The 70698-nt window shown below is 40.9% G+C and overlaps 5 protein-coding genes across 13 annotated transcripts; 2 read left to right on the top strand and 3 right to left on the bottom strand.

The window, feature by feature from the left end:
* The first annotated feature begins 18361 nt into the window (after positions 1-18361).
* nanp (N-acetylneuraminic acid phosphatase) lies at positions 18362-21306 on the top strand. Its single transcript, XM_054600631.1, has 2 exons — positions 18362-18534; positions 20287-21306. The coding sequence occupies exons 1-2, from the start codon at positions 18445-18447 to the stop codon at positions 20926-20928; spliced, it is 732 nt and encodes a 243-aa protein (XP_054456606.1). The 5' UTR covers positions 18362-18444; the 3' UTR covers positions 20929-21306.
* Positions 21307-21518: 212 nt separating this feature from the next.
* On the bottom strand, positions 21519-28511 carry polr1b (RNA polymerase I subunit B). 2 transcript variants are annotated; one of them, XM_054600060.1, is made up of 15 exons: positions 28257-28510; positions 27451-27618; positions 27178-27324; positions 26951-27083; positions 26720-26856; positions 26316-26539; positions 26036-26207; positions 25723-25894; positions 24828-25109; positions 24562-24695; positions 24298-24468; positions 23999-24155; positions 23665-23861; positions 22978-23228; positions 21521-22837 (listed from the first exon to the last, which is right to left on the bottom strand). In XM_054600060.1, exons 1-15 carry the CDS (start codon positions 28431-28433, stop codon positions 21955-21957), a joined length of 3405 nt encoding a protein of 1134 aa, XP_054456035.1. In that variant the 5' UTR covers positions 28434-28510; the 3' UTR covers positions 21521-21954. The 2 variants fall into 2 exon arrangements, with proteins under 2 accessions (XP_054456034.1, XP_054456035.1); XM_054600059.1 differs by having other exon boundaries at positions 21519-22837; positions 24298-24695; positions 28257-28511.
* Positions 28512-31322: 2811 nt separating this feature from the next.
* ttl (tubulin tyrosine ligase) lies at positions 31323-38067 on the bottom strand. Its single transcript, XM_054600284.1, has 7 exons — positions 37551-38067; positions 37261-37339; positions 36889-37121; positions 36530-36665; positions 36170-36439; positions 34783-34926; positions 31323-34329 (listed from the first exon to the last, which is right to left on the bottom strand). The coding sequence occupies exons 1-7, from the start codon at positions 37717-37719 to the stop codon at positions 34143-34145; spliced, it is 1218 nt and encodes a 405-aa protein (XP_054456259.1). The 5' UTR covers positions 37720-38067; the 3' UTR covers positions 31323-34142.
* A 509-nt stretch (positions 38068-38576) lies between these two features.
* Positions 38577-42017, top strand: fignl1 (fidgetin-like 1). 3 transcript variants are annotated; one of them, XM_054600283.1, is made up of 2 exons: positions 38577-38595; positions 39595-42016. In XM_054600283.1, the coding sequence occupies exon 2, from the start codon at positions 39612-39614 to the stop codon at positions 41520-41522; it is 1911 nt and encodes a 636-aa protein (XP_054456258.1). In that variant the 5' UTR covers positions 38577-38595; positions 39595-39611; the 3' UTR covers positions 41523-42016. The 3 variants fall into 3 exon arrangements, with proteins under 3 accessions (XP_054456258.1, XP_054456256.1, XP_054456257.1); XM_054600281.1 differs by lacking the exon at positions 38577-38595 and adding an exon at positions 38770-39093 and having other exon boundaries at positions 39595-42017; XM_054600282.1 differs by lacking the exon at positions 38577-38595 and adding an exon at positions 39476-39497 and having other exon boundaries at positions 39595-42017.
* Positions 42018-45086: 3069 nt separating this feature from the next.
* On the bottom strand, positions 45087-62694 carry ikzf1 (IKAROS family zinc finger 1 (Ikaros)). Of its 6 annotated transcripts, none has more exons than XM_054599806.1 (8): positions 62444-62694; positions 57833-57886; positions 57548-57661; positions 51556-51828; positions 49897-50064; positions 48378-48503; positions 47711-47845; positions 45087-47179 (listed from the first exon to the last, which is right to left on the bottom strand). In XM_054599806.1, the coding sequence occupies exons 1-8, from the start codon at positions 62586-62588 to the stop codon at positions 46272-46274; spliced, it is 1923 nt and encodes a 640-aa protein (XP_054455781.1). In that variant the 5' UTR covers positions 62589-62694; the 3' UTR covers positions 45087-46271. The 6 variants fall into 6 exon arrangements, with proteins under 6 accessions (XP_054455781.1, XP_054455780.1, XP_054455784.1 ...); XM_054599805.1 differs by having other exon boundaries at positions 47711-47842; positions 62444-62605; XM_054599809.1 differs by lacking the exon at positions 51556-51828 and having other exon boundaries at positions 47711-47842; positions 62444-62677.
* Positions 62695-70698: the final 8004 nt, after the last annotated feature.

Genomic DNA, 70698 nt, shown 5'->3' with positions numbered 1-70698 from the left:
TCCGGGAAGAAAAAAATAAAAAAAATAAAATGCAACTTCAGCCTATTGTCTGTGTCAGCTATGAGCTTAGAGATGCAAGTAGCCAAAAGATCAGTTTGGTGTGTTATTCCCTCTGTGCAGGCAGTTTGCTCAGGCACACATGATGCCTGACAGCTGGATTTATGAATGGTATGCGAGAAAGGCTTTTTTCCATTCATAAAAGTCTCTGTGTTCTGCCCTTTTTTTTGACTTTTTTTTTCTTGGCTTCGACAATCTTTGTCGTTTACATTCCTGTATGTTACCAGGTAATGGAAGTGTGTGTGTGTGTGTGTGTGTGTGTGTGTGTGTGTGTGTGTGTGTGTGTGTGTGTGTGTGTGTGTGTGTGTGTGTGTGTGTGTGTGTGTGTGTGTGTGTGTGTGTGTGTGTGTGTGAGAATAAATTGAACACACCAAACTGGATGAACAAGGTTGTAGCTGCAGAAGCACGCAACGCTCTGTAACCTCCAGACTCCTGCAGGCACGCATGTCTGCACACAAACACGCCTGCCAGGAGGTTTGCTCTGCAGCCTCAAACACATTCAAATGCCCCGGATTTGGGTTTGGAATATTTTAAATGGCAAGGACTAAAAATGCATTCATGTTGCATTATTGTTGTTTTTTTGTCAATACTATGAGCTGCCTTTTTCTAACCTTGTAATTTATGAATAGCAGGACTTGGCCTTGGCTGCTTGGTAGACAGGAGCAGGTGAGGGTGTTGGGAGGTAAGATGAGCTGTCGACGAGTTATTGTTGCAGCGTAACCATCACGTGCGGCGGCTCTGTCCTGACAGCTCTCTGTTGCACCGTCTTCTCACGAAAAGATCAAGCGAGGGAGGGGAGGAATTGCAGCGCAGCGCAATATCTAATGAAGAATCTCTCAGAAGCAGCTATTAGAGTCTGTTGCATCAGATAAACGGTGAGCTCGCGCGGGTATCAAGATCGCGCTGAAAGCCCTCGATGAGCTCAGCTCAGCGGGACGGAGCTTGATGGGTGTTCCTGGCATACAAATAAAACAGAAAAATTAGATGAATGCTTATGTCAGGGCAGCATCACATATCAAAGTGAATGGGGCCTACAGTGGAAAATGTATAAAAAAAAGTGTGGAACTCTGCGGAAAAGTGGCAACATTTGTTGTTATTTATTCGAAAGGTCTTACAGGACACTTAAGTCAAGATTTTGGCAATGATGTTGCAGTTTAAAAAGGCATTGGATTGTTTATATCATGATAGTCAATACTAAGGATATTATGCAACAGTTTTTTGCTGACTGATTACTGAACAGTCTAGACACACCTCATGCTACGTGATGATGTGCTCAGTGTGGATGGCAAACCCAACATTTCAAAACTTGACCAAATTATCAACAGCTGTTTGTTAAGGCCCTCTAGGCACTGAAATGCTGTGTGTGAGTAGTTTTTTTTAAAATCACACCCCTAAAAACAATCTGTCTGATTGATAGATGACAAACAGCTGTCTCCCTCGCTCCTTTATATTTTAAGTCTTAAAGTTAGGTCTCACATCTTGCCATGGCCTTATTGCCCAAATGATAAATTGGCCAAGTACTATCAGAATACAGAGAAAATATAGTCCAAAAAAAAGAGAGATTTATGCAAGAGATGCTTTTGCGCAGAACAGTTTAATGGCCTACCTTGTACAACTTGATACACATGATACAACCCCGCTGTATCACCACACGATAGCATCAATGTTTGCTCATTCGAATATCACGTTCTTTGCATCCAATGCAACATGGCAACTACGGTATGATTGAGGTTAGGGGAAGATCATGTTTTTGGAAAATGAACTTTGGTTAAGCTATGGTTTAGGTTATGTCGAGTGCACACTAGACGATTTAGCCCTGATTGCCACTCACCAACAGTTTTTGGAGCTCGCTGATAAAAGCCCAAGAACCGAGCCGAAACTATTCTCTCCCCCATCTTCCTTTCTTTTCCTTCCTTGGTTTTTCACTGATCCTGTTGGATTGCTAACTTTTTGCAACTGAGGAAAGAAATCCTGTCTTGTGCCTTTTCCCGTATCATTTCTCGCATGTGTTTTGACATGTAGAACAGACAGACTTGTCGGGCACTCCTCCTGATGATATGTACACTTTAAGATACTCTGTAACTATATAAGACAGGCAGTTGTTCCATGTGAACAGTATAGCAATTTTCATGACTCTGAAAGTCGTATAGTGTGTAGGTGCAACTGAAACCCTTCCCTTGTGTTGTCTTAAGGGTCAATGGTGAGCCTCCACTATACTTAACAGTAGAGGAAACACCTTAAATGGAATAAATTTGATGACTTTTCCAAAAGTGACCAAAACATTTGAAAAGTGAAAAATTGGATTTGTTTAAATTTCAATGAAAACTGTACTTGACCAGGGTACAAAGATTGTCTTAGGGTTATTTTTTAAGAAAAACAGTGCAGACAGACAGAAATAATAGCAAAATTACAAGAAATTGAAAGATAATATGAAGGTAAACAGTGCAAACATGCATGAACAACTTCCTCTTTACCACATGGACAGAGGATAGACGACACAAAAACCCAATAAATTAAAAACGTAATTGTAAGCCTGAGACAGGACGCACACACTGGTTTCTTCAATGGAGGCCACACATCCATCCACCATTGTGAGCTGCAGAATCAGCCTAAATGAACACAACCGATGACGCCCCTGGGAGACAGTGCCTGACTACCTGCCTTTACTAGCTTTCATGGGAAACATATCTGTTGACTTCTGTTATTTCTCTGCTGGGTTTACCTCACTGTTAACCATAATCCGGCCTCATTTAATTTCCAAATGTTAAGATTTGTGCTGCTTCATTGAGAGCCGCCGCTTATGTGTAATCTCTCTGATCAAGGCCTTTTCAGCCGTATTCGAGCCTGGCCTCCTCCTAAACTGAAATAAGTGTTCTGTAATTACCTGACTGCTGTTGGTGGCACTGACAGCTTCCCATTGTGTTGTGTAAGCCCTGCCAGTCCTTTTGTGGTGTTGACATGTGTGTGCTGAATTTAACACGTTGCTCCGATCTTAGTGACTGTCCTTTGTTTTCCTCTGTTTACTCGTTGCTAATTGGTGTCAACATCTGCTACTTTCCTTCTTCCACCCGGCGCAGAGCAAATATAACACCTGAGAGCCGATAGAAAAGTCATAAATGCAGAAGGAATCCTCAAAAAGCTAAATTAAGTTACTTTGAAATGGTCTATAGATAGGTCTATTATTTTATTGCAAAGCTTGACAACAAATACGTTTGAATAGAGCACATTTAAATACAACGTGACTCTACCTTCATACAACAATGTCATCACCATGGATAGTGTGTTTTTAAAGGCATTTAGGCGTATTAAAGCGAAGTCTGTCCCACCCTGGGGAATAAAGCAATGCACCTCAACTGGAACCTGGTGTGAAAGAGAGAAAAGAAACCTCCTGGGTAACGGTGATACAATGAAACTGAATGTGCGTTATGGTCTGCATATCCTAAAAAGTGATTGTCTACCTGCGTCGTACGTGATATTGCCACGCTTCTATTTTTAACACTGATGCATTCGCTGGTGGCTGCCATTGTGTTTGCACAGTTGGCCCGGTTATGTGACTTTGATGTTTGGTTGGAAAATAACCGTCAGGCCAGGTAGAGTAAACAACAATGTGGTGCCATTTTGTCTGTCTCCTTTTATTGAACCATTTAAAGCTTCCTGGTTTCGGATTTGGGGGGATGAGATAAAAAAGTCCCTTCTGCCCTACCTTCTTAATGACTTTTCACATAATTTACAATAAATGTTGAAGTCAAATGCACAAGGGGAGTGTGTGTCTGTGTATCTGAGTCCATAGGTGTAGGAATTTAATGTACAAAAGGAGGTACTGTTGGACCTGTCTTGCATGTGAAATAGCAAAAGAAAGCCATGGCTGAGACGACATACATATTTACTTATAACACCCAAACACATGTTATGAGAATGATAATCCGGTGGCAGGATTAGGCAATAAGACCCAACAATTATCTGTGCTACAAACACATTGTTCCCCCCTGAGAGCCAGTTTGAGTCATCAACACCATTCCAGGAATGTAACCATAGTCTGGGTCATCATTAGCGTATACTAGCACACCATACCAGCCCTCACAAAACCCAAGTCCCAACACATCATTGCCAGTTTACTCACCATTCCTTAGTCATGGAAAATGATCTAAGTCCCCAAATCACTTTATGTACCCTCAGGTTACAACATTCACAACAGCTAAGGAAGAGATTCTCAGAGATCACAGTCTTTGCTAGTGTGGATGTTGGCTTGATGGCAGTGTTTACTCCACGGGAGGATCTTTTCATATTTATATACACCTCTTTCATGATAAGATTCAAGGGGGAATGATGGGAAATTAGATGTTAAAAGTAGCTTAAAGTGGAGTAAATGTTTTATCCTTTGGTAATTTGCGGTATTTAAAATGTCAAAGTGATATCAAAGGAGGCTTTTTTACTTCTGTTACACTTCCAACCTGGCTTTCTGTAAAGTTGTTGAGGCAAACGTGCAAAGAGTTGCCAATCATTGACACATCTAGCACGCACGGTTCAGGGTTTATTTGGAGTTTGTGGCCAGTCGACTAATATAAGTCCAATATAACTTCACTTTTTAGTTATGTCTGGAATCTACCACATGCTATAGGAAATATTTTGCACTGTAGAAACTAGATTCACTTATCATTTGTCTGACTGCCTCTGAAACAGTGGTTTTATGAGATATTATTTTGCTGAAAACATCTGTCTGTAAAACAGTAAAGTTGCAGGTTGTAGAACCAAAACTGTGAGCTGAAAGACATTCAAAGGCGTAATGCAAATGTCTAATATTACCTATATTTATCTTCCCTCACTACTCCATGCCTTCCTATAAGACTTGTTGCACACTGCTTTGAAAACTAACTGCTGTAATAGTTATTATTACCATATTTTGATGTGCAAACTCAGTGAGCCATAGCACAGCTGATCATTTGATCTACCTCAGCCAAAAACAGCAGATAAAGAATGCACCTCTACCCACATCATTAGACACAGAGACACAGGTGTACCTGTGCTCAGAGTGCAGGTTTCTGATGAGAAGAGGAGGTTGTTTGACAGAGAAGGACCCTTTGTTGTCCATTGGTGCTGCCATGCCATGCTGACAACAAAGGTTCTGTTGAGCCTCAGCGGGCCAGGTCAGAGGTCCTGTTCCTCTCAGCCAGGTGAGATAAAAGGGGGGTTTGGCTATCAGTCTCCCTGGGGGCCGTCTGTCAGCAGCCCTAATCAGCAGAGAGGCCTGCAAAAAAACCTCCAGGATGTTCAGTGTGGAATGTAATTCACTAGCACCCCCAAACCTCATATTATTTCCACTGAGGTATTAGATGTAAGTCTATCCGTAAAATTGCAGTCGAATGTTTCTTTGTTTTTGTACATGTATGTGCTGTAGATCTAACTTTAATGTCACAGTCACATACTGTCGGTGTAAAATATGCAGTGTTTGCAGCGGTGTGTAAATGGTTACTGGTTGAAGTAGTTTGGTGCATGCCTGCTCTCATTGCCCTTGAAACAAAATCCACTTGATCCAATTATGTAATGACATGAGCCTTATAGTCTCTGCTAAAAGAAGAAATCTTTGCAAACTGTTCCAACTGCCTGAGGTGAAGGATGCATGGGAAACACGACTCCATGCATACTCCAAATTACCATACTATTTTGTTTTCAGTCTGATATAAACTAAATAACTAAATGTGAGACTTTTTATGCATTTGATTACATTGTTTCAATGTTTTCTGATGGCAGGGGGGTCAGTTTCTAAGTAGTTTTTCTGATGCTAGCAGCGATTTGGATCTCATCTATCCATTGATCCACGAATGGGCCTTTTAACAGAGAATATTGCTTTTACCGACGTTGTGCAACAGAGAAATATCGTAGCATCATAGCATTTAACGCTGTTTGTGTGTGTGTAGGTTTGTGTGTGAAATGTAATTACGGTCTGTAAAAATAAAAATAAAAATTCAAAGCAGCTTTGGCAGTCAGTATGTGACAGCCGGACAGGTAGTGTGTACCATCACAAATATTTGGCACCCTTAACAGAAACTGAGGTGCTCATTAGATACAGGAAGTGCATCGACATGGGAACTACTGAGCATCTGTATCACCAGCTGTACCTGCATAGATTTATGTATCTAAATGTGAGGATATCCCTAAATTTGTTTTAAATGCATTGGATTAATTTAAATGTCTGCTGTGAAGTTGAGAAACAGTGGAAACAGTTTTCTTCTTCATGACTCTTAATGCCAGTCATACGTTGGAGGTGATGGGTGGACGACCTCACAGTGAACTTTTGTGCAAGGAGAGGCAGGAATGACACACACAATCCATATGGAGTCATGTCTCCTCCACGTCAACACCAGACCCTCCATCTGGGAGCCTCTTTTAAAAGATGGCAATTGACACTAGACATGTCATATCATCAACACTCCTCCCAGACGAAGGAAAAAAACAACCTTCAAATGGAAATTGTCAGCACCCGGTGCATTCAGAGTCAAACAGCTATACACCATCTGTTCTGATTGCACATCATGATCCAATCAGTGAGTGCCAGGAAAAGGGCGACTTGATTGGGTTTGTTTTCTCATCCTTGAGCAGAACCCTGCAGGAATATCCAGTGTAAACCGTGGGCAGATGGCATAGTATAAACAAGGAAAGTAAGGTGCAAGAAACATCAATATTCTATATTATGCACTGAGCAGATGATTTTTTTTTAATAAACTTTTTGGGTAATAATATATAGCTTTATTTTGTTTGTTCATAAATTCCCAATAGTGTTCAATTACTTTCATAGGAATTTTTTATAACCATAAAATGAGTACACTTTCAAATAATTGATTACAATTTTAGGAGTGGCCCAGCATTTTGATGAAAAGATCGATACCCGCTTTACATCTGTATGGTAAATATGCAGCTACATCCAGCAGCGGGTTAGCTTAGATCAGCATAAAGACTGGAAACGCTTTGTCCAGAAGTATAAAATGAAAATAGAAAAAAAAAAACTCTCCCAGCACAATTAAAGCACAATTAAAGCTCACTAATTAACATGGTATATCTTGTTGCATTTTTCCTTTGAAATACGTTTCAAATACAACTATCATCACCGGTGAAAAGATCTTCAAAACTGGTCCAGAAGTGAAAGTTTTTTCACAGACTAATTTTAAACATTGATTGAGCGTTCACATTTAGACCAGGATATGCAATATTGAAGTCTTTCATCCTCTCCATTGTGCTCATAATAGCATATAGTTATTTTAGAGCCTAACTAAAAACCAAAATTGCAAATCCCGGTGATATTTGGTCTACAGTCAGCCCTTAGAGAGAGATGATTCTCTCAATTGACCAGAGAGTTAAGGGTAATGAACAAGTAGATACATTGGCAAAGTATATGACAACTAAATGATTAAAGTGGCCCTTGGTAGAGGAGGGGCAAACCTGAGGATCTAAGGCTGCGAGCTGGCTCATACGGGGTCAACATTTCTCCTATGTATGTCGAGGCCAGACCCGTACGTGCTTTAAAAGTGATCAGTAAAATCTTAAAATCAATTCTTAAATGAACAGGGAGCCAGTGAAGAGAAGCCAGGATTGGGGTGATGTGATGCAATTCAACACTGATGCAGCGGCATATATGACCATTTGTACCGAGCTACCACTCTGATCCAGCGGTATATGGCGTTTGTACAGATGGCATACCACTCCATCCAGGAGCATATACCGTCTGTACCAGTGGCATACCTCTCTGATACAGAGGCATAAGGCGTTTCACATGGGCATAGCACTCTGTCCTGCGACGCTTATCGGAATACACATATTTTATTTGCTGAATAGCATCACGTGATACGATGTACAACGCATGTAATTGGTCTGCGTGTTTCCTGGACCTCTGAACGAGAGCCGTTTAAAATAGAAGCGCTCCTTTAAAATCTAATAATTCTCAATTATCCTTACTGTTATAGGTCCAGGTTCAGGTCTGGACCCCGGCCTCCTATTTGTGGCCCCTGCACTATACTATGCCTATTCTATGACTTAATTTTACATAATAAACTGTGACTTTATCACTTTTTTTACAAGCTATACTGTGACTTTTATGACTTTTTTGACATGCTATACTAACACTATTTTCACGTCTTATCTCAACATTCTATATGAACCTTTTTTCATATACCAGACATACTATTTCATCTGTATCCATTCATGTCCAATTAATGCATGTTACGAACTTGCCTCTGTCTCTGTGCTTTCTCAACTTGCAGTCTTCAAGGGATGTGATTGTTCCTGGACCCTGGTTGTGCCTGCTGCTGTGGCCCTGCCTGATACCCACTGCTACTATATTATTATACAATTATTCTTATGAGACACAATTCTATTACTTACTGCCTCTAATAATGCCATTATCATATTATTCTATTGTATCCACTGCTGCTGCTTTTAGTAGTTAAAAAAATTCTATTATTATTTATGCTATTACTACTCTCATTATATGTATCATTTCTGTCAGATGTATTGACTATGTTGTAATTTTATAATGTTGTATAAATGCCAGGATCCAAGGCCAGAGAATGTTGTGTGCTTTACAGATTATAAAGCCCTCTGAGGCAAATTTGTGATTTGTGATATCGGACTAAACTTCCAAATTAATGGAATTGTAATGAATTATTTTTTTATACAATTTGTTCTACTACTAATAGACACTTCATTATGCCTTTTTAGACACAAATACTATAACTTTGTTAAGACTGTTTTCAACATTCTATACTATCACTTGTTGTGACTTTTTTAGACACAGTTTACTTTTTCATAACTTGTTTATGACTTTTTTCGCCATTATATAAGTTTACTTTTTCATAACTTTTTTAGACACAGTTTACTATGACTTTTTTTGAGAACATACAAAACGATGACTGTTAATAATATGTTATTTTGTTACTTTTTTCAAAATTATATACTATGACTTTTTCCGACATGCTATACTATATATTTTTTATAATGCTATACTATGACTTTTTAAGACATACTATACTATTCCTTTGTTTGAACGTTTTTAACATGTTATACTAAACCTTTTTTGTTACTTTTTTCAACATACTATTCTATGACTTTTTTACAACTTTTTTCGACATGCTATTCTATAACTTGAATGTACTGGAATACATTCAATCAACAATTGAAAAGGAAGTGTGGGGAATGGATTGAGTCCAGAGATGATCATCGCCTATGGCTGATCACATAGCCAAACCTGTCTGACCAAACGCCACCTAACTGCCCCAGGGAGGAGAACTATTTATTTCCCTGCTGTTTACCTTCCTTTTGGAAGAAAATGAAAAAAAACTACACTACAGTAGTGCACACATTCTTTTTTGGGGGTTTTGTGATGTTTTTATTGTGTTGCAAATGGGTTACAACTGAATTAATTTGTGAATCCCTGTGTTACATGTCAATAAAGGATCCTTGAATCAAGTTAATCGTTGAATTAATGCCTCTCTTCAACATGCTACACCTTGACTTGATACTATAGTATGTTTTTTTTGACATGCTATACTATGACTTTTTTTTGACATGCTATACTGTGACTTTTTTGACGTACTGTACTATGACTTTTTTGTCATTATATGCCTTTTTTATCTCTTTTTCCGAGACGCTATACTGTGACTCTTTTGTGACTTTTCAAGATGCTATACCGTGACTTTTTACGACATGTCATCGTTTGACTTTTTTATGACTTTTTCTTCGACATACCATACTACGATTTTTTATGACTTTACTATAACTTTTCCAACATGCTATATATGACTTTTCTATTACTTTTAGAGATACTATACTATGACTACTTTTATGAATTATTTTAACATGCTATATATACTGTGACTCTTGTGACTTTTTTTCAACAAGCTGTACTATGACTTTTTTAATTAATTTTTTCAGCATGCTATTTCCTGATTTTTTTTCGACCTAATGTTGTTTTTATAACTTTTATGACTTTTAGACATACTATACTATGACTTTTTTGTCATTATAAACTATGACTTTTTTGTCATTATATACTATGACTTTTACATTTTTTTTCACAAACTATACTATGACTATTTAGAATTTTCTTATCATACTATACTATGATATACTATAACCGTTTTTCACTTTTTTCGCTATACAATATTATGAATTTTTTCAACAAACTATACTATGACTTTTTTCACTTTTTCGAATTCAATACAATGACTTCTTTCACTTTTTTCGACATACTATACTATGACTTTTTTCAACCAACTATAATATGACTTATTTTTGAATGTTTCGACATTCTATACTGTTATTGGTTTTTCACTTTTTTCGATACATAATATCATAACTTATTATTCTACTATTACTTTTGTTTACTTTTCTTACATATGGTCTTCTGACTTTATAAAAACAGACATACCTTACTATGACTTCTTTCAACATACTAAACAATTTTTTTTATTTCTTCAATATACAATGCTATGGCTTTCTTCCCGTTTTCTGATGTACAACAGTTTACCTTTTATCGACATTCTCTACTGGAATCTTTCTGGAATAGGACCTACTATAAAATATATATCTTTTTTAATTTCAACAAACTATACTATGCCTTTTTTCAGTTTTTTTGGCATACTATAATATGCCTTTTTTTTTAAGAATTCAATATCCTATACCATGGATTTAAAAAAAAAAATGTTACATACAAAACTATTTTACATTTTTTCGACATACAATACTATGGCTTTTTTCCTTTTTTTGACATACAACACTTTGACATTTTTGTGACATACTATACTTACTTTTAATAGGTGCCATACTATAACTTTTGTTGACTAACTAAACAACAAACTTATCTATGAGATTTATTTTTTTATTTTCTTGACATACTATTTTTCTACATGCTATACTATGACTTTATTATGGCTTTTTTCAATATGATATTCTATTACTTTTTTAGTACCTTTTTTGACATACATAACTTTTTTCGATATGCTATACTGGGACTTATTCGTCAATTGTTATACCTTGACTTTTTCCGTAAATGCTATACTATGACTTTTTTTTAACATGCTATCATATGACTTTTTTTAACATGCTATACTATGACTTTTTTCTCCATCGTTAACATTTATACTGTCAAGTTTTTCGGCATGCTTCACTTTGACAACTGTTTTAATATATACTATACTATCACTACGACTTTTTTCTAATACAGTATATCACTTTCTGCTTCTTTCTGGAATCGCTTTTTCGTGTCTTGGTATGGACTCAGTCTTGCATGAAATATGGATTAAGGTTTGGAAGTTGGAATGGTTCTTTTCTTTTATTTAATTCTTATTTTTATTTATTTATTTCCTATACTACTTATCTTATACTTAAAGAAAATTCAATAAAGAATGCATGGTAAGTAGGGAAATTGAAATGACTTAAAAACTAAAAATGGAGGCGGCTGTGGCGTAGTGGAGAGCAAGGTACTTCTCCAATCAGAGGGTCGGTGGTTCGATACCCGGCTTCGGCAGTCGATGTGTCCTTGGGCAAGACACTTAACCCCAAGTTGCTCCTGAAGGCTTGCCATCGGTGTGGACTGGATGATGAATGTTAGTTAGAGTCTGATGGTGGCACCTTGATGGTAGCCTGTCATCAGTGTGTGAATGGGTGAATGATATGTAACATACTACTGATTGTAAGTCGCTTTGGATAAAAGCGTCTGCTAAATGACTGTAATGTAATGTAATGTAATGTAAAAATAATTTCTAAACCAGCTAGTATTTCACAAAAAACTAACAATTATACATACAAAAAATAACCAAATTCTGTATCATATTTCAGATAGCATCCTAACCCATAAGTCACATCCTGACCCTTCAGATTTTTTCAGTAAATTGGGAACCACCAATCTAGACCGTGAAACTATAATGTGAAACATTCTAAAGACAGATATTCCCTGAGACTACGACTTTGTATCAGTAATCATTTTGCAAAACTGTGGTCAATTGATTGAAATGTCTGAACATTGTAACTGTCCCTGCAGGGGTTTTCCAAGGCAAATGTTGTGTGCAAACCTATGATGTCAGAGTTTCAAAATCACACCGGGAAATAGTTGAAGTCATCAACTACTTGTTTCCCACAACGCCTATTGCGTTTCCGGTAAAATGATGTCTTGTGATTATTGAACAGCCTCACTTGAACAAAATAAGTCTGTCACAGTATTTTTGTAGTTTCAGGCATCCTTTGCATTAATGAAATATAAACACAAGACCCTTCCTTTAAGTGAACCTTGAAGTAAAGTGCTATTGTTATGAATATAAACATGCTGGGTCTCCAAAACTGACATGTTTTTTGATTAGAGATTACATGTCTTTTCAAAGTCCACATTATTATCATCTTGGTAACAACAAGTCGTGTCTGTGTTGTGGTTTGCCTTGCGTGTGTCAGAGAGATGCATCAAAGCCTCTGATACACCTTGTCCATTCACCTGTCTCAGCCTGTCCCATCCCGTCCTGGTCCAGTCATACGGAAAATTGCACCTTTGGGATACAGTGACGTGATGTAGAATCTGTAGTTTAACTGCTCTGGGTTAGCAGAGTTCCATCTGTCACACACAAACACACACACACACACACACAAATTTACTGCAGGCTACTCATACCTGATGATGAGTCAGTTCAAAAAGAAAGTCATATTCAAACAGTCTATTATATTAGTGTGTAATGCTGATTCTCCTAGATACTTTATTTATTTTACAGAATGGATTAACTAAGTCCTCCCACTTTATCATCCCAAAATGTATCAAGATATGAATGAAAAGGGCCAAAAAGTTCAACAGTGGAGTGTTGATATAGCAATATGCTATGTTAGATAAATTGCCTTGAATACTGTATTTTATATTTCATTGTATCTTTAACAGACATTCTGCCAGATCACAAGTTAATCGGTTGTGTACATAGCTCTCTTGTATCAATGAGACGTTGTTATTAGTGTCAGTGGCGTTCCAACAGTGCAGTTTAAGAGAACTGCTAAGGTCGTTGCGACTTGTTGACAGAAATTAGAGCCATAGATTACGTAAAGTCACAATTACGTAGCATTTTGTAAGCGTGTTTTTTACATCCTGATTTCTTTATCTGACTTGCTTCCTGCTCAAACAGAAACTGGTGTTACAATAAAGGTAGTTATCATTCAAGAGTGTCAGTCAATAACGTATGAGTTTATGGGCCATAAGCAATTTTTTTCAAGTGAAGAAGGAGGAGCACAATTCTTTAGAAATCTGTTTATTTATTGGTTTACCAGACTACTTCTAGAATGAATTCCAACGGACAAAAATGATATAGTTTTTATAGTATTGTCCTCATCACAAAATTTTGGTCCCCAACTCTTCTATGCCCTCTGGTAATTGACTCTGCTGTGTCCCAGCCAGGACTGGATAGAGATTGGATGATCCTCCAGGGTCCGGGCTCTCAGGGATATACTTCAGTGACCACACATAATTTGTCTTCCTCCCTGCTGCGCTGGTTCAGGGGCTGGTCAGGAGAACTCGGGTGTATCGGCACACAGAGGGGGGCTACAGGAAGCCTGCCAGACTACGGGAGGTCCTGTCTTTTCCTGAGGAACACTTTTATACACTTTTTTTTGTAGCGTATTGCTACACTTTGGATTATGCTAAATATTTTTCCACTTTAGTGACTATAAATTCTATACTTTATCTGCTACTGACATATAACTGATCTGAGCTGTTTAGACATGTGCTCGGAGAAACCCAAGTAACTAATACTTTATATCATGGCCTTTCCTTTGTCACTGGTGTTCAGTCCGTGTCCATAACTGCCAATAAGTTTGATCACAAAGTTAAAACAAATATAAAATAGGTAGGGTTTGCGTTTGAGCATTAACAGACACATGAGCTGCAAAACAAGCTCTTTGATCTCTGTTTGAATATCTTTGTGAGATTTGGCATCCTCTTGCTTAATTATGAGATGATGATGGTGATGAAATGCAACTGTTCTTCCCCCCAATTAATTAGTATTGCTTTGCTATGAAGGAAGAGCTGTGCTGCCATGAGGACTGCTCATACAGAGGCTGGTCTTTGATGGCTTCTTTCTTCACATAAAACTCCAATCTGTCCGGATTTTCCATCTGAAACACAGCTGCCGTCGTGGGCCTGTAGTGATGCTAGTATAGCAGTGGAGGCTGCCTTTTTCAGTGTCCAGCTCAAGCTGCTCCATTTCCCTCCTTAAGAGATCTGCCCAGTCCTCCGAAGCACGTTTCTTTATCAAAGCAGCAGCACAAGTCCCGAGTCTGCTTCTGCTTTAATGCGTGCAGATGAAGCAGAGGATTTTTTTGCTTTTTGTGACTTTTTTTGTGACCGTTTGCTGGAGATGATTGATTTAACATTTGATTTGCTGTCGTGAGGTTTAACACCAACCTCTTATTTATCATTGTCACCGTCATCTGCAGCAGGGTAACTTTGAGTTTTAGACAACCACCATTTATTTACATAAACAATAAAATAACTGACATTTAACATCTTTGCTTTGTACCAGACTCCATGTTTTTTGGCTTCATCTTTAGGTAACAACCCCAATAGATTCACATGAATTTCTATTGCTTCATCGAACAGAACCATAAACTTGCAAAATGTATATTCACCCAATTTTCATAGTCTTCATCACTCATCAAATTAACGTGGATGGTCTGACATCCTGGTATCTAATGCTTCAAGTAGACGATTGACGCAGTCAGCTGTATTCATTGTAACGTAACAGTTGTCCAACGACGAGCAAAGCCTATCCGATGATTCATAATAAACCACAAAATGACTATAAGTGCTATACTTTAGCCACTCCTGGCTCCTTATTGATCAGAGTTTTTTAGACACACCTGCAAAGAGAAACAATACACAAAGTTATCAAAACTTTATATCATGGTATTTATTTTGCTACTGGTGTTCAGTACGTGTTCGTCACTTCCAATAAGCTTGATCACAAAGTTAAAACAAAATATCGCCACACAATGTTTTGTCCAGACACGGTGAAAAACTCTTTGCCTCTTTCCCAGATCAGCAGCACCTGCGATCACTAGTTTGAACTTAAATAGGCTGATGTCAGCCTATAGTTCTGTAGCAAAAACACCACATAGTGCTTGGAGGCATATTACACATACACACTAATCAAAAAGATGGCTCCTACATCCGCAAAAGCCCATTTAGAAAAGGGCACATTTCCATTGATTTACATTTTTCGGCCATAATTGACACAATTTATTGAAACAAGTGCAAAATACTTATTCTGACTTATTTGACAATGATCCTAGTGTCTATGGGTAAGCGGCTGCTGGAAGCCCCTAACTAACAACTAAGCTAAGCAGAAAAGCATATCTCTCCTTGATCATGGAGAGCCTTGCATAACCTCCTGAAGAGGCACCATCCTGCCTGGGATCGTGCTGTTTTTTGTTTGTGTGTACATGCAGGTTGCCAGTCTTCCCTTGTTACCATGACAGGTGCCATTAAGGCACATTTAGACTGTAGTTCATACATTCCCCTGGCCTCGATAAAATCTCACATCTACGTGTGTTACCATGACAAAGAAATGACAGCTGAGTTCCAGTTATTATTACTCGCCCTTCTATTGACGTAAGGATTGTTTGATCCAAATCTTTCAGATGTGACGAATGTGTAATATTTTAGAGCGGCTTAATGATGGTAGATAACAAATTGGGTGTCACTTGGTCAAAAGGGTAACAGATGAGCTTTATCTTTTTGAGGAAATACTTGTGTCTTGATTTGTAGGTGACCTGCACACTTTCTATTGTTAGTGTCCGGTGTCAAATATATAGGGCTCAGGGCACGCCAATACAATTCAGGGCTCCATTCTCCTCACATTGATTAAAACCATGGAGCAGCTAACGCCCTTTGCATCCCAAGTTATAAGCTCCTTCCTCTGATGGCCCAAAGACTCACCTGTCCCTCTGGCTCACACTTGTCATATCCAGGCCTGAGCCAGGATTAGTTAAGAGAGAGGATCAAACCTGACCCCCTGTACGCTGACAAACACACACACACACACACACACACACACACACACACACACACACACACACACAGAGGCACCCACAGATCAGAAACATTGCTGGCCCAGATGAACGCCCCAGTTATAAAGCAAAACAAGGGAGGGTCCCAAGAATATAATAGGCGATAATGAAGTCTTTAAACACATGGAAAAATGAGGCAGATCAAATGAACTCAAGTGTTATCTTTCTGCTCTGGAGAGGCTATCAGGTGTTTGGCAGAGCGACACCCTTAATGAACGGCCTTTGCAGGGGATTCGTGCCCAGTTGAGAGATAGCGTGTGACTATGTTCAGCCACGGCCACCCACACAGATAAAGGAGGAATGGTGTCGTGCAGACAAAAGACACGAGGTCTCACCAGTCCCTCAGATGCCTGCACTCTGTTGGAAGAGTCACAAGCGGCCTGTTAGGGAAGTAATTTGCTTCTTTTTCCCCCCCCTCTACATCAAAAGGGAAATTCCATTTTTACACTTGTAAGTCCACTCTTCACGCATCCACAGTTTATGTTTCATTTCCCTTCTTAAGGTAAAGGGTAATGAAAGGTTTTGAGCTCATTTGCTGCACGTCTGTCATTTAAACAAACGTATTCCTCCTTCGCATGCAAGCGGAGGGGTTGTTTGTTCTGATAGGTAAAAGCAGGCTCGGCTTCTCACACCTCGGCTTTTTTGATTTATAGTTTGTCTTTGTCAATTTCTTTTGTCCAAGGTAATTTAAATAATTAGGTCAGGGTTTTCTTAAAGACACACATGAGCTGCAATCAGAATGCCGTCAAGTAATGTGATTTCTGATTAGGGCTGGTAGTGAAACAGGCCTGCACCCTGTTGCGTGTGAACCTCTGGCACATTGCCAGATGAGAGAGGAGTTTAAGGGCAGGTTGCATAAGAATTGAGGTTTGTTTCGATTCTGAAAGAGTGTGTCACGGAATATGTGTTTGAATTGGCAATATTCATGGTCAAGAGTCACGTAGATGGCATTACATTTGACAAGTGAAGACACTGATTGTTTTCCTTTCATTCTGATTATTCCTGTCTATAAATAATTTTGAATTGTAATATAGGCAGGCTCCAGTTACAGGTCAGTCACAAGAAAAAAACTTTCCCATGATGGAAAATGGCATGTGGTTTCTGGAACACGGTGTGTTAACGATGCAAGGCAAAATGCTCCCTTTAGGCCTTATTTTTTATATTTATTTTTTTAACAAAATAATCACTCTGACAATTTTTGTGGTGTGTTTAAGTGCCATGTGCCTGTAGTCCTCAATACGTTTTCATATTTTCATCATTTACATTGTTTTATTGTAGTCTCATAGGCATTTATTTAATTTCTATCTTTATTTTGTTGTATAGTATGTGTATTTATTGTCTGTGTAGTTGTATAGTATATGTATTTATTGTCTGTGTAGTTGTATAGTATGTATTTATTGTCTGTAGTTGTATAGTATGTTATTGTCTGTGTAGTTGTATAGTATGTGTATTTATTGTCTGTGTAGTTGTATAGTATGTGTATTTATTGTCTGTGTAGTTGTATAGTATTGTAGTTGTATAGTATGTGTATTTATTGTCTGTGTAGTTGTATAGTATTTATTTATTGTCTGTGTAGTTGTATGTCTGTGTAGTGTATAGTATGTGTATTTATTGTCTGTGTAGTTGTATAGTATGTGTATTTATTGTCTGTGTAGTTGTATAGTATGTGTATTTATTGTCTGTGTAGTTGTATAGTATGTGTATTTATTGTCTGTATTGTATTGTCTGTGTAGTTGTATATGTGTATTTATTGTCTGTGTAGTTGTATAGTATGTGTATTTATTGTCTGTGTAGTTGTATAGTATGTGTATTTATTGTCTGTGTAGTTGTATAGTATGTGTATTTATTGTCTGTGTAGTTGTATAGTATGTGTATTTATTGTCTGTGTCTGTGTAGTTGAGCTGCTGCAACACTTGAATTTCCCCCATGGGGATCAATAAAGGAATATAATAATAATAAAGCCAATGTGATACAACAAAATATAGCATGATAGTGACTCTAGTAACCTCAGAATTTGGGGAATTTTTGTAAATCTTATAAGATTTTCAAAAGTCTATTCAACTGCTAATGTATAAGCAGCTCTCTTGACCACATTTCCATAAAATAGCACACACATTTTATTCTCGTTCAATATAAGCCTGAAGTGTCTGGAGAGCTCATTGATCCTATTTCTGATTTAGTAGCGTCCTCTCGAGGAAGAAACTCGCAAACGCTTTCACATTTATCAGAACTACAACTCCCCTCATGCAGTGTACCCGGCAGTAGACGTCTGTCTGTGTGTCTGTGGATGAACAGTGTGCTCTGGAGATGGACGCTCACGCTGTGAAGGCCATACTGTTTGACTTGGACAACACGCTCATTGAAACAAGTCGGGCAGGTGGAGGAGCGATAAGGAAGGTGATGAAGTCTGATAGTCTCCGTGTGGCATTTAAAGTTCACTTAGTCATAGACTGTGTGTACTATATAGGACGCGTTCAATGAACTCAGTGAAAGGGACGTGGACTACTGGTGGCTATATTTGTACTATTCTACAAGAGACACATCCTGTACGTTTGACACCACTACATTTATCTGATATCTGTAGTTACTTTGAAAATAAATTTGACATAAAGTATAAAACATATTGTCATTAAAAGGCAATGATCATCAGGGCATAACATGTGTATTGCTACTGATTAAACTGCCCAAGCAAGGGCAACATGCCACCATTGAGGTGTGTGTGTGTGTGTGTGTGTGTGTGTGTGTGTGTGTGTGTGTGTGACAATACCTGCATAATAAGTATATTTTTTTCTTATTTAACTTCTTTACTTGTATTGAAGCACTTTGCTTCCTTGTTCTATTGTATAGGATTGAAACACCATCACAACAATGAGAGCAATCAAGCCTAACTTGAAAATGAAGTAGCTCAGTGAAATTCATTTTATTATGTATGTGCATGTCATACTGTTGACGTGTCAAAACTCTTCTTAGTTTTATTTGCACCTGTGAGGGCGGGGCAACTCACACTGTAGTATTTATACATGGAGTTCAGTGTTTCCTAGAATATCCAGCAGACAAACTTTAAACCTCATAAATGAAGGCAAGAGAAATTAAAGTAAATTCTGCGTAATGAGTACTTTTACTTTCTGTACTTGATAGTTGATAGTTGATAATTACACTCTTATTTCATAGGTAAAATTATTTGTGGTGGACATTTACTTGTAATGGAGATTTCACATTGTGGTATTGCTACTTTTATTTAAGTGGGACGGGGACGGTGGTGCACGGTGGTGTAGTGGTTAGCACTGTCGCCTCACAGCAAGAGGGGCCCGGGTTCAATTCCCGGGCCGGACAACCTTCTGTGTGGAGTTTGCATGTTCTCCCCGTGTCAGCGTGGGTTCTCTCCGGGTTCTCCGGCTTCCTCCCACAGTCCAAAGACATGCAGCTTAGGTGCATTGAAGACTCTAAATTGCCCGTAGGTGTGGATGTGAGTGTGAATGGTTGTTTGTCTCTATATGTCAGCCCTGTGATAGGCTGGCGACCTGTCCAGGGTGAACCCTGCCTTCACCCATTGACAGCTGAGATCGGCTCCAGCACCCCTGCGACCCTTAACTGGATAAGCAGGTTACGGAAAATGGATGGATGGGACGGGGACGTGGTTTAGGGGCGGTTATGAATCAGGATGAGGTTTAAATACTGTATCTGAAAAGTACTTTTTGCCTGGTTTGGTTAGAAAAATTACTAACCAGCAGCCTTCTGGTTATATTTAATCTTTCCTAGAAACAAGTCTTAAAAAGTGAGCAAAATGTCTTATATTTTTTGGCAAAACATGCAGGCATAGACTTGAAAAAAATGGGCAAATAAGCTGATGTATAGATATTATTAGATATGTCACCATTGTCTTTCCAAGGATCTGACAAACTGGAATTTCCAGGTACTGATTTAGAAAAATAAACATGTATATTTATGCATATATTCACATAACAGGTTGCTGAAACCCCCAGCTCCATGTGAATGAGTGTCCTCAGTGGTGGCTTCGCCCCGTGCTTCTTCCACCACTGTTGCACTTTAGCCTCAACTTCCAAAACAATCCCTGACCTCTTCTGATCTATTGTTGAATTAGATATGCATGCTTTAACTTTTGAATGGTTATCTGTTCCAATCTTACAGACCAGTGAACTTCTGAAGACCACACTGGCCCTTGACGACAACACCATCAGCAGTATTTGTGACAAGTTCAAGCAGAAGCTTCTCCAGGAGAGCTTTGACCCCTCAGCTGGCAGATCCATTGATGAGGTCCGTGTGGGTCACTGGGAGGAGAGCATCCAGGAGGCTGTGGGCAGTTGTTCGCCAGCATCATTGGCGGCTCAGTGCTACTACCTGTGGAAAAATAGTCGCCTGGAGGATCTCAGTCTGTCCACTGAAATATGCAACCTCCTAAAACAACTGCGCGGCCGATACAAGCTGCTGCTGCTAACCAACGGGGAAGCTCAGACTCAGAGAGAGAAAGTGAAGGCGGTCGGATGTGAGGAGTTCTTCGATGCCATCGTGATTGGGGGAGAACACGCTGAGCAGAAACCATTCCTCTCCATCTTCGCATTGTGTTTCAGCATGCTGAAGGTGGAGGCCCAGGACTGTATTATAGTGGGAGACTCTCTGGACACAGATATTCAGGGGGGCTTTAATGCCAAAGTACGGGCTACGGTTTGGATCAGCAGTGCAGGAGGTGCTTTGTTGGATGGTTCAGTGACACCAGACTACACTATCCCTACTGTGCTGGACCTGCCACAGATCCTGCAACAACTGAAATAAGAACAACTGGTGATTCAAACCATGTGTGAAGCATGTGAATGGGGAGGACTGTCCATTCAAGTGGGAATTTGTAATCATGGAAATGTTAAAGGATGAATGTCCTGATACATTTTCTAATTTTCAACAATGGTACTATGTACTTGTTTTGTGCATTCTGCTAAGAATCTTACACACAAACTATACATTTGCATAAGTATCTCAACATTTCACTAACATATATTTATAATCTACTCTCCTACATTTCACAAGGAAGCGGTTCTTATTTCTCCACTACATTTGTCTGTCAGCTATGGTAACTATTAGGGCTAATCAATATGGCAAAAATCTTCTGTTCCGATTAAAGTTGTTTCATATCTCAATAACAATATATATCAAGTTCCTGGAAATTCAATAAATAAATGTATTTTAAGTAACCACGTTTTTTTTTATATACTCCTGTGTTCATTGAATACTGCCTTGAGAAACAATATTATAGTTACATATTGTCACATTTTAAACACTTTGAAGTATATTTAGCGGATAATACTTGTTTCTACTACTAGGATACAATTTTAGAGTGGGACTTTTTTGTATTGGATTGTGGAGTTGTTAGTTAAACTGAAGTAAAGGATCTGAATTCAAGGTAAAATATTATTTATTCAACACTCAATGTGACTGTACAAAAAGATCTCTGTTATTTAACATCAAATAACAGATGTCCACACATACATTCCATCACATGCTGCTGCTTTGTTATTTCTTCAGGGTCTTGGCTAACACTTTTGAAAAAAAGAAATAAACCTCTAAGTAACCTGGTTATTCTGACACATCATGGCATTACAGTTTGTTTAGTTTTTTATTCTTTCTGGAGCGTGGTTAATTGTAGCAGCTTCAGAGAATATAAGGACCCATTTTAAAAAATACGGTGTGGAGGATTTGGCGGCATCTAGCAGCTAGGTTGCAGACTTAGCATTAACAGCAGTGGCTTTCTTACGATTTGTCCCATTTAAGGCATGTATCTTTACTGATCTGATTGTCCTTCAAAATTCACTTAACATCTAATTTGACTTTGATGTTCATTGCTGCCAGCTCGGCCACAAAGTAGCGGAAGACGTACGGGACAGACACTGAGTCAATGGAGTCACTTTTGCCGCACAGTGTGCAGACGATCTTACGGTGGCGCAAGGACGACCAGTAGGGTGGTGGTTTCTCCAACAGAGGGGAGAGCAGGCTGCCACAGTCGACGCACACCTGAGTCACTGATCGGTCCGAGCAGTTGAAGAGCCGATCGTGAAGCAGGAAAGAGGAGCCGTGGGCGAGCAGGGCATCTCGCTCCATCTCCCCGAACCGGATGCCACCTTGGATGTTCCTCCCTCCCACCGGCTGGTTGGTCACCTTGTCCCTCGCTCCGGTGGTCCTCACTTGGAACTTGTCGGAGACCATGTGACGTAGCCGCTGGTAGTAGACGACTCCAATGAAGATGTCGGCCTCCAGCTCCTGGCCACTCACTCCGCTGTAGAGCCGCTCCGTGCCGTAGTAGTTGTATCCGCCTGCTTTGAGCATTTCACCAAAGTACTCGAGCGCAGAGCTCTCCTCTGAGAAGGTGAAGGGCGTGGCGTCGTGGCTCAGGCCGTGCAGGGAGCCCGACTTGCCGGCCATGCTCTCGATCAGCATCCCGATGGTCATGCGGGAGGGGAAGCCGTGGGGGTTGAACAGGATGTCAGGAGCCATGCCGCTCTCTGTGAAGGGCATGTCCTCGGCCGGCCACAGGCGACTCAGGATGCCCTTCTGACCGTGGCGACTGGCAAACTTGTCCCCGATGGTGGGGTTTCGTGGCACTCGTACGGTGATGCAGACCCGTTTAAAACGGCCTGAGCCAGTGTCGTTGCTGCAGATCTTTATGTTGTCCACGACGCAGACCTCTTGGCTCCTAGAAAAGAAAAAAGAAGAGAGAAACACATTCACATTGTGGTTTGTAATATGGAAAGTTAAGCTGCAAAATGAAATATACTGCAGAATTTAAGTAGTGTTCATATTGAAGAATTTGTTTGTAGAAATGTTGACACTTACTTGTAGAAGTTGATAGTGGTCTGGCCAGTGTTCAGGTTGATGTAGCTGTAGAAGGGGTCTCCATACTGAAGTGTGGATCCAATGTGTGGAAGTCCATCAGCGTCCAGTTTTCCATTTACTTTAGGGTCACCCAGCTTGGTCCCAAACACCACGCTGTCTTCTCCCCTCACTTTGTCCGCCAGGTCCACCAGCTCAGTCTTGTAGATGCTTCCATGGGCGAAGCCTCTCTCCCACGATGACTTGTTCACAATCTAATAAGATAAAAATGCGGATGTCATTCCATTTCTCCCAGGAACTAGAATTACCGCCTAGGGGTTGTTTGCCTCCACCAACCAGTCAAGTTGCAGTTTTAAGTTTTAAACATGGCCGTCCAAAATGTCATCACCACATAATTTTATCCTATTTCACATTTGTGTAAAGTTTTAATTAAATTGCTTATGAATTTGCAAGTTATGGCCAAAATACACGTTTCGTGAGGTCAAAGTGACCATTGAGCACTACATTTTAATCAGTTCATCCTTGAGACCACAGGAATGTTTGTGCCAAATTTTTCCTTGAGAGTTCCAAATTCACAAGAGTGGACCAGACAGATGTACATACGTAGAGACCGAAGATATAATGCCTCTGGCCAGCCCTGTCGCCAGTGCAGAGGCTTAAAAATGACGGTAACTATTGTGTTTTACTCACCATGGCATCTTCCATGTCGTAGCCGGTGTAGGATATAACGGCTACGATGGCGTTTGTGCCGCTGGGGTAGTTGTCCAGGTTGTAGTGGTCGTACATGTAGGGCCTGACCAGTGGGCTCTGTGGGGTCTGGAGCCGGTACAGCTTGTTATCGGAGCGGTCCATGAATGAGTGCAGGGGGAAACCCATTGTCTGCTTACCTGAAAAGAGAAGTTGTTTAATCCCTAATGGACACACTGCTTCGAAATGGTACTGAAAGGATTGAAATATGTGACACTTATCAGCCTATACACATGTGAGGGTGTTTGGAGCCTCTAACGGTGGTCTTGCAACTTACCCATCTGACACTGGTACATGTTCCTAGGACTCTGGTTGTGGTCCGAGTACGGGATGAAGCTAGCCACCACGCTGAGCATACTGTGAGGGAAGAGCTCCTGGTGTGTGGTCACTCCCGGCTCGATCTCATTCTCCATGATGCCCACATTGATGTAAAGCTGAGACAAGATGGAAAAAGATAATTAAATAAACTTTTCAGCGGCCAATATGCGAAATAAATCACCCTTTACAGTTGTGCCTTTCAGGTTTTAGGGTAATACAACTAACACAGCATCTTTATAAATCAAAGTATACACCTACTTGTTCAAAGGTGCCAATCAACTCTTGCTGGCCAAGAGCTAAGTTGCGTACGGGCCGCACCATACGGCAGGGTGTGGTGAAGAGGAACAGGCCTGGGTACAAGCTGGCCTTGCCTGTTTTAGGAACCAGAACAATCTCAGTCCAGGGAGGGATCCTCTTCTCTTTCATCACCTGAGGGTTTTTGTTTTTAAATATCAGCTCTCTGCTCACACAATGTGGGTGGTACTGACAGTTGAACTTGTATACGTCATACAGTAGACATACCTTGAACCTGCGCAGGGAGTCGACCACAACTGGAGCTAAATCCTTCTCCACCCAGCCCACGATGGCCCCGTCAAGGACCACGGGGTAGCAGTCTGAAAAGGCTTGGCCAGGAGATCCATCCACTGGAGTAACACCTTTGGCACAAGAGAGAGAAACAATTTTGTGCATTACAATATGCATCAGACAAAGTTTAGAGGACAGACTCTAATTTTGTACATAATGTATTTGTGCCTCATGGCCTTAATTTAGCAGAATAGTTGACTCACCAAGGGAACAGAGCAGAGCAGGCAGGGATGTGGTGGCCAGGGTTGATGCCACAATCTCACAGATGGCCGTCATGTGGTTCATGAGGCCACAAGGCTCTCCATCTGGTGTGTGGACGGGACACAGGAAGCCCCAGGACTCAGGCAGCAGCTTACGAACAGAAGTGGTCCTCATCTTGGCGAATGCTGCCCCTCTGTGCACGCAGCGGAAGTGGGACAGGTAGCGGATGAAGTTGAGCTTGTCGGCTACGACACACAGGCCTGTGTTCTGCAGCATGCCAAGGCCTGTGGGCAGAGGGGGAAACAATGCTTTATTTAATAGATGAACCATAATATGTACTCATAGCAGGCTGCAATCGCCGGTTCTGAAAAGTGAACCCAATGCATAATTGCCTTAAACTTGCATTATTTATATTGGCCACCAGGGGGTGACGCCTGTGGTTGCAAAAAGAAGTCATATTGTATAGAAGTCTATGAGAAAATGACCCTAATTCTCACTTGATTTATTACTTCAGTAAACATTGTAAACATGAGTTTGTGGTCTCAATGTCTAGTTCAAGTCATCTTCAAAACAGCATGATGTTCATTTAGTAAATTATGATCCATTTAGATTCAAACAGACCATAAAGCAGGGGATGCTTTAGGGCGTGGCTAGCTTATGGCAGAGGTTGCTACTGAATTGTTGTCTCAGCAATATTTTACAATCTTAACAGTTTCCCATAATGTTTTCAGTTCCTTAAATATAATTGTAACATTTCAAAATGGTGCCAGCAAAAAAACAAAATGGAGAACTCTAGGCTTCAAAACAGCAGTCCACAAACAAACGGGTGACATCACAATGACTACATCCACCTCTTATATGCAGTCTATTTCTCATACTCATGTCATACAGCCGTACCTGTCTTGGTGTTGAGGTTCCCTGTGGCCAGCAGATATTCAAAGGGTTTGGTCAGGTCAGTGCCCATGTTGAATATCTTCATCACATTATCAGCGGTCCATCCTCCTGCCAGTCTGCTGCCTCTCTTGTCAAAGGACATCTTCACAGACAGCAACCAGGCAGACAATCTTTCCTGTTGGGAATATATTTATGGGGGGTTAAATCCAGAAATCAAGATTTCATAGGAAAAAAAAAGCTTTTCCATTGATCATGGCCAGAGGCCTGTAAAGGAAACACATCGTAAGCTCTTGTTCAAATGACTTTGTGACTGTACCTTCATAAACATGAGATAGAGTTGACCAGGAGTGAGCACTTCCTGACACATGATGCTGTCTGGGTTTTCCTCCATACACTCCTGCTTGGCGAACGTGAAAAGCTTCCTGGTCATCAGACACAGCAGGTAGAACTTCTCTATGTCTGACTTCAGGTGGATACAGATGCACTCACTGGTCAAAACAGAATACATTTATTTAACTAAATGTTCCACAAAAACACAACACTGTTGTTTATGTAAGGCTGTTGATGAAAATTACAAAAAAAAAAAAAAAGCATACTTAAGCAGAAAGTTGGCGCACTGTTCGTTAGTGTACCAATCAGGAAGGCTCATCTTAACCCTGAAGCGCTCTCCGAGGTAATTGAGCACCTTGCTGCGGGTGGTGCAGCCCTCCTCCATGACAACGCGCAGCATCTCGGACGCACAGCTTTTATAGAAGGAATTGTCTTCGCGGCCCTTGATCAGTTCCTGGTAGATTTGAAAATCTGTGAAGTCCACCAGGGCCTGGAGGATAGCACAGAACTGTGTTAATATATCGTACCTCACCTAAGAGTTCAAACCTTGTATTTCATTATATTTTTCAAAGATATTGTTACAAAGATATTTAACATCGCTCGTTTCACTACATATAATAAATGCTGCACTCTTATTCATTTCCTAAACACATTGATCCTTATTATTTACCTTCAGTGCAAAGCCGAGTGGGAGGAAGAACAGCTCTTTTTGGTAAATGAAGTTCAGCATCACAGTCCCGTTTTCCAAATAATGTAGATTCATGTTAACGGCGGTGTGCTCTTCCCTCACGCAACGCATGGAAATACCTGTGAGAAAGCATTTCTGGTGACATCCATTTTAAAAGATATGCAGCTGTCATTATTGAGCCTGGACTATTAGTTTCTCAAAGATTATATTTACCATACTGAGTGTATCCCTGGCCCCTGCTCTTCCACTTCTGTCTCTGCATGGCAATGGGATAGTTCCTCCTTGGCATGATCAGCATTCGGATAACCTTCTCATTTCCATTCACGATGAAATAGCCTCCCATTTCCTGTTAATATTAAAAAGGGAATTATATAGAATTACTGATATAGATGGATGCAATGCATTTCTGTTCTTGCAAATGTTTTAAATGTGCGTCTTACCTCCGCCTCTTCATGGTGTTGTACTAGCTCTTTGGGGGACATTCCATGCAGGTTACACAGCTTAGACTTCACCATGATCGGCACCTGGCCCATGGACTGTTTTATGATGCCTTTTGGGACTCCGTTGATTGACCAGCTGACGTCTGCCTGAGATGATACAAAACACAACCAATTCAAAAAAACTGCAATCATGTCACTCAAATGCAGTTTAGATACAGAAATGGACGGCACATTCGTTTAGCAATTCCTTGTTTGCACAAATCTCAGACTTACCACCACCTTCCCTTTGTATGTACATTTTCTTCCCCTGCACTCCGCTGGAAACACCTTCATATCCCTGCAGATGCTCCCTTTGGCGACCACTGGGTTGTAGACGGTGGCTTCAACAAAGGCAAGGCTGAACCTGTCATCTTTGAATGTGAACTCCAAGGGAGGGATGGCCTTAAAAAGAAAGGTTACACCACCAATAAATAAATAATTATAAACTTTGCAGGGTAAATATTGACCAAAGCTTGAAAAAAATAGAAATGTACACAAAGGTCACTGACACAGACAGTGAAAATGGCAGAGTTTGGAAGGGAAAAGCTCCCTTAGTTCTTAAGTCTATACAAGTTGAAAAGTTTGAGAATTTGAGATAATTGTTTTGATATCGTTGCTTCTCAAACAGAAGTCACAAATACACATAATTATTCAACTCCAACAAAAATGTGTTCCTTCACACACTTTAATTATTATTATATTCCTTTATTGATCCCCATGGGGGAAATTCGGGTGTTGCAGCAGCTCAACTACACAGACACAGACAATAAATACACATATTATACAATAAAACAAAAATAGAATAAAATAAAAAATAAGAATACAAATCAAAAATGTACAGTATATCCACTTTAACTTTAAAAAGTTAAAGTAACATTTATTTGACTTAGCAGGGGGGTCATTCCAAACATCGTTTACTTTAAAGACAAGGCGTTTTAGCTAACTACATCGTTTTCAGCTACATTATGTGTTCAATTGACATATACATGTAGTATTTCCTAAATAAATAACATGATATGTGGCTGTTCAGTTGCACTGACCTGCACAACGCGGCTGAGCCCGTCAGTGACAGCCTGGTCAAACGACTCGATGTGAGCTTTTGTTAAGTCCTGAACAGCGGCATGCTGGGAATCCTTCAGGACCCCAAACCCTCTCTCCGTCAGGTTCTTTAGACTCGGAGCTGTGGGTAAATTATTCCACTTTAGTGATGAGTCCATGCTTGCACACCGGGTGAAGCATTCGCTTGTTTACCACATGGGCATGGAGACACGGGAAGTACTTCCGTCTGGCACCGGAAATGCTCTTCTTCTTCTTCGCTGACTATTTGTGGCAGGTCGCTTGTTTTGTCGCAATGCTGCCACCTTGTGGTGTGAATTTTCCCCTTCTATGTCTAGTTCAGCAGAGGGTTTTTTTATTCAATCGTTCCATCTCTGCAACACACATTATGCATACTATAAATACAATGAAGATACGTATATATAATCCCTATTTTCATGGCTATAATTCTACTGTAATAATTGCTGCTGTTATTATAAGTAGTCTTATTATATGAATCATTTATGTCATATACATTGAATGTGTTGTATCTCTGTTATGCTGTTCATTCTGTACACATGACATCTATTGCATTCTGTCCATCCTGGGAGAAGGATCCCTCCTCTGTCGTTCTCCCAGAGGTTTCTTCCTTTTTTCTCCCTGTTAAAGGGGTTTTTTAGGGGAGTTTTTCCTGTGAATGTGAGGGAAGGACAGAGGATGTGAGGGTGTAAGGACAGAGGATGTGAGGGTCTAAGGACAGAGGATGTGAGGGTGTAAGGACAGAGGATGTGAGGGTCTAAGGACAGAGGATGTGAGGGTCTAAGGACAGAGGATGTGAGGGTCTAAGGACAGAGGATGTGAGGGTGTAAGGACAGAGGATGTGAGGGTGTAAGGACAGAGGATGTGAGGGTCTAAGGACAGAGGATGTGAGGGTGTAAGGACAGAGGATGTGAGGGTCTAAGGACAGAGGATGTGAGGGTGTAAGGACAGAGGATGTGAGGGTGTAAGGACAGAATGGACAGGACAGGATGTGAGGGTCTAAGGACAGAGGATGTCAGAGGATGTAACATGTGCACAGATTGTAAAGCCCTCTGAGGCAAATTTGTAATTTGTGATTCTGGGCTATACAAAATAAACTGAATTGAATTGAATTGAATATAATTCAACACATTCCCTGTGGGTGTTACAAGAACTTTCCCCTTAATTTATTGTAATACAACTCCTAAAAGGTCCTCATCTAGATTGCCTTTATTAAATGTCATCCTTTACACCGTGAACTGAAAATATTTTGATACAATAGTCTTGGAAAAACTCCTTGTTCTACTGTAAGTAATAAAATAATTTATGTTTTGTGGCCAACTGAGGTGTTTGCACAAAACGATTTCAGACATTTTGCTCTTTAGCGTTTAAATATATTATAGCATTTTTCATTGTTACGTTTTCCTTTTATCCAGATATAAGTCTGTCTATTAAAAACAAAGGTGTTTTATTTAAGTTTCTATTATTTGCATGTTGTAGTGTCGTCAAACTGTAAAGCAATGCTTGGGCAACTCAACTATGAATTAACAATATTGTTTATTATATTTTAGGCTGATATAAGATTCCCTCAATGATAACAACAATCTTAAAACAAGTTTTCTTTATTTTGATGGGAAAACAAAGACTGCAGTGATTGATGCTCATTGCTCCATCTCTCTGACCTTCAGTCACTTACATCAAACTGTAAACTGCAGTTTGTGCTCCTGAACCATGAGTTGTCTGTATTATTTCACCCCTACTGTTCATATTTAAGGCTGATATAAGATTCACTCAATGAAAACAACAAACTTACAACAAGATAGAAAAACACATTTTGTTTGTGATCCAGATCTTTATACCTGGAAGAATTATTATGGACATATTTTCGTTTTTTGAACAGAAAATCAGAGAGAAAAGTGTTTGTTACTATTCACCTCTCCATCAGGCTCATTGAACGTCATAAAGAAACCCCGTTAGTTTGCTGTATCTGTGCTGCTGCACTGACTGCTGTGATTGATGCTCATTGCTCCTCTCCTCCAGGTGGAGGCGGTGTGGGACAAACAGACACAAGTGGTTTGTGAATGTTCTGTTGGGAAGTAGAATGTAAAGAAGCAGTGCTGAAGCTGCTGTAACATGTAGAGACGTTGTTGTTGTTGTCCCAGCTGTTTGTTGAACAGTAGAAAGAGTGTAAAAAGACTGGGTCCCGCTGTATTACTCAGGCTGCACTACAGCGTCTATTCACAGGCGCGATCCCACTACTTGATAAGGATGTGTACAATTTCCCACAAACTCCCTCACTAATAAAACATTATTCTCTTAATTATAGAAAAAAACACCAGCTTATTCCACACATAACGCCACTTCTTATACAAGTTAGACCTGTTCTGACGCTCAATAACAAGACACTATTGAACTGAAAAGCTTAAAAGTGGATTGCCAACATGTGGTTGAGTTATGGCTCTTTCACTTTGCTCTATGACAGATTAAAATGCTCAAATACATTGTTTAGGCTAATGTTCTGAAGTCTGTAAAGAGTTGAATTAATGAGTTTTACCAATAAGTGTTATCCTCGCACTATTGTGTTTATTCACGCTGTTTGTTTATATTCAGTATCATTTCCTTTTAGTTTATTAAATACTTGTAGTCTTCACACAGCAGCAGGATCGATATGTCTCCACATTAAACGTAAACTTCATCTATGAGTCCTATTCCAATCTCCTGATAGGACAACAGGATCAGTGAGGATCTAACGTTAAGTGACCTGACCGTCATAAAACATCTGGAACACAGCAGCCGTCCTCAGGATGAGTCCAGCTCCACCAGAGCTGTCGGGACATTTTGATTATACCTAAAACATACTCTGTTTCCTATGGATAAAAAAAATGAATATTCTGTCCCGTCGATTAATGTTCCTGCTTAAATAAAACATCGTTCACTCTTTGCACAGAGACAACACTTTTACGTATGTTATTTGTTATATTCGTGGTACAGTTTATTGACTCCAGTCGTCTCATGACACAGATGAGACGATCATTACGCACAGACAAGAAACACTGAAGTTCATAATTCTATTCAATTAAAGTGAAATTCAAAAACAAGATTAAGTCAACAAACAATAAAGAACATTTGAACATCTATTACAGGGCTGTTGTTGCATTTGACATCACATCAGCCTCTTTCTGGCCACTCAGTGTATTTTAAACATAAGCTGCATTCACCGTCCAGAAAACGTGTCTTGTTTTGTTTAGTGTTGTTTCATATTGAGAACTATATTCATTAGAGTATGGTCGAACATTTTGGAAAACTAACCACATTAAGCAGAAATGGACAAATGACATGGTTTGATAATAGTCATACTTTTTTTATTCTCGTAATATTGTTTCTGATCAAGACAAATGTTCATGCAAGAGTTTGGATAAAACATCACCTAACAAAAACACAGCACAGACATCCCTCTGAATATGATCCTTGATTTTGGATCCTGTTGACCAATTGATGTGATAACGTCCAGATTACAGCTCCAAAACAGTTTTTACACTTAAACTACAGCAGGACTTTAATCTTTGGTAAAGATGAGGAAATCCAGGAGAAATGTGAGGAAAACATGATAAACTGAGAAAATGACATCATTGAATTTAAGAAGGTTGTATAATGAATGAGGAAAAATCACTTCAATATAAAAAAATGAAGGTGCATTTAAACGCTGGAGGTCCATTGCTTCTTTTTATCAATAAGCAATCCCCCATAAGGCAACTTCCCTTTGATGGAAAGACGTTTCCCTTAACTATGTAATTACAACAAATACTAACAGTTTGCCTCCATATTTCAAAATACAGCAAACAATCGTGACCCTTTTGCCGACACATACATCATTTCAGCTTCATCAGGGCTCTGCAATACATCACAGAAATGTATTCATCACGTTATTACTCACTGGGATTTATCCCATAATATCCACATCTCTTGACAGTGTAACCTGCTCTGTAACTACTCCATCTCTCTGACCTTCAGTCAATTACATAACCTTCATTTCCCAAGATTCATTTTGTAAACACAAATGCACCACGTTTAAAAACATAAATAAATGCTCTGATGTTGTCCCTTAATAGATGTTACTCACACATTTGAATTGAGGATAGAGGAGAGGATCAGCAGAGATTCTAACATGATGAAAGACACGCCTACTAAAACTCCTATAATGACTTATTCCCTTTAAATGAGCGCCTGGAGTTAAACAGTTCAATCGACCTCCCCAAAGTGCAGCTGTCACACAATTTCAGCTAATTTAAAGTCTCACGTTTGAAGTCATCTTGGACTGTTACAGATCTAATGTGTAATCTATTCACATAGAGATTAATCAAAAGAAAAGTGAAGGAACTGAAATATTTCAAGGACCCCATGAAACCAATAAAAAATATCTGTCATGAAAAATCAACTCAACTCAAAACAAGTGTAAAAACTGTGACATGTTCAAAAACAAACAGTAACTGAAGAAGAGGCAGTGATGGATGAAGAACTATGTGACTTTCTGACAGCTGGCTGTCCTCTTGACTTCTCTTTGGTAATAACACATTTGACGCAGAATGTTTAACAAGACCAGAGTAAAAAAAAGCATGAAGTAGTGCCGTATGTCCTCCGTCTCCAACAGCTCTGTCCGTTTGGGATCTTTAACACTCTTTGTACAATCTACTCTACCTTAACTACGCAGTTCAAAAACATAATCCACACACTTATTGACAACACCTCACAATGACAGTCTAGCTTTTCTCACACCAGAAATAAAACAGATGTTAGGCCAGCTCTTTTTACAATCGGGCCAAAAGGTGCAGATGCTTAGGGCTTGAATGAGGATGCATTCTACAACATGCTTTAACACAAACATGCTCTCTTCAAATGACAAATAAAACTATCTTAAGAATATCTGCAGCTAGACTATGTTTTGTAAGGAGTACTTTGAAAACAGAATAATGTAGACTCATACTTCATAGGAGATTTCATTTCTCTTTCCTCTCTGCCGTAGAGGGGTCAGAGGTCAGGGAAACTTGTTGGGACGGACTTAAACCTGGGTTTAGATGAAGGACAGTCTCCCTGTTCAGTCACCCAGCTTCCCTGAATGTAAATAAAATGTTGTGTCCATGCGGCTAAGTTAAGAGGAATGTTGATCAAGGAAAACCTTCACTGCTTGATTGTTCAGCTCATCAGACAGTTGGGTTAGTATTTTTAGTGTTTTTAAGTTTAAACTATTGATCGCTGTTCGCATTTATAAAGTAAAGTAAGGGGGTAGAGATAGCTGCAGGAAAGCTGATGAGAAAAATCAGAATTCAGTCAGAATTACACAAATTCACTAAGATCTCAAATGTCAAGTCATTCGTTTTAGGTTTATTCTTGTGGACTGATCATGACTGCATTGACTTTACTGAGCAACAGTGCAAAGGCTTATTTAACAAGTACGAAACACAGTAACAGAGCAAGCTAGCTGGCAGTCTTGTTAAAGGAGCGTGGCTGGAAATGTAAGGCACTACAGTCTTGGTCGGAGCGTCTCTGCATCCTGTAGAGCTCCGTTACTCTGCTTGTGGAGAAACTGGTGGTGGGACTGAGATGGAAAGACGTCTGCCCTCAATACAGAAACTCCCAGAATCCGCTCGTCGCCATCTACACATTCGTCATATGCATAAATCAGGAGAGCAGAGATCGTTTCTGCAGCTCAGTGATTTCCATAGAAAGAAAGACTCCCTCTCCGGGCGTGACAGGAGAGGTTCAAGTAAAGGCTCGGCTCGCTGTCATGTGCTAATGCTCAGGTAGAGTTCAGGAGTGAGGACAGAGCATGAAGAAGCTGTACAGAGGAGACGAGAGGGAAGATTTTTTCGGTGTGCTTACAGTCGAGTGAAAGGGCCCACGTGGAGAGGCCCTCTCAGTTTGGGGGAGGAGCAGGAGTTGGTGGTGAAGCTGGAGGACGGGGAGGAAGAATAAGGTGATGAGGAGTCACCGCTGCTGTTCAGGGTGAAGACACTGGAAACGGCCACATCCACGATACCTTGACATAACTCTGGATAGAGTTTCCTGGAGGGGGAAGGTGACTGATTTAATATCTAGCATAAGTAATGAATTCTCATGACATGTTTGCACTGTAGAGCTTCAAATTCACCGACGAGCCAAATTTCAGGAGCGAAATTCAAATGTTTATCTTTGAAACAATGATAATGTTTTCAAAGCTTTCTTATTTCTGACTGTGACCCTCCAAGGAAGAAAAACAACAAACAAACTAATATTCAAACGTTCACCAAAGACATTTTTACAGAATAAGGGAAATAGATTCAAGGCTTGTTTTCTGCATATTGTAAACAGATGCCAAAATAAGTCTAAAGGCAGACTGCAGGAACGTGAACAGGAGACAGAGAACAAGGCTGTAAGATTTCTGGATGGAAAAAAACAGTTACAGAAGACAAACAGAACAGAAAGGGACGCAAAGAAATAAACATTTTTAACACAAATCATTAGCTGAATGGTACTGACTGTGCACAGGCTGGAGCTCCATTGATCTCAATGAGCCACACTTTGAAGCTCTCGTCCACCATGAAATCAAATCCGAAGAGTTGGAAGCTCTGGTAGGACAGGTGCTTGGTGCTGATTGTCGGCTCAATACATGTCAGACAGCTCCTGTGAAAGAGACGGAAAAATCGTTTCCGTCACCTGGCTGATCGACAAAAACCTCAAAAACGTCCCGCCGTGTGCAGACACTCGATACAATTCATAAGAACGTTTCTTTGCAGACCTCTACTGCCCTTTGGAAAATAAATGCACGATTAAAATGCTTCCTGCCAAGGTCCCACCTTTTCCTTAGTGGTGGTAGCTTAGATATAATAGATACCATTGTCACAATAGTAAAACGTAACGGAGTTTATTAAAGATGAGCTGAGACTTAAATGGGATCTGTGATTTGCTTTTCGGCCTTGATAGTAAAGTTTTTGAGTTTTTTTATTTTTTTAAACACATGTCATTTGTCAGACATAAATAGCTGTATTCTTACTCATATTGCAGTTATCAAGACAAAAAGTCTACAACAATGCCACTAGCTCTATGAGAATGATGATGCTAGCATGCTGATGTTCAGCATGTAAGATGTTTACTACGTTCATTGCGTTAGCTTAGAGTGTTTGCATTATAATTTGCTAATCAGCACCACACACAAAGTACAGCTGATTTTATCTGTATTTGGTCATGAACCCAATTAATGGACAACATGAAAGTTTGACCAAATGACTATGAATGTCTGGGCACAATGTCATGGCAATCCATTTAACAGTTGTCGAGAGGTTTTAGGCAAAACCAAAGCAGTGGACCGACTGACAGATCAACAGTGCCATCCCTAGAACCAATCCGCTGCCTTGGCTAAAAATGCCTGTGTTAGGGGTGAATGTGAAAGCCAAAGCACAAAACAAAGTCCTCTTCATAGTGTTTTCATTTTTTGGTGAACAGTCCTATTAAAGTCCCACAAATAAAATATTATTTTATGCTCACAAAAGCTGAAATTAGTGTCTTTAACATTTGCCAAATGTCCTTGTACAAAAGCCTTTGCTCATCCGTCTTGTTTATATGCAGTTAGATATAAGAATAATGTGTAATTGACTTTTTGAAGTAACTTGAACAAGAATATGTAATCTACTTACACTGTCAACTAGGACAGATTTGAATTGACAAGTCAGTCAGCATTTTTCAGTTGTGGAGTTCTGAGTCGCACAAATATGCTAGTTTTTGTGTTTGGATACAGTATGAGACTGTGAATAAAAATAAAAAAACATTATGTATTTTATGTTTCAATGTGATGTGTGATAGCGAAGCAATGATTTCTATTACATGAGATCCAACGATAAAAACAGCAGCAAAAACAAGAAGGGCCTACTTTATGATCTGCTTGATCTGAGGTAATATGGATGTCTCCAGCGTGATATTGTGAGTGTTCAGCAGGTACAGCCTGAACTCGTCAAAGAACATCTCGTTGCCCTCCTCGTATCGTCCGTAGTTGTGGGAATGCTCCTTCTGGATGCAGTGGTTGGTCAGGTGGCTGGTCATGTCCTGGAGGTCAGAGCTGTTATAGGGCTCTGAGGACGTCCGCAGCACACCCTCCCGGTATAAATAGATGTTGTAGTGATGGTCCACTAGCACCCAGCTCCTAGCAACAGCATAGTAAAATAAAAGCCTCAGTTACTAAAGTCCAGACAGACTAGAATGTTCTCTGTGGGTTACACGTGAAAAGACTTGCCTGATGTCAAACTTCCTATGCCCCGGCTCCAGAAGCAGTGGTTTCTCCAGGTACTTCTGAATAACATGAACCTGGCCCTGATTATCAATGTACTCCAGCAGCTGATTAGCATCATGGGATATCAAAATACCAGCACCTGTTGCAAGAAGAAAAAAAAATGTAAAGCTGCCACTGGTGTCATGTACCACAATTTAAAAAGGATTATGTCACATAAAAGGGGTTTTATCACAGGAAAATTGTGGCCTTTATCAGTCTTTTTGATTGAAGTCATATCATTTACGAAGACACCGAAGGGGAAATGTTTGACCAAGGCTTACTCCTATCAATAGTATCAATAATATGTAGATAACAGATTTTACCTTTAGCTCCGGCAGAGGACTTTGCTATCCACACTGTGCCCTCCCCGCTTTCTTTTTTAGAGTGATAGGAGGCCAAGAAAACTTCACGCTCATCCGTCCTGGGATTGCTCTTCAGATGGGTAATGCCATTTGTAGCTGGAGCAACAGGGGTCTTGAGGTTAGTGGGGTAGATGATGTAGGATTCTGGAAACCAGTTAGACGAATCCGACAGCTCTGGGCTGGTCTTTATAAGCCTAATGGAAAGGAAGTGGGAATGGTCAGCTAATGTAAACCTAACCCCTTTAAATAATCCATGCACCAAAAAGCACATTAGTAACACGAATGACAGTAAAAAGATACAGATTTGTCATTTAAAAAGACAAAAAAACGCACTTGACCAGGGACGCCTTTCTGCAGAGCTTGTCTGCTCCTCTGTAGTAATTCACCAGCTGCACCAGTCCTGGTTCATGACCTGAAGAGACCAAGTGATGACATGGTTTAATTGATTAAAATACATTACAGCTGCAGACTGCACATCTAAATGAGAGACACAATCTTTCCACAGGATGCTGGAGGAGGAACAGCCCTGCAGTCACAGTAGCTGTCTCATCCTTCCCACAGCCTTTTCTCTGTCAGTCAGTGCCAGCATCATATGAAATAACAGCAATGCAATATACATTTACCTAGCCGTCCAAAGGGCAGTCTGTTGCGTTCACCGAGCATTAAGTTGAATCTGGGATTGTCTCTTTTCAGCCTCTTCCAGTGTCCAGTCGAGAGGAGGATTTTGGAAACTTCTGCATAAACAGTGCTGTTGTCGTCACGGGTGACAAACGTGTACATCGGGCTATTCATGATGCCTGACTACGAGGGGGGGGTATATAATAACAAACCAGTAGGATGTCTGAATAACTGCGCCGTGGAGCTAGGTGTGAGACTGTCTGGTTGTCACTGCAGCAGACAGACGGTTCGGGGTTATCTGCTCGGCTCGTCCCATGATGATGAGTCAGTCATATCCAGTCCACACTTCCCAGTTAACTCCCGATGTTGTTCTGAAGTCCAGGGTTAACACTGGTGTAATTAAAACCCCGTTAGGCGTGAAGGATGCAGACAGGGTCCGCTAACCCCCAGACAAGGGTGTGACTGGCTGCTGCAGCCGGCTCCGGGGCTGGTCCCGTCTGGAGCAGCGTTCATTGAGATCCCGTCTCCGTTTAGCTCCTGACCCCTATGGATATTCAGGAAACTTTTTCGGTTCCTCCGGTCAAAGCCAGGGGTTTGAATACCAAATTATTAACAAACTAGTCAGCTGCACGACATCACAAACGCAGCTCTGTGTAGTCTTTGATACTCTAAAGCTCAGCAGTCGCTGTCATCCGCTGTCGACAGCATAAACAAAAAGCTCCTCCTTTGTGGTAAGTGTAGTTTACGCGTACACTAACAAAGCGAGTTATACATATTTAAATATGTCGTAGACACTTTATAAGTAAATAAACAACATCTGGAATGCTATTTATGCGAAGCTATCCTGACTTTAAAACATATTTATGTCGGAAGTCAGTGCCCGACTGATTTTCAACAAACCTGGTACTACATTTCCCAGAATGCCACACGATAGAGGGACAATCCCATCGTTACGTGGCTGCGGCCAGAAGATGGCGACGTAGACTTTGCTGTAAGGCAGCGGGTCGGACCCTTGCGTTGAAACCGGTTGAAAACGATATAAAGCCTAAGGTTGAAACAACAGTCCGCATAATACAGTTTTAATAATCAAGACAAAGGTCTGTCTCGTAGTCTATGTTGAAGCGTTACGTGGAAGCTGATGGAGCGGCGTCATGACACTTGTGGCCGCCCCCCATTTATCCCCGTGGGCGGACCTGGGGGATAAATGCAGCACCCCCTAGTCGTGACAGGTTATGGGTCCCATTCCGACATGTAAAAAAAGTTATTTGCTTCGGCTTAGCTCTTTATTATACTCGTATTTTCTTCATAAGTCAATCTTTTATAGACCGAATACGGATACGATTTGTTTAGTCTTGGCTGGGGGTTTCTACTTTAGTTGAAAGAGATTTTCAAATACAAATATATGTCTGAGAACGAATTGGGATGTGACCGGAAGTGAAGAAACTCGTGGCGGGAACAACTAAACAGCAGCTTTTACATTATAAAACCCCCGTATGTTGTGTCTGGCACCTGTTTATCGTGTCAGAGTATCAGAGGATATCCCTCATAGTAAGTGTCGTCCGACATCCTCAGTCTTGTGTGGTTAAGTGTATTTTCAGTGAACACTTACTGCCTGTACTTTGTAAATGAGTAGGACCTGTATAGACTGTTTATACCTGCACGTCACTAAAAGCTAGATTCCCCTGGGATATGGAGACGAGCATGCTTTAAGAATGGGAGTGTGCAGTTTAAAAATACATGGGCATTTAACTTTTAGGAGCCAGAGCTCATGTATACATCCATGTTTTAGCCATGTTATTGACTGTATGTCTCAGCCTTTGCTGCTTCAATTTGAACAAAGCGTTGTTTAATCTGTTTTTGAGAGTCACCAAAGTTAGTGGCAGTGTAATACTAAATCATTGTGTCCATGTATCATACGCCTCTACATATAACAGTATATGATTTAATGAGAGGTAACTTTTTAGCGTGCATGGGTCCAGGATGATCTGAACCTTGGCTTTTACTGAGCTCATGTATTTTTAATAACTTTTGTCCCCTCTCCTTCATCAGACTGGAGCAGGCCAGGCATGAGTGGAGCACACCTGGACGAATGGCAGAGGAGGTCCTTTGACATTTCATCTGGCAACTGCACACCTGAACAGACGGCCGATGCCTACCGGGCCCACATCCTCTCCATTCAGTATGCATGGGCAAGCTCCCAGCTCTCTGAGGCCGGCACGGCCAGTCTGCTCAGGACCTACTCGGAGCGCTACGCCTCGGTGCTGGACTCGGATGACCCCCGCACAGGGCTCAACAACTACGCAGAGAGCGCGCTGCATTTGGCCCGCAGTCAGAGGAACCACAGTGACAAATGGGAGTCGTCGCTGACCATGGAGAACGTGCTGGAGCTGCCCTGCGTGCAGAGGATGTTTAAGGCAGGAAAAGAGGGAGGAGGCTCCCTCGTGGCACCGGGAGATGTTAACATATCTGTGGGAGGAGAGAGCAGGTCAGATGCTGCATTGTTCAAAGCCATACATCCACCTCAGCCTAAAACAGAGGTCAACAACACCACCTGCAGTCCTGCAACCAATATGACTTTAGAGAGGGCAAGAGGCTCTGAGGGGAGTTCAGGTAATCCAAACTCGTTCTCCCGACCTCCAGCCCGACCGCAGTCTGTGTTTAGTCATTCTTCTTCAGTTCCTCCACAGGGAATCCCTGGACATTCAGGGGGGACACAAAACCCTCAGTCCTCCTTCTTCCCCACTTCCAACCCGTCTAAGCGGAAGAATTTTTACAACCCAGATGGAGGGAATGGTGGCAGGGGGCAACACGGAGGTCAAGCATGCACTGACCCACGAGCTGGAGGCAACTTCAAAACGGCTCGCGAGCAGTTCATTGTTGATCAACAGAAAAAACAATCAAATCAGCCCCAGAGGGGTCAGACCACGGGGATGGCAGCAACTTTGAAGAAATCTCTGGGGGCCAACAGGCCCCGAGGTACATTTTCTAAATTTGTGTCACCCATTCCAAGACAGGAGGAGGAAGATGGAGAGGCGAGCCGCAGTTCCAACCAGGAGCCTCAGATCCTGGATGAGCGTCTGAAAAACTTTGAGCCTAAGATTGTGGAGCTGATCATGAGTGAGATCATGGACCACGGGCTTCCTGTCTCCTGGGATGACATAGCAGGCCTGGAGTTTGCCAAGACCACCATAAAGGAGATTGTGGTTTGGCCCATGCTGCGACCCGACATCTTTACCGGCCTCCGTGGTCCACCCAAAGGCATCCTGTTGTTTGGACCCCCGGGGACCGGGAAAACTCTGATCGGGAAGTGCATAGCTTGCCAGTCAGGCGCCACCTTCTTTAGCATCAGCGCTTCATCGCTCACATCCAAGTGGGTGGGCGATGGAGAGAAAATGGTGCGAGCTCTGTTCGCCATTGCCCGCTGCCACCAGCCTGCTGTCATTTTCATTGATGAAATCGACTCGCTGCTGTCTCAGCGGACAGACGGGGAGCACGACTCGTCGCGAAGGATAAAGACAGAATTCTTGGTTCAGCTGGACGGGGCGACCACGGCCGCCGAGGACCGCATCCTGGTGGTGGGCGCCACCAACCGGCCCCAAGAGATCGACGAGGCTGCCCGGCGGCGCCTGTCAAAGAGGTTATACATCCCCCTGCCTGAGGCAACCGCCCGTTGGCAGATAGTAACCAACCTCATGACTCAGGAGAAGAACCAGCTGAGAGAGCAGGAGCTGGACAGCGTGGTGGCAGCCACCGAGGGCTTCTCAGGAGCCGACATGACACAGCTGTGTCGAGAGGCAGCACTGGGGCCCATCCGCAGCATCCAGCTCAGTGACATGGCCACTATCACCGCAGATCAGGTGCGACCAATCCTCTATGAGGACTTCCAGGAGGCCCTGAAGACGGTACGACCCAGTGTCTCATCCAAAGACCTGGAGCTGTATGAGGACTGGAATAAGACTTTTGGATGTGGACGTTAAGTGTGGCTCCTCGTCCCGATCTTGGTATTTTGAACTGAATTTAGATAAAACTTTTAATCTCTGGATAAATCTCTGGATTAAATGTTTCATTTTTTTTCTTTGTTGCAAAAAAGGACATAGTGTGGGTTGAAGAAATCACCTGACACTGTTGCAGAAAAGAATTACCTCACAATTGTACCAACAACTCTGACACAGTCTAACTTAAAAAGATAAAAGATAAACATTTACAAGTTTTACAAAGATTAAATTAGTCAACAGTGTCTTAATGAAAATGTCTGAAATGCAAACAAATATAAATAAATAAATATTTAATTTAGAGTAATCTTTGTGGTGAGGGAATGACAGGCTTTTTTGTGTTGAGAAATCACTGGTTTATTTGAATGTTTTAGTAAATGTTGGTATAAGCATCAAGCACCATGTTGTGTGCTTGAACTGTGTTTCAAATGATCAGTTTAAATTGCTTTAATTGCCAACATTATATGCTTATCTAATAAACTGAAATTATCACCTTTTATTGTATTGTGGCATTTTCCCTGACTTGCTCCTCAACTCCCATCTAATCCACGTGTCTTTTGTTAAGAGTTTTATTGTCACATCTCTAATATTATCCCTGACATTTTCCTGAGGCTGCATGTGCTAACCCTATCCACGGAAGTTGGGCAACACATATACTCATGTTGTAAAAAAGAAAAAACTTCCTGTTAGTGATTAAGACAGCAGTGGACTCAACAGGAAAATCTGTTACTGCAATACCTCCTTTTCATTAGAAAATAAGCATGAGCTCCATAATTAGGACTTTAGTGCTCGCTCTGATCCACAGGGTTCTTAGCCGGCGTAGATGTACTTATTTCTAAACTGTCTGTCCACTTCATCTCTCAGCCACAAAACAGCCACTCGCGCTCCTCCTCACAGCAGAAACTCGGTTCATCCATCGCCAAGCGGTCGCTCCGGTCAACAGATTCTTAACAATGTTGATGTTTATACACTGGTCAAACCTACCCTATCAGGAAGGACCATTATAGATTGTGCACACATGAAATAACATTCTCATGTAAATTTAATGGAACAATCTTTGAAAATCTGGAAGCCCATGAAAAAAGACCTTTCATTTATTTTTCATCTTTTTGTCAGGTCCCTGATAAATATTTCAGACGTGAGGTTGGCCACTGTGTTGAAACTTTGTTGATATAGCCAGCAGCCAAAGTTGTCACACACCCACCCAACCCCCCCCCCACAGCTGGACCGGGACAGATGCACAGAATTCCTCTGGTGCTGGTTGGATCCATAGAGTGTGGACTGAAAACGGGGCCATATGGTGTAAGTTTGTTGCTCAATATTTAACTGTGTCTGATCAGAAGTGGCCAGATCTGGGGTTGTGTGGTCACAAACGCACAAATCACACATATACGTAGGTGTATTGAAAAAAAAAAAAGTATGTTATTTGACTACCTGTGTGCTTGTTGTTCATAGCTGTAAAACTGACATTTGAAATCAAGGTAGAAATAGTATAATGTCAGCTGATTATTTAAGTAACCTGGAGGGGATTTTTTTGTAGCTGCTTTATTGTATGTTGTTCAGTGATCAGGTATAGACAGTGAAAAAAAACTCCATAGTATTTTACAGCAAAATGTACCAAAATTATAGCACTTAAGATTTTCATCAAATCAAACCCTATTTTGTTTACATTATGTATGTATTTTTCCAACAATAGTCATTGAATGCATCTACATTTTGTAATCACTTTTCTCTAGTTTTTATTGTAGGTGGCGGGGTCCGCCATGTCCACACTGAACTTAAATTGGTAATTCATAGAAAATGATGCAGTATGTAGTCCAGCGTTACTTATAATTATTTTATTAAACTACTTGACTGTAGTCAAATAGCAATTGCAAATGCAAATGTATTTGCATTTGTGATAATTATTGACAAACTTATTAGCATTTCAACACAAGTTTGTTTGGCTGCACTATAAATAGATACACCAGTGGCAGTTATTCCTGACAGAGTTGTAAACTGTCGTTCTCACCAGTAAGCACAAACCAACCGTGACTAAAAACCTAAGGATTATAAGTAAACCTACTCTTTTTGCTGTAAATGTGTGAGTGTTATACTATTATATAGGCTGTAATACTGATGCACCAGTGTATGAGTAGCTTTTTACTTTTGTAGCTGGTTTTCAGATAAATTATTTCAGATTATTTCCAATTATTTAATCCTGTGGTTCCAAGCGGGGCACAAGATAAATCTGAGGAAATGGTTCTGCTACTCTAATATATAAATACTTTTCTTTTCTCTAATCTTTTTTTTTTTTGCTTGTTAGAAATATTGACTACTACTATCTCTTTGGGCCTCAAGCAGTCCAAATGAAAACCATGTCTAGAGAAGTCGAGAAGGGAAACGTTTCTTTGGTGGAACTGCTTACAACTCATAGACATCTGAAACGAGACAAGAGGCCTTAAGTAGACGCTGCTTCTTTGTAACATGTGACAAGCCAGACAGGAGGGAAACATCATGTTTAAATATTTGATCTAATCCAGCGTATTTAATGTCAAATCTTGATTCGAAAAGTAACCAGTCATTTAATAAAATTAATATTTCTCATAGTGGAAAAGTATAAAGAATACAGTAGAAATACTCAAGTAAATTACAAATACCTCACATTGAATTTAAGTAAAGCCATTGAGTGAGAGTATTTAGTTGATGCCCCATGTGTTGGAAACACTAGTTAAAACAACAACTGAATTCGCAAAGTATGCAGTGAATGTTGCATTGTGGCCCTCTATTAATGGGACACGGTCATGCAAAGTGTGAAACACCTTGAGTACTCACATCTTGTTGGATCCGATTCTTAAAGGAGTGTTTCAGCTGCTTGAAAAGGAGAAGTGAGATTTGGGATTCTGGCAGGGCCGGAGTTGGTTGGCCATATTATCCCTCTCATGCAAATGCCCTCCCTCCCCTGTTGGGTCCCAGTCAAGCGTGGGGGGACGGGGACGGGGTGGGGGTGGGGGGGGGGGATTCAGCGCTGGCCACAGCTGCTTCCCGTTTTCTGCTAAATCACACAGCAGCCATCTGGACGAGGCTGCCGCCCGCCGAGTTCCTCCTTGCCGGCCACGACTGAGCCTCCATGGACGGGCCCGGCCCTCAGAGCCCCGGCCCCTGCCTTCTGCTCCAGTGACCGATCCTCCGCTGCTCCTCAGAGGACCAGGCTCTTCAGGTCCTGGACACGGCACATGCTGGTGTGTTGTCTGTGTGTGTGTGTGTGTGTGTGTGTGTGTGTGTTTTTGCTGCTTATGCTACAATGTACTACCCTGATGTCACAATTTTAACACGAGGGTCTCTGTGTGGACGAATGCCACTGTGATGTTTCAGCCTTCTGTTTGGCATCCTTAGTGAATTAATATGAAGGAATGATTTTTGGTTAAAAACAATATGTAAGTGTTTGGTTTATAACTACCACAACAGTGAAGAAAATAACTCTTTAATGCAAAATCTAAATACTTTGAAACCTTAGTAATCGTATGTGGAGAGGTGTTTATTTATTCTCCTCTTACAGTACATTTTCTCTGTGTTGGTGTGTTTTGTACTCAAATGCCAGTCATTCACTCTTTCTTGGCTCTTCCTTGACAGGCAGGAGAGAGCAGCATCTTGAATGACATCTAAACTTAATTATTTCAGAAGGTTCGAAAGCGAGAAATGAAATCTCCATATTTCTTAAGAAAAGGTAAAAACTTTTCATTAACTCCAGGAGTGATTTTCAGTTTAACGTGGACATTTTGACAGGTGGTTAATAATAATGAAAATAAATAAAAACGTCCATATGAATATATAGAGATGATCCCAAGTAGCAGTGGACCTCTAGTCATTAAACAACTTCCTCCTCATTACTACACTCATCCACAGTAACACAAAAACACTTCCCCGCCTTTTGTGCATATATAAAATATCCTTTATTGATATTTTGCAAGCATAAAGCTCCTTCAAACCCCAGGTGGCTCGTTTTTAGCCATCGGGTGCAAAACAAAAGGCCAGGATAACATTTTCTTCTGATAAAATTCAAAATAAAATCCAGCAGCGGTCCTGTTTTTCACCTCAAACACTTTTAGTACAGTTGGACAGAAAGAGATGCAGCTTTTATTAACTACTCTACAAACAAACATTGATCACTGTAATAAATACAAAAACAGACAGGCGTGTAAATGTGATATAAATAATATGTAGGTTGTTACAAATACAAGAACAGGTTGAAACTTTGAAAGGTAACGTTTGGGGTTATCTACACTGATTGTTTTTATTGATTGTATTTCATTTTTCTAAAATGGATTTTACTGCACTGAAAACAACTGCAGAACATTTTGGACACTTCAGTCAAAAGATTTGTAAATGTGAGGATGGGAAATCTTTTTTATACTACATCTAAAAAAAAGTTGCTTAATGGTTTTCCACAAGAAAAGACACATTTTATACATGTGGCAAACTGTAAATACATCATTTAAAAACATATGTAGGATTGTGGCTCAGTAACTCTGCTGTGTTATCTTCACTGAACAGCATTTTGTTTCTTTACAAAAAATAAAGACAGGTGAACTACTCTTCCTTTAGAACATGACATTTGAAAGGGGAAAATCAAAGTCTTGATTTATAGTCGTACATGACTCTGTGTTCAACAAACATGCATACTTTGTATAAAAAAAACACAACTTTCAGACATCAACAGTGTATTTTACATCTTGTATTTCTTATGCATTTATTTCAGCTGCATATCTGCATGAGTGTGTGTGTGTGTGTGTGTGTGTGTGTGTGTGTGTGTGTGTGTGTGTGTGTGTGTGTGTGTGTGTGTGTGTGTGTGTGTGTGTGTGTGTGTGTGTGTGTGTGTGTGTGTGCATGTTTGCCACACATACACCTGTTTGTCTGTGTGGAGGTGTGTGTGTTCTCTGGCGGACGGGGCTCAGTAGCGGTGCTCCCCCGCGTTATGTGGGAGGAGAACTCGTATCGGTCTTGACTCCGGTGACCACAGAGGTTGCACTCGAAGGGATCTCTGAAGCCATGGCAGCCCATGTGAATGGTGTACATGACGTGGTCCAGGAAGAGAACGCGGCAGTGTTCACACCGGTACGCCCTCACCTGCTCCCCTTCTGCCGTCACCACCTTGAAGCCCTCGGACGCCATCTCCATGCTGGCCCGGATGGCCTCGTACTGCCTCTGCTGCTCCTCCTTCACCAGAGGGAGCATGCCGTTCCTCACCCCCGAGGTGATGTGGTTGGTCAGGTAGATGAGGCCGGACGACGCCCCGCCGGGACGATCCTCGTTGTTGCTCTCGGTGTCCGTGGAGTCCTGGCCGCTGTGGCTTGGCGAGCCGTCCTTCTCGCTGGAGGCAGACTTGGAGTTGGAGAGGAGCAGCAAGTTCTCGGCCGCGCTGTCTTTGGCCGACCGGCTGAGGCCCGTCCCCGTGTGGCCCTCGGGCGCCGCCTGCTTATGCAGTGGGTACATCGAGCCGATGCCCACATCAGATGAGGAGGCCGGGGAGGTCTGGACCAAGGGCCGGAGCGACTCAGCCCCCAGGTAGCTGATGGCGCTGTTGATGGCCTGGTCGATGACGTGGGGCTGAATCAGCTCGCCTGCTCCTCCGTCGTAGGAGAGGTCTGACAGACGTTTGTCACCTGAGGGTTTCGGGGGGAAACACAAGAGCAGTGTGGAGGTTTTACTTCACTGACACACTTGAACTTTCACCTCTATCCTGAGATTACACCACGGTTTTACCGAGCTTGTTCATCTCAGTCAGTTAGAATATGACTCACTGTTTTGGTCTTTTCTGGTCTCATATTGGTATTTCTAGTCTTATACTAGCTTTTTCCTGAGCCTCCTTATTTTCGTTTTTTTCTCTCTATTTCTTGTTAACATTATCATCATCTTGATGTTATATTATTGTACATGATTAAACACAATTTAAACATTCAAACATATGCCTGTCTAACAGTGATTAAACCAAAAAAGGCACAAGATCTGTTAAGGCTGAACTGCAAAAACAAAATTCTGTGACACTGCATGCATTCTGCAAAGGAAATGTACTGAACACAAAACACATTGCAGCTTAACCTATGAAAGCTTTCATCGGCACAGCGGTTGCACATATTAATCAGCAAAAGCAGCAATATAGTATTTACACAAAGGAAGCAGATTTCAGCCCTTACCCACAAACTTCTGTGGCATAGTGCTCTTACGCTTAGCTACGTTATTAGCTAGTCTGTCTAGCACCAAGGCTCTGTCAGATCCCGTCTGGCTTAAGTCTTCCCTCTGCTCATTCTGGTTGCTTTCTTCCTTTACTACTGGAAAGCAAGACAGAAAAGTAGATTTCAGAGTCAGAGTAATTTGTGTTTGTCCCGTTTAAAGTGATGAGCTGGTTGCCTGACAACACGTGGTGGTATTTTCAGGCCTGATGGTGTTTTTTCTCACAGAGCACAGAGCGGACTATTCTGACACGTGCGAGACACTTGGTCTATAAATATAGTATTTGTTCATGCTCACAGATGAGGTATAGATGTGTTTCTAGGCTTCAATGCAGAGGTTTAGAGCACTCTGCACATTAAATATATCTACAGTGATATCAATATACAGGATGACTGCTGGCTATATATGAACAAATACAAACTGCATACTGACAACATGATTAAACAGACTAAATTATCTCTGCAAACATTTCACATAGCTGAAGAACTTCTGCATAACCTGACTTGTTGGAGCTTTTAGTAACAGTTTCATGGTGCACTGCTGCTGCATGCATATCGAGTCCTGCACTCGGGGTAAAGTGGGCCATCAGATTTGGGTGAAAGTGAAGTGTGTGTCTCGTGAGTCACCAACCTGTGTAGATGCTGTTCTGCAGCCCCATGCACTGTAGGTAGTTGTGACACCGCTCCTTGTGCTCCTCGAGAGAGCTGCGCTGCTTGTAACTCCGCCCACAGTAAGCACACTTGTGGGGTTTTCCAACTGCAGCGAAAAGAAAAGATTAGATCGGTGAACAAGGCACTGCTATATTGTATGTATTGGTTGATATGAAAGTGATATTAATACGATATAACCTTTAGGACTATATTTGGTTTAGATACACAATAGAAATTCAACCTGTAGTTAACTTAATCTGCTGTGTTAACTGCCCCTTTTGGTGGCTCTTTTCCTGGAAAAATAGAAGAAGTGATGGATTTTACATTTCCAGTTTGACTGGAATAAATAGAAGAAAACCAACTGGGTATTTAGCGTGAACCGTAGTAAGACAAAGAAAAGAGTACCGCCTACAAAGGGTTCATCGACAGAAAACCCAACGAAAAGACCTGTCAGTGCCGCCCACACTGTTTGATTTGTCAGGTGATCTTTTTAGCTACTACTGAAGTCACTAAGGTCATGTGCTCTGTGTTTTTTCTGGGGAATTCTGGAAGCAACGTGGGTGAGATTACTTTGTATAAATAAAAACATTTGTCATTTATGAGATGTGACATGTATAGAGTGTATATTTAAAAAAAATTATGAAAACAAAATTAACAAATAAGGGATTGACTATTTCCCCATCAGAAGATTAGGGAAGGTCTTGTAGGGAAGGGTTTTAAACTAGATAATAATAAACCCACAGTTGTGGAATATAATCAATTGATATTGTAAATGAACAGTTGAATAAATAAAGTATTGAAAAAAGTGACCAATCACCTCAGTATTTTCTAAAAGTCTGGCTACTGCCATAGTTTATTTTTTTGTTTTTAGTCGATCCCAAGGTCCTGCTGTTTAAAAGAATTACTAGAACTCCAAATCTGAGCATTGTCAGCCATGGATATAACAAATACAGTATTTATTGCAGTTTGAGGAATGTTTGCCAAAAACTACAGTGTCCTGCTGTTTGATGATATTGCTCCACCTTTTTTAGAAATGTTATTTTATTCATTGTGACCTGTTTGAAAGCCTGCCAACAGAAAGAATGAATGGTCTTGGAGCTTAGTGTCACAAACATAGGTAAAAGTACTGAGTGACTAACCAGTGTTGGTTTTAAGCTGGTCACGGTAATTGGAGACAGTAAAATAAATTGATTTAAGTTGAAACTGCTGTGCAAGAATCATTTTGCAGTTGATCCCTTCACTGTTCAGCTGAGCTATTCATAGCGGGCTTTGTAAGTTTGCTGTTTACACCCCAATATTTCATTAACATATACTTCTGCAAAGCGTTTGCAAAAAAAAAAAAAAAAAAAAGCGACACCATATCTACACCCGGTCAACTTCCCCTTACACAGCACTGAGCTCTCACCGAATGCACTGCAGAACATGACATGCTTTTTGTAAAGGCAGTGCAAGAGTTACCACGAGTGCAGAAGCTTTCAGTGTGAGCATTGCGTACTCACCCGAGTGGGTGCGTAAATGGCCTGTGAGGGCGTCCCTCCTGCGACAGGCGTAGCTGCACAGGTGACACTTGAAGGGTTTCTCCCCTGAATGGAGCTTGATGTGACGCAGCAGGTTGCCCTTCTGTGTGAAAGAGGCACCGCACTGGCTGCACTGGAACGGACGCTCTCCTGAGGACACGAACACAACAGATGCACGTTATTGCAAAGAGGCAGATAAAACCCAACTTGTATGTTTTTTTACAGGCACCCACTTTTATATGTTTTTATTTTATGTTCTTGATTTTTAATGTTTGTGTTCATTGCACCACTCTCCCTAACCTTCCGTATGTTTGATCCCTCCAGTGATTACGACAAAAGCACAAAATCTCTGTCTTTTATACGTGGATGAAGAAGCGTGCTGCAATAAATGTGGGGTCGCTGCACTACAGGCATGCCGAGCGCCAGAACAAGCCAGATGATGGAGCGTCTCGGGGGCAGAGAGCGCTCCAGCAGCCTGAGAGAGGGTTTCACAGCAGAGCGACACTCTATCTCTCCCTGCTCCCCCTGCCCCACCGACTTCTGGCGCTCTGATCGAACAAGAGCCTTTCAGACTCAGCCTGCCAGTTCCGTAATGCACCATTGCCTAGGTCAATTTGATCTGAAAATCTCATTTTTTCCTCTTCTTCGTCTCTAAAATAAGAGCGGCACATCACAATGCAAATTCAGCCTCATTTGAATAAAGCGAAGGAAACACTTTGTGTTGAGAGCCAGTCTTCCTGATCAGCGCTTCTGGAATAAACCAATATCCAGCCTCTCCGAGTGTTGTGGCATTCTGTGAGAACGTTTTAATATGGCTTTTTTTTTTTTTTCTTTCTCAAAGGCCCCCCATAAAATAAGAGTCACCAGTGAAGCAGCAAAAATATATAAAAAAGGAAATTCATTAAAAACGCATTTCGGGAGCAAAGACTCACCACAGAGTATTTTCTATTTAAATAGGAGGCACTTCATTATATCTTTATTGTACTTTCTTTTGCATTTACATTAGTCTAGTGTTCCTTTCTTCCATTTTGAGTTTCATTAGTTTCTAAAGCTTGACAGTTAAGTGCCTTTTTCAAAAATGTTCCCCACCACTGGTTTGGCTTCATTACAATAGAATATCAATTTTGAAATTTGAAAAAACTTTTAATAGCCAGATAATTGTCACTTCATAGAGATTTCATTTAATTGCCGCAGATATCCGGTTTCTCAACTGAGGGCAAATGTTTTTTTCGGACCAAGTTTGTCTCTGCTACTTTATCGCTGTAATAATTTGATCAGTTACTGTTGCTTTTTATGTGGTAATTCAGAGTCATTTAGATGAACAATAATGAATGCTAATGGTATGCTCAAAGTCTATTTCACGCACGATAGGAAGGCTTACATGTATAGAGCCAAACTACTGAGTATTAGGCTGACTGCAGACATAAGAACAGGCTCTATAGTTTATTTATGCACTGTGATACTGCTTGTGTTAGTACGAGACAACGGACCTAAGCTTCGATTATGCCATTTAAAGTCTGAAGAAATGCTCTTAACACGGCGAGAGCCACAGCAGACACCTTTCTACCCCTCATCCATCCTCTCATACTAACAGTGAACATGGGTGCAAAGTAAGGGCAAGAAGTATTGCGGGTGGCTTACCAGTGTGGCTTCGCTTGTGCACCATCAACACATTGGGGCCAATGCAAACTATCCCGCAGATATCGCACTTGAGCTTCCCGTTGGGCAGCCGGATACCGCCGGCCGAGGAGAAGGCCTTGGCTTCGTGGCTCGGCTGTGAGCCGTTCACCTTGGCCCCCGAGGCATCGATCACGCGCAAGTCTTCCGCGCACTCCTCCTCCTCCTCCACGCCATTCATGTCACAGGCCAGCCCATTCTCCTCATCACTGCGAGCCTCAACTTTAATGTTACAGGCTGGAAAAGAGGGCAAGGGGGGGCCACGGTTTAGAATACGAGCATGGTTCTTTCATGATGTTATATACTAAAGATGGGCATTATCAGTGTGATATTGATACTGTGACATGAGAATAGATAGAGCTGCTTATTGTAACTTGTGAAAGAATTGATTTTTCAAATAAATGTTGGTCGTTATATATACTAGGTAAAAACATAGTTTAAGAATGTCCATAGTTTTGTTTATTCTTAATTTCATTATTTTTGTGTTTTTATTTTACAGTTTTTTTCAGATTGTCATAGTTAAATTATTCCTCATCTAATTGTTTTGCTTTTTATTTTGGTCAGATGCTTCCTCAAAGTTCCGGTTTTCTATGAATGAGACATTGTTTTGTTTTTTTACTTGTTTAAATAAATGACGTACTTTCTCATTTTAGAAAGACTAATTTGATGAACTCAAACTGTGTTTCTTGCAGCCATGAAACTGAACCGTTATAAGACCTATCTTTATTGTAGCCAGTGTGTTTCTGTTCACCCCCTTGTTCCTCTGTCGGGATAGACACTGTGTTTAACGGCATCATATAACTAGGGCAACAACGGTTTAGCAAGGGAAATCCTCCTTTAGACCACAATGCAACATTTCTATGTTTACCAGGATGCTGCATCCACACACTTTAAAAGCTTCCCCTCTTACTTTATCCTTATTTTTGAATAAAGCCTGTACATTTTTTTTACAAACATCAGATAAAATCGACCCGTGGCGAACGCATCTAAACTGTAGACTATACTGCTTATTTATTTCCCAGCAGCATAACTCATAAGGGTTTCACAGGTGGATAAGCGTGCTTTCTGTTTGAAGATGTCAGAGATGAAGAAACACACAGATCATCTAGCACCATCACACTTACGTGAAACAAATGACAGCAAGATAAACAGGAAACAGAGACACAGGAAACAGTGTGAAACTAAGGAAGACGGCGGTGTCTATCAGAGCAACAGAGTGCGATGAACACACGCAGGGACACATAAGACAAACTTGCATTCGGCCATTTTAATCCATCTAATGCAAGCCTTTTAGAGTACAGAAAGTCAATGCTGCATGACTGATGAATGCCAACTATTATTTAAGCCATACTATAATCTTTACTAAATGTCTGGTGTTCCCAAAGAGATCAGAAAAGGGAAGTGCCCTCTGTGCTGAACTACCTGCTCCTTCTTTTCCCACCAGAGAACTTTAGAAACAGTTAAGAAAAATTACAGATCTTGCAAGTCCCACAGCTACACCAGATTGTGGTTTGCATGTCACAGTGGCAGCCTGATTTCCCCATGCCTCTACCTCTGTTTGTACAGCCGAAGAGGAAGAAGTGGAAATCATGAAACATAGGAATCTATGGAAAAGGGGAAGCTTCAGAAAGAGGGCCTGTCTAACTGAAATACCAAGAATTATGGAGAAGTGACAGAAAGGGAAGCACGGGAAAGGAATTGTAAAACAGCCTGTAACTGAAACATGATTGTTTTGTTTTTTTTGTAGGAGTTTTGTTTTCAACCAGAGCACATAAATCCCCTAATGCACAGAATGTTAGAGAGCAGGATATGAAGCTATCTAACAGCGTAGGATTATGAGGTTTATGATCATTTTTACAATCCAAGTAGCATAATTCCATCGTCCATCTCCACACATTTTTTCAACAACAATCTGCTCATCTGTTCGACTGTTGAAATTCTTTGGACAAACTCTCTTGTCTTGTTGCTGAGCAGATGAGATAAGAGAGACACCAGCCATGCACGTATAGGAAAAGAAAAGGCTTCACTGTTTGTAAAAACCAAATGGTGTTTATGTTCTATTTAAGTGCAAAAAGCAGATGTTGAGTTTCTGTACTATCAATTACATCTTTTTTAAATATATCAACCATTTATCAATTACTTCTCTATATGCATTTCTTTCAACTACGTAAGCTTTTATCCATATAATTAACTATTTTGAGAAATCCTCCATTACTTTTAGCTAACCTAACGTTAACTTTTTTAACCATGTATGCATTACTGTTAGCTATCTATTTTAAATGTGTATCCAATATTCTTAGCTAACGTGGACTGTTTTAAACATTTGTGCATTTTAGCTAACATTATTTCTCTATTTATCCATTACTTTAAACTATTTAACCTTTTATCCATAACAGAACTATTTTATCAATGTATCTATTACTGTTAGCTAACGTAAACTTTTCAGCAGTTTATTCATTACTTTTAGCTAACGTTAACTACTTCAAGAGTCTATCCATTACTTATAGCTAACGCAACTATTTGAGCAGTTTATCCATTACTTTTAGCTAACGTTAACTTCTTCAAGTCTATCTATTACTGTTAGCTATCGTTAACTATTTGAGCAGTTTATCCATTACTTATAGCTAACGTTAACTATTTCAACAGTTTATCAATAACAGTTAACTGTTTCAACTTTTCTGTTTGCTCACTACACTACTTTACACACACTCTCAACAAGTGGTTTCCCCGTGACTCAATATGAGAATGTTTTTTTTATTCAAATTTCTGTTTTATTTATCTACAATCTTTCCACATTCCATTACTCCCGGAAAACACACCTGGTTGGGAATCACTCACTTCAGACACTTCAGATCAGGTTGTGCTTGTATTTTACTCACAAGAGAATTACAACTTTTACTAAGCAGCCGGAGACTTTACGTTGTACCTGTTACAAACCATGCGTATGAATCTGCATATCACAGAGCTCAAAAGCAAAACTCCACAAGTGGCTACACCACTTCAACCCTCTTGATTGTATTCATGGTTTTAGCCAAATTACCTCTGGTTGCCACAATTTTCTGGGTCACTTAAGTACTTTACTAATGTGAACAAGGAGCTGTAAAACGATGTACCAATAAAAAGGCTTAATCAAACCATTGCTCAGTATTGACAGGAGAGGCATTTATCTGCAGATGGCAATGTGGCTACGGTTACAGGAATACCTTCAATATAAAAAGGTGTATACTGTCGGCTAGTTTCTCTCCTTAATTCCAAAATAATTTCAACAATGAACCTAAAAAACCTTTATGTTAATCTGCGGTTGTCAGTTGCTGAGACGTACACCAGTACACTATCAGCCAGATAAAGCAGTCAGAAGGGAACCATGAACACTGGGCTGCCATTCACTTCTCATGGATATGGGGAAGTTCTGACTGAATTGGGAATAGGAAGAAGGCTTTTTACTTTTTATCTTGTTTGTCACGGTCACACATCCTGATTTGCTCGTTTTGGGAAGCAAGGGTCAGACAAACAAAGAAGGTTGCAATAAAATGGTTATAACCTGATGTGGATCTAATCTTCAGGTTAAAGATGAAAGGGGTAACATACTGCAGCAGAGAATGAAACAATGACAAATACTGAGAGAAGTGACTTACAATTATATATTTAAAAAGCTATTGTACAAGTGTACAAGAAGGATTTTTGCATAAAAAGAATAAATAATTTGAAGATTGGAAGCCATTTAGCAAGTGTGTTAGTTTTGCAGCATGGAAACAGAGGGAGCTGGCTGGAGGTTCCTGTTACTGACTTGTGCTGCTCTCACTGCCTGAAAATAACCCTGTGTGCAAAGGAGTGGGACCACATGTGTTAAACCACGCCACTAACACACTCTCAACGCCAAAAACAGCCTGCTTTTCCCCTCACACTTTCTTTTCAGAAACTTGCCTCCACGTTTTCGGGAACTAGACAGCTAAGTCTCCCTCTTAGTCTCATATCTCCGAAATAGCAAACTGTCTGAATCACCGAAAGTGAAAAAAAAATGTTTTCACTGGGATGTTGAGTAGGTCACTGTACCACCGTATGACTTTAACTAAATATGTCTTCATTCAAATTTTCAAATTCAGCAAACAAGATAATTAAATTAATTGTGTTAGCATTTTTGTAACAATCTACTAAACAAACATGGAAACATGGGCCGCAAAAACCTCCCTTATGCTCGACGTCATGTATGTGTGGATTGCAGCATTGTGAATGCGCAGCAACAGTGACGATCCCGGGCTGAGAAGACTTATTTGCAACAGGAAACAACCTGGGTTTTGAGGTTTTGAGCTCTCGATACTTTGAGGTCCCTGTCCCACATATAGTCCCCCTGCTTTTTGTCTTTTTTTTTCACGAGAACTGAGTAGCACATGATCCTGGGTGATAATTATAACTCATTCGGCCTTTTATCACAGAGGCAGCCATGCATAGATGTACCAGATACTTGCACTTCCCTTCTTTCTCTCTGCCCCTATATATACACACGCACACACACATGCGATGTGATCATACTGTTATAGGGAATGAACAGAAACTCACATGTAGTACATAAAGTCATATACGCCACAGCCAGCTGTGCCCTCTTAACTCTCTTTACCGATGAAAGTCAGACATTTAGATCAGCTGCTTTACGATTATTTTCCTATTTCCGTCCATCAGTCGACCGAGATGAGATGTACACAGTCGTATAAAACATGGCTCTGCAAAACCTCCCTAACTCGATTTAACACGTGTTGATTGTCGCAGCACTTCAGAAGCAATTCACGCCTGCGCTGAGCTCGGGGGCCTCTGAGCTCAACAGTTGTAAAGTCAAACAGAGAGCCTTTGTGAGTAAGCGTGTGTGTGTGTGTGTGTGTGTGTATGTGCAGGTGTGTGACCTATGTGGTGTGTTGATGCACCGATCTCTCTGAGCTTGGCCCTCTTCCTGAACTCTTTATCTCCAGGAGTGTTGAAACTGTCTGATGGCAAGTTCTTCTTAGGAAACTCTTGCACATCCTATTTCAGTTGAGCTGAGTTGCACGTCTTTTTGCACATTTCACATCTCAATCTTGTCCGTCTTAACGTTTCTATATCTTCCATATCTCCTTTCCATGTGATTGGTAAATATTTTATAAATAAATGACAATTCACCTCATCTGAGTGCGTCCTAAAAGCGGTGATGTTCCCTTCCATTTTGGACATTCAGTGAAAATATTGGATTTTTATAATTTCCTACATAAACAATTATAATACTTAAAACCATTACCTGTATTATTTAAACTATGAAAACTAGATGTTATGTCTGATTCATCTTGCTGTGTAAAACTGATTAGCTTTTAATGACCAATAATGATTCCCCCTGTTTTTTCACAAACCACCCATGCAAGGAGACTTGAGATAAATATATGCCGCCCGATGTGAATCCCCCTAGCATGCTACATCCTAATTTTCACCATGATATTCCCTGGCTTGATGTTCACTAACTCAAATCAAGGCCACATTAGCTATTCCTTAAGATTCGGCTTATTAATGACATGCCATGGATCAAAGGGATTTCATTTTTTTTACCTTTTTTTCTGCCAATGACCTAAATGTGTCTCTTTGCAGCTTTAAATTCATTTTTGCAAGGGATTTGGAAAGGCAAATATCTCCCACTGGATGTGTATGGGATTAAGTTGTAAAAACCTATTTAAGCTTTTTCTAAATAAATATAAATGTTATGCTTTTGATACTGGCATTACTTTCATTTACCGTTTTACTCTGATTTGGATGCTTTGGGAGTAATGACATTACTGTTGGGAAAGGCCCTGCAGTGGGTTTGACTCGTTTTTGATTGCTGCTTCATGGATACACTCAATTTAATGTAGCAAATCGCACACTTGGATTAATTCATTCTTAATTTGCACAAGCATCAGTGATTTTCCGGGTGGCTTTGGGTGCGTTTGGTGTTGCCTCGTACCTTTGTCCCCTCTGTTGTTCTGCTGGTGGGTGGAGCCGGCTGACAGGTCCTCGGGGACGGCCATGGGCTCCTCCGCCTCCTCGGACGTGTCGTTGGTGGGGGGGCTGTCCCGGCCTGGGGAGACACACACCGGAAAACACACACATCACTCACCATGCGGCCCCTCGACGTGTCTCATTCAGGAGGTGCAAAATTACCTTGGGTGCTGTAAGAGCCTGTTTGCTGGGCCTATTGTATCTACATTCTGCACTCTACGGCTCAATCATGCAGTGGGTAGTCTCTTACCTGGCATCTGGGCCATTTCCTGGGCCTCCTCTGTCTCCATGCGGTGCAAGTACTCTAATGGGAGAGAGATGGAGATGTAGATGTGTGTGAGTTTAATCAACTGCAGGCGGAGGAAACAACATTATAAAAAGCCAGAGTGGAGTAAAGGGTGTACTTCTCGGCATGACTTTGTCACCTCGGCAAGATCACTCTTGTCAGCGCCGCAGACACACCACTGTCCCCCACATTACATTACAAAGAATCACAGACATTTTCATTACAAGTCTGACAGAGAGACTGAGCTCGGAGAGCGGCTTGGCTCCGGCTGACGGGGCCCGCTGGTAGCGGGCGGGTCGCTGGGAACGGGCTTTCAGACCACATTTGTTATTTATTGTTAATTTCCTGCCACGTAATCATCCAAAAATGCAAACTGACTGCCGCAAAATTAAGCAGAAAATTAACTGGCCCCGGGTCACGGGGATACGGGTGTTTGCCGTTCCCAGCTGATCGGCGCTCGTGTTCTTTCTAATTTACTGAGCATGCATCGCTGAGCCCGCGGCCTGGGCACAGACGCATGCGAGCCACAATCAGACACAATGAGAGGGGAGGACAGAGAGGGAGAGTAATAGAGAGGAGAAGGGGACAGAGGAGCAGCGAGATAGATGTAGAGGCAGAGACGTAGACAGCAATGGGAGGGCAAGAAGTCAGGAGAGCAACGCAACGGGAAGGCGCGGAGAAAAGAAAAGAGACAGAAAAGCAGGCCGAAGGACAGAGAAGTTCTCTTTATTTAAGATTTTTTTTATTTAGAAGCAATCCTCCGGCCAGGGCTGAATATCTGAGGAGTCACCAGTGCTCGTGGCCCCATTAATAATGGATGGCCCCAAGCCTGCAGCAGATGGGCCCGACAGCCTCAGCCCCAGCTCCGCCACTTCAAGAAGCCCTCGGTGGGGCCGCTGCCCAGTCCAAGCAGCCTCACAGGGAGAAGTGAAGCTCCCGAAAATAGCGAAACAAGCCCAAGGGAGAAGGGGAACCTAGGCCTTCCTGTTTTACTGACAGATGGCTCCACACATTTGGAACAAATAGTGGGAAGCGACCGGGCCGCTCTGTCGCAACGCTGAAGATTCTGCGGAGTCAAGTCAGGAGCTCGGCGGCCTGCAGACGCCCAGGATGCAAGTGTGAGGGGAGGAGGGACGGGAGGGGGGGCAAAGGTCACTGGTGCAGAAGATTTGTTCGGCACAACACCGGGGTGTTGCGTGTTACTGCGCTGGGCTTTGCCTCTGCAGCGCCCTTCTTCAGCATCTGGAGTTTGGAGGTCGGGGGCAGAGGGGGGGTATATTCTCATGTGCCTTTTTTTTTTTTTTCTGGGCAGATGGTGCGAGGGGAAACACGGATGTGTTGGCGGGGGGCTTTCAGCAGAAATAAAAAAGAGAGTTCCTACATTCAGCCACCACCCACTTGCGTAGGCATGTGGAAAGTAAGGTGCACGGAGAATATTCAGGAAGTAGCTATTTTGTGATTCTCTTTTCATGCTGTTTTTATTTTGTACATGTCACTTTTTTTTTTTTACCATTTTAAAAACTTTTCCCATTTAGTGTTTAATTGTGATTTAGTTACCGTGTCTTAATTTTCACTCGCCAATGTTTTAAGTCCTACTTTGATGAAAACATTTATTTAATCAAATCAAACGGTAATTATGAAAATAACAGGACTTTCACGCCTTATTGCTCATGTCCTGGTTGTCGTTGGGGGATGTGTGTGTTTTTGTGTGTGTGTGTTTTAGTGTTTGTGTGTGTGTGTGTGTGTGTGTGTGTGAGCGTATGAACTGGGGGCAGGTGGAATCTTTCAACCAGTTAAATGGAAGTCACAGAAAATACTTTTGACACATAGTGCAGGGGGACTGGAAAAGTTTTGGTCTGAGTACACGTCAAGTGAGGAGAGGCAGGAAGAGGCTTGTGGGTTGACAGAATTCTCGGTCCTCCTCCTGTGTGTGTGTGTGTGTGTGTGTGTGTGTGTGTGTGTGTGTTGTGGGGGGGGGGGGGGGGTTGAGGCGTCTGCTCAAAGTGAGATGTGAAAAGCTACACCAGGGAGCAGGGTGGAGATGAGAAACAACTAAACCGTTAACAGATACTGAGGACCACACCAGTTAACTTTGGATACCCAGGAGGAAGCTTTAGACACTGGTGTGTATGTTTGAATGAGCGCGCACAGTACACATTTAAAATACACAGTATATACTGGAATAAACGAGGCAACACTCAAGTATTGAAATTGGGGGAAAAAGGTGTCACAAAATAAGACATAAGTTTCATGTCATTAAAATTATTTTAAAAATAATCCAAAAATTAATGTTTTATGTATTATCCAACATTTTGGCATAAATTTGATAAAAAATCTGTTATCTTTAATTTAATGATTAAACATTTAAAAACAAAATAAAAGTGTGAATTATTTCAGGGAGCTTCATGTTTAATATATTTTTCATGTTTCTGCTTTTGACAGCTAGGATTTTGGCTGAATTAAAACACATATATATGCATATATAATAGTCACTATATGAACTCATTGTCATGGCACATTAATGCTGACCTCACTGCACTTACATGCACAAATAGTATGAATCATGATTCTCTATCCTCACATGCTCGACTAAAAGTTTCCACTTTAGACAGCCACTAAGCAGACTTACTGACGATTAATGAAAACATCTGAATTAATAATTTTTCACTCCTGCGCGTGGGTTCGGATGAGTAGTAATGAAGCTGTGTTCGCTGTCTTATCAGCCATTAGGATTAGAGACTAACCTACACTGCCAAGCAATGTGGTGCACGGTCACCTTTGTTCATATGCACATGGAGAATCTCATCAGTAATTCATGAAATGTATGGGTGTTAGTGGGTAGGTAGTGTTAGCGGATGTGTTCTGGGAGCCTGTCGAGGGGGTGAGGGGAGAGTAAAGGTGCACTGAAGAGAAGTTTCCTTCATTTGCATCTGACACACTTCACTACTCTGCTATTCAGACAGTACAATCATTTTAATAACTGTCTGCCTTCCTCTGCACCCCCCCCCCCCCCCCACTTCTGTTTCTACTGACAAGAAAGATGATGTATCTGCAGACAGATTTGCAGCACTTTCTGCACTTCTCCTTCCAACTTGAGATATGAAAAAGTCCTATGTGTGCAGGCACCAGGGTTCCTTTCCGAGTATTCAATCGGTCTAACGTCTGACTCAAACGTATCTTTTCTACTACCTTTACCAAGTGTGAGTTTATGTTGAATATTTGCATTTAAGTGGGATTTGAGTGAATTATCAACTTCCCTTAAATGTTTCAAACTCATATAAAAATTCAATTTGACTTGAAAGCCAAATTCAAATGCATTAATATTTGCTAAAAATTACGGAAAAAAAAAATACAAAATTGCTCTACAGTTTAAGCTTGGAAAAAAACAAATGGAAACTCACTGACTTAGTGCTTTACATCACAGCAGCAACACTTTTGAGATAAAAAGCATTAATAGTTACATTAATTCTTAATGTGATCAAAAGCCTAAATATATATAAATAACAAAAAATTCAGATGATCAACTTTGACAACCAGGAACTTATTTTGCAACATGTTAAAAAGATGAAAAAACACCTTATTTCCTCAAGTTTGAACCTCTCAGTTGTTCTATCTGGGGCGTTGATAAACTACTTTCCACCTCAGTGTAAAAAGTTTCATCAGTCCTGCCTACATGTGTGTGTGTGTGTGTGTGTGTGTGTGTGTGTGTGTGTGTGTGTGTGTGTGTGTGTGTGTGTGTGTGTTTTTCTTCCCTTCACACAAGACGTTTAACAACAAACTGAGACTGTGGTTCGAACAGGTGAACACAAAGATTAACGGTATGAGAAATTATCAGGTTTATCAATTTTTTATATATATATATACTAGCCCCAGTATGAGAGTAAGAATACTGATTTCCTGTTTAAGCAGCGCTGGTATCTTCACGTACGCTTTTCCGCCCAGGACAAAAAAAAAAGTGTTTTAATCAAAACTTGTTTTTTTTTTCTTGAAAATGTGTAATTTAATATTTGATCAAACTTCAGACAGGCCTACAGAGGGATTATATGAAGTCTACTGAGTGCGCACATCTGTTGCAACAGGTGCAATGACAGGAGTGTGAAAAAAAACCTACTAAACAGGTTAAAATCTGAGCGAAATTCCTCTATAATTAGTAGGAAATTGAGGACATAACATTAGCATTTTTTAAATAACTCCATATGATTGTGAAATAATTTATCCAAGTGTTCCCAAAAGAAAAAGAGACAGGAAAAAAAAAGGGGAACATTCCACTACTTCCGTTAAATAGCAGACTATTTAGTAACAAATGACACGGAAAAGTGACTATATTTTACTGTATTACATTATAAAAAAATGTACCCTGTTTTGTTAAACCGTTACATGAGCTGCTGGAGAACGGGATCTGATGCTGCGGCGCACCTGCACCGAATACAAGGAGACTCTTTTCTTTTTCCAGTCAGGTGCCAAATGGTTCCTAAAACTCTTGAGAAGAAAGGAACTCAATCTAGAAGTCTCCATCTAGCCCTTTTTTGGGGGTCGGCTTTGGAGCTGAAAAAAGCGAGGTGGAAGTCACTTTACCTGCTATTCCTTGAGTTTGCAGTATGAAGTTCTTCCAACTCTCCCCGGCTCCATGTGCAGAAGGTCGCAGCGCCGCGGCGGCCCCATGGAGCTGCGCCCGGAGTCCCTCCCCTCTCCACTGCACTTCCTCGTTCCAGCCCAACATGACTATGTCTCTGAGCTCTGCTGGGGCATTTTGCTCGCTTTTATCCACAGGCCGAGTCGAGCCGCCGAGCCCTTGGCACTTGCTTTGTGCTGTGCCAATAAAAGCTGACACCCAGTAGACCATTACTGGCAGCCATGCATGAGATGGGATGCGAGGAGAGAGTGGACCATTCATTGTTTATTTATTTCATTCTCACCCCGAGGAAGCTGACGAATGGGGGTGGGGGGGTGGGGGGGGTCTCTCTCTCTCTCTCTCTCTCTCTCTCTCTCTCTACTTTCTTGCATATTGGACAGCTCCCCTCCTGTCACCTGTTCTGGCAGTCCATGAAATTAACACAACTGTTTTCATTCCCATATAATGAGGTTTTTTTTTTCTTTAATGTTGCATTCATTTGACTTTGCTCTTTCTCTCCAGTTATGGCTGCCCCTAGAGTCAAAGCGTTCTGTCTGTACCGCCTCATCCCATCAGTGAGTGTCCAGATGTCAGAACCTGAGCACATTGTTTCTTTATTCTTTCTTTTTTTTTTTTTTTTTTCAACATTTCACTCTATGTTACTTTCTGTTTTAAGATGCACAAACACCCCAATGCATCACTTACTGTTACTGGCTCCGTCCTGCAGAGGATCAACATGCAGGTGTGCACCATATTCACTGAGATGTTGGCTTTCCCTCTGGTTTTGTGTCCAAACCAAAGAGTCCAAACCCATCGAAGGGATTTCAGTTTCAGATGAGCCCTGTGTGAATCTTAACTTTGTGGAAGTTCGGCTGCAAAAGTAAATCACCTAAAAACTGCTTGAAAATAACTTGAAACTGAGATCCACAACACTGAATGTATATTAGTAAAGCGTCACCGCACTCCAAGCCTGTACTGCGTACAGCACCACTTCATCTCCCTCCATTCAGCCATCATTCATGCTGATAGCATGAACATATAAGGCCTTTAAAGATTTGTAGAGCTACCTTCCAATTTTCTTATAATGACAATATCAGTGTCCATCTCTTGCACAGTCGCATAGTTAAAGCCGCAGGGTGATGGGTGCCGATACACTGCCTGAAATCATTAAATGAAATATAAATATAAATTGTAGATTAATATTGATGGAAATTCTAAATAAATAATGAGTTTCACCTGTAAAATAACTCTCCTCTCAGTTTCCGATATGTATAATATGTCATTATTGTCACACATTAATATCTGGCGGAGTGGATCTCTGCTGTAATTACTGTATTTCAAATTACTGATGTACTTTTTTCCCCCCCCCTCTATGCTGATTAAGTTGCAACAGTTTTTACTCAATTTCCCAGAATAAATTGTGGTTATTCTCTGTGAATTTGCCTTTCACAGTTCTCTCTGGTTGTGACTCTTATTTGTTTTGTTCCCAGTATCCCACCGTCCTCGGGCCCCGCAGAGCACCCTTATCTCAGGAGAGGCCGTGTGTGCTGGATCGCTGAGTCACCTTTCGCGGGAGGCTGCCCCTTATCTCCTAAGAAGCACAACATTCAGGCAGTTGGTTGCAAAAGGAGGAACTCTGGGCAGGAGCACTGTGGCCTGCTGTGTCTTCACGGCCGCGCTACTGATTGCAGCAACGCTCACCGACTTCCTCACAGCTTCTCGAACGGCGCTGCATGTCTCTATAAAAAAGGTCAGAGGCTGCAGGTTTTGGACGCATGACGCAGGTGTAAAAAAAAAAAAAAAGCTGCAGGTCAGGATGCATGACTCATCCAAACGGAGGGAATGCTGGGACTGAAACGTGACTTATGCGCTATCAGTGAACGCAGAGGTGTCCAACCATGACTGTGGTCTTCCATGCCCACGGAGATACTGCCCCGTCCCAGTGACACAGCAGCTTCACTCACTGTTCAACGTAACACTCAAGATTTTAGAGAAGTTGCTGCAGATGTGGGATCAACACTCACGGCTGCCTGAGTTGCAGATCATCATCCTGTTTTCTACAAAACACAGTTGGTATTATTCATGTGGATATGCCGGCAAATTGATGCAAATATCTGCAGAGGGCTTCAAGGTTTTATATGATTACTACATTCTGCAGCCCTTTAAGTTTTTTTTACTACGTGTAATCCACGGCTGCGAATCAAACTAAACATAACCCACTGCTCCTCCAGGTTAATCCACAACCCGAAGCAAGCCATGTTGCTGTAATTAATATCATTACCTGGCAAGTCTCAAAACATCATCAGGCAATGTAGCCGCTCGACTACCGAACAATGGGCTCCGGCTGGTTCTTATTTCATGGATCTTTAAGCAGTATTCACTGTTTCACATCTGGAAGCACGGGCAGCATGTAACCCTTAATTGGTTTCAACACCTTAATAAGTCAAAGGCGTTCAAGACTGATAATCACATTAAATAGTCCAATTTATCTAAAAAGTCAATTGCAAAGTGAAAAACTCTCTTTCTTTAGGAATGCATTATGCTGCGAGGATGTCAGAGTAAATTAAATTCCCCTCTGCACACTAAAGCATCCATTTCCTTATGGTAATTATCTGCTGGAGTAGACGTGTCACTAGAAGGAGTCAGGCATGCTTGACATTTAGCCTTTTTACGGAGGAGCGGCGATGAGTAGAAATTAAGATGAGGAAGAGGAAATTAATCTCCAGCCCAGGCAGGCATTGAGAGATCCTGGAGGATAGCGGCTGAATCAATCACGATGTTTGTGAGCCTGTTTTGAAAAGGAGCCAGTGATGAGATTCAGACCACAGGCTGGAAATTCTGAGGAGGAGGAGGAGGAGGAGGGCGCTCTTAGCAAATAGAGCTGTGATTGCTATGAGGAGGTTTACGCCGTTTTATTGATTTAAATACAACAGCAAACATACAATCTTAGGTAAAATGCCAATTTTAAAGAGACATTGACATTTTTGAGAAATTAGGTTTTTAAATGTAAAACAAGGCATCAATAGTGTCAAATGCGTGTGAAAAAAAGAAACGGGTAGCCTTGCATTTTGCAACCCTGATTCATTGTTGCAACACAGAAACAAGTGTGTTTCCAGGTAGCGGGGTCGGCATTACAATTCTTTGTACGGGATTTACTTGGAAGTAAAAGGGAATATTTGGAACAAGAATTTCAGCATTAGAATATGGTATTTGCCATTTTTGACAGAATGGTCACTTGGCTTTGAAGGTGTTACACTGATAGTAGCATATCATATTGTGAAAACATCAGCCCAGAGTAGCTGATTATTATTGAGTCATTTTAACCCATTCATGTCACCATATTACCATTTTTAATCCAAACCTTGGAACTTAAAAAAACGTTTTATTTATAGCAGGATTACCATTTTGTTACCAAAATATGATATTTTGCCTTGTTGCGATCTTTAAACGTGTCCATTATCACCTATTGTTTTTGGTTATATTCATTTCAGTCTAATATTACCCACTGGTAATACCAAGCTATTACCTGGTTATTTTTTTGGTTATTACATGGCATTACATAATAATTACCCTTTTATTATCAAACTATAAACCACTTTTACCATGTTATAACTGTAATGTGAAGTGCTACTGAATGATTTTTAATTTCTGGTGCTGCTGGGCAGATTTTGTTACCTTCATACAGAGCCAGGTTAGCTGTTTCTCTGTTTTCAGTCTTAAACTAAGCTTCCCTAATTGTTTTCTGGCTGTAGCGTCATATATAGCACGCTGATACTGCTGTTACTGTCTAAAACATCTCCAAACGTCCTAAACAGGTAAAATATTGAAAATGCTTAAGTTAACAGTAGCTGAGTCTGGTCCTTCCATCACTTAACTAAGTTGTTAATACTGAATGCTGGCTTTCTAAGTCAAGTTTGTCCAACACATTGATTGGTGGTTACTAGACGTCAATCACCAGCAGAGCTGTTTGCTGATATCAGGCCAAAAGGAAGAGTGCAATCTCTAGATTTACTGTATTCACCACAGTGCAAAGGGAAAGATCAATCCTAACAAATCTACACTGTTTGTTGGTATGATTTATAACTCGGGGTTTCAAATATTTTAAACATGAAGTTAAGTGTTGTTCAATAACATATTGCTCTAATGTTTTATAACAATGTGATCACTTTTTTTCAGTAAAGGGTAGTAGCCTATATGGGTCTGCAATTTGAAATTCAGTTGTTACATAACAGTTATTAAACCCAGCAATGCTCCGTTACTTTGACTTTGGGCGTCTACTTGTGTGCTGTCTTACTGGGAGTTTGGTGGAGGGTTGATATCAGTTCTGCACTCAGTTGAGGGACTGGCCTAGTCCAGGATATGTTAGCTTGACGCAGGGCCTGGAGGTGCGGGGAGGCAGTTAGCGTCTATCAAAAGAGGGGAAATGGGACTCCCGGTAACTCCAAAGTTAGTGTATTTAAACATGTTCTTAGCTTGCTTGCCCATTAGCCTTAGGAGTCCCCTGGGTTTGTTCAGAGTTGGTGGCTGTGTGAGGCCCGAGACCTCATTGTGAGGACAGGACTACTGCAGTCACTCAGAGAGCTGTTGATGGTTAGTTAATACCTCTAAAGGAAGGCAAACTGCTTAAAACAATGCATTGTTTTCAATTACTACACATGATGACCTCAGAATATGTGTAAAGGATTTAAAGGATTTGTAAAGGATTTAAAGTCACCTTTTTACGCAGCTCTACTGAGTAATTGAAAAAAGGAACAAGTAATGTTACTCATTACTTGTATTATTGTAATTACTAGTTGAGTAATTTAAATAATGTTTTTACTGCATAATACGTAATGAGTAATTGATTGATTTGATTAAAAAAAGTACCCTAGTGATGTCTAATAAAAGATGCTATTGAGCTGCAATATGGGAAATTTAGGACACTTTGTAGTATGGACCAAACTCTAGACTAAAACCCAGGGTATTTGGGCCTCTGCTGCTTGAATTCTGACCAGTCTTCTTTAAATCTGTCTCTTGTTAGTCCCCGAACCTACATGGTAGTGCAATACTTAATCATTGAAGTGCACATTTAATAACAAGACGTGTTAGTTAATTGAGATGTGGTTTAGAATTGTGATGCATCTGTGATCTCGCAATCTTAACCCCTGACAAAATCACCAGCGTGTTCAAGTAAATATCCTTATGAGATGTAAATCTAAACAAAATATAGATGAAGAGCAACAGGAAAACCAGCTCATCCCTATTTCCTGTCTAAGCGCGAAGCTGCACAAACCACAGACATGAAGCTATAGCTAGCAGGCACTTCATAATAATGTCAATTTGCATGACAGTCACATCTGGGGAAATCTAACAGCTTAAATGATCTGTGCAGCGTAAACTTCAGACTGTCCAAATTAGCTTGGGTTAATACCAAAATGAGACTCATAATGGATCTCTTATACCCGCTATTGTTTTTTGTTTATACTGTTAAATATGTCACATTAGTGCATAAAATCCTTACTTCCTTCAAAATGTTCTGTTTGCTCCCTCTCTTTGCCCTTCATGAAACACAAAGTGTGTGGTCTAAAATACATACACACACACTCACACACACACACACACACACACACACACAATCACACACAATCACACAGTGAGCGAGTCAGTGAGGGAGCGAATGTTTAAGAGGACAATGCGAGAGCTCACAACCCCGGAGTTAGAAAACCACTCATCTAAATCAGGGAAATTATGATAATGGGGCATCTCATTATTCTCCAACTCACTCTGAATCAGTCACTGACATCACATCATTATAGAAGTATTCACATAAACAGATTGGATGGCATAAAAAGGGGAGCTGACACCTTCAAAACTTTCTCATCTGCTTTGTCTACTGCCTCCTCGCATGCATGCGTGTGACAGGAAGCGCAGGTCTCAGGAAGGGGTTGCGGGGGGTCACGGTGGTCACCATTCGAGACAGGGGCGCCGCATGGCCAAAAGTAGGACTGTGAAGATATTAAAATTTAAGTCAGTAAATTATTATTTATTCTGGATCAAGTAAAAATAAAACACCAAATAACTGAGACTGCTACAGGTCAATTCTTAAAAAATACCCATAGGCACTTGGGTAATGAGCGAGCTTTGGCAAGGGAAAATCCAGAGGTCGTCTGACCGTTGCTGCAGACAGTTAATCAATCCAAGTGCTTGTCTTTTTTTTTCTGTTATGGGGAAAAAATATGGGAGGCCAGCCTAATCAGCAGAGGAAACAGATCTCAGGGGCTGTCGGGCACCAGGAAAATGGATCTAGGTTGTGAAAAACCACGATTACCACGAGCTGCTCTGGATTCAGCCATCTGGAGATGCCTGCTCCAAAAGCCGGTAAAGTTCGCTCAACTGGGGCCCGACTAGGAAACAGGTTTACGCCTCCTTAACAGACAGCCAGGACTCCCAGAGCGGAGGGATGTTGGCTCTCCACAGTGGGGTGTTTTAAAAGTACTCCCCTTCTATCTATTTGTACTGACATTATCACTGTTAAGCTGACACTTTTTTTTTTTCATTTTCTGAAAGGAAAAAAATGTCCCTTGCTCTTGATGCCCATGAAGAACTCTGCTGTGAAGCCTCATCTAGGCAAGAATGTTATTTTGCCCTCAAATTAACCTTCTTGTCATTTTCTCCCCAGTTTTCCAAGACTTCCAATTTCCTTCCTGTCCGTCTTCAGGAACGACATCCATTGTTTTTAATCTGTCTTAACATTTCTAATTACTGTAGCCTTTATCAACTGACCATTAACTTGTATCTCATCTACCCATTCATCCAAAAAAAAAAGATACACATGTAAAATTGATGCAAATGGCAAAAGGGATGTCAGTCAAATACATACAGCCACAAGCTAAAAATCTAAACAAATCTGAAGAAAATGCAAAAAGATGAAGAAAAAAAGGATAATTTATGATTTATGATATTAATTTAATTAATTGTTTTTGTATTCATCTTGCATGCTAATTTGCAAATAAAACTGAAGGTATACCATGAATTTTTATTGATTTGACAGAATTTGTTATGTAATTTGTGCCTCTGGCGATTTCTTGGTGAGGATTGCAGTGATTGTATGGAAGGTTTTACTCTTCATAAAATTGCCACTTGGCTTAGTCATTTAGCAATACATACTAAATAAGCCTAATATACCTGTTAAATAAAATACTGGATGAAAAATGAATCAAACACTTTAAATTATTCATCTACCACTGAAGTCTTGGTATTAATGATGGTGAATCTGAGCTGTGTTTCATTCATAAGTGAATAGCAGTAAAATATGAGCACAGCTGTGTAGTGAAGTCAAGACTCTAACTTGAGGCATGGTGTCAGTGGAGAGCATTAGAACGCCCTCCAGTGGACATTTGTGAGCATTCACGTCCAATGTATTAAAATGAATGTGTATTGGGATATGAGTCGAGCTGGGAGAAGGAACTCTCAGTGTGCCACAGAGTGTACAAGATAATATAAAGAGAATAGAAGAAAAATGCAGATGATGACAGATTTATTAAATAATAATAAATTATAATGAATAAAGTAGTGTTTGCTTTGTGTCCTTGTCAGGTAATGGTTTATTTTGCTGCCTAAGAGACCTCATAAAAGTTACTGTGAAGACTCACCCGGAAGAGCGTGCAGGACTGGAGACAGCTGGGACAGACACTGCAGCATCAGCAGCAGAGTTAGCATAAGCAGCCTTGCCTGTATATCCAGGGATGGTGGTTCGCCTGGCACAAATCACAAGTTTACACATTATTTATCAGAATCCGTCACAGGAGAATGAACATTGCCATGTGAGAGGAATTTCAAAGGTATAAGCTGTTTCAGAATCTGCTACAGTCACCAAGGGTGTAATAAAAAAATATGTCAACTGCAAATAAAATTGTATGCTGAATTAATAGAGCTCCTGAGATCCTCAGTGAATGTGTGTGTGTGTGTGTGTGTCTCACCGTGCTGTGGGCACGTATGGGGGAACGATGCTCCTCTTCAGGGTCAGCGGGTGAAAGTTTCCATCCATGTCGTCAATATTTTGCATGTTCTCAGAGCCAATCGTACCACTGCACACACATGAAAACACACGCATTAAGGTCAGCTCAAGGGACACTGTGAACTGAAATGTGTAAGACATTGGCGTTGACCTCATACTCACGTGTACAGAGGGATTTGACCTGACCTCGGACATCCGCTGCAGCTGGAATAAGGAGAGAGG

The sequence above is a fragment of the Anoplopoma fimbria genome, chromosome 6 (genome assembly GCF_027596085.1).
Source record: "Anoplopoma fimbria isolate UVic2021 breed Golden Eagle Sablefish chromosome 6, Afim_UVic_2022, whole genome shotgun sequence".
NCBI classification, from domain to species: Eukaryota; Metazoa; Chordata; class Actinopteri; order Perciformes; family Anoplopomatidae; genus Anoplopoma; species Anoplopoma fimbria.
This window is presented reverse-complemented; position numbering and strand designations above follow the sequence as displayed.

What these genes read in the sequence shown, in the direction of transcription:
- ttl (XM_054600284.1), bottom strand. Translation starts at nt 37,719, where the DNA reads ATGAATAGCCCGATGTACACGTTTGTCACCCGTGACGACAACAGCACT. An exon ending in ACTGCCCTTTGGACGGCTAG is followed by an intron (nt 37,340 to 37,550) that starts GTAAATGTATAT and finishes TGGTCTCTTCAG; the next exon opens with GTCATGAACCAGGACTGGTG. An exon ending in CAGATCAAGCAGATCATAAA is followed by an intron (nt 34,927 to 36,169) that starts GTAGGCCCTTCT and finishes TCTCTTTCACAG; the next exon opens with GAGCTGTCTGACATGTATTG.
- nanp (XM_054600631.1), top strand. Translation starts at nt 18,445, where the DNA reads ATGGACGCTCACGCTGTGAAGGCCATACTGTTTGACTTGGACAACACG. An exon ending in GTGGAGGAGCGATAAGGAAG is followed by an intron (nt 18,535 to 20,286) that starts GTGATGAAGTCT and finishes CCAATCTTACAG; the next exon opens with ACCAGTGAACTTCTGAAGAC.
- ikzf1 (XM_054599806.1), bottom strand. Translation starts at nt 62,588, where the DNA reads ATGTTGGGCTGGAACGAGGAAGTGCAGTGGAGAGGGGAGGGACTCCGG. An exon ending in GGAAATGGCCCAGATGCCAG is followed by an intron (nt 57,662 to 57,832) that starts GTAAGAGACTAC and finishes GTGTCTCCCCAG; the next exon opens with GCCGGGACAGCCCCCCCACC. An exon ending in GAACAACAGAGGGGACAAAG is followed by an intron (nt 51,829 to 57,547) that starts GTACGAGGCAAC and finishes CCTCTTTTCCAG; the next exon opens with CCTGTAACATTAAAGTTGAG.
- polr1b (XM_054600059.1), bottom strand. Translation starts at nt 28,433, where the DNA reads ATGGACTCATCACTAAAGTGGAATAATTTACCCACAGCTCCGAGTCTA. An exon ending in GAACCTCAACACCAAGACAG is followed by an intron (nt 25,110 to 25,722) that starts GTACGGCTGTAT and finishes CTCTGCCCACAG; the next exon opens with GCCTTGGCATGCTGCAGAAC. An exon ending in ACCACTATCAACTTCTACAA is followed by an intron (nt 22,838 to 22,977) that starts GTAAGTGTCAAC and finishes TTTCTTTTCTAG; the next exon opens with GAGCCAAGAGGTCTGCGTCG.
- fignl1 (XM_054600281.1), top strand. Translation starts at nt 39,039, where the DNA reads ATGTTGTGTCTGGCACCTGTTTATCGTGTCAGAGTATCAGAGGATATC. An exon ending in ATCAGAGGATATCCCTCATA is followed by an intron (nt 39,094 to 39,594) that starts GTAAGTGTCGTC and finishes CTCCTTCATCAG; the next exon opens with ACTGGAGCAGGCCAGGCATG.